Source organism: Ovis aries, chromosome 2, assembly GCF_016772045.2.
Source record: "Ovis aries strain OAR_USU_Benz2616 breed Rambouillet chromosome 2, ARS-UI_Ramb_v3.0, whole genome shotgun sequence".
Taxonomy (NCBI): Eukaryota; Metazoa; Chordata; class Mammalia; order Artiodactyla; family Bovidae; genus Ovis; species Ovis aries.
In genome coordinates, this window is record NC_056055.1 from 65,314,334 (window position 1) to 65,386,422 (window position 72,089).

The window sequence follows — 72,089 nt, forward strand, 5'->3', positions numbered from 1 at the left end:
TGATATATTATTTCATTGACAGATGTTTAAACTGGAAATGTGATTAATTATACCTATAATTTAAATGATTCAATCTTTGCCATTTATAGCTGCCTCCTTCCTCCATTGTTTTCAATGATCATCAAAAGTATGCAATCATTTTTTTCAGGAAGATTAAAGAAAAATAGAAAATATTGCAGTGACTAAATTTGTGTGAATATGATTACAGCTTGAACACTGTGTGCCTAAGCTTACAATTGGCACTCATGATGATTTGGTAAATGGAGAGGAGTCAGTGAGCCGTAATAAAGCTGAAGCGCCAGTCATATTCCATAACCTAATATTTTCTAGATCCACTGAATCTGTTAAAGGCCAAATAAATTGGTAGGTTTCTATAGGAAAATATTTTCATATCAGTGTCTTCCGGATAGCCTGGCAGATTCACCTTTAAAAGAATTACTTATTGTAAGAAAAGGTTACCCAATCAGATCCTGTCACACTCTTGACCTTTTTGGTCTTGAATTCCAAATTTTATTTTTAAAAAGTCTTTATTGAATTTGTTACAATATTGATTCTGTTTTATGTTTTGGGATTTTGGCCCTGAGGCATGTGAGAATCTTAGCTCCTGGACCAGAGGTCCAGCCCACAACCTGTGCATTGGAAGGCAAAGTCTTAACACACTGGACTGCCAGGGAAAGCCCTTGAATTCTGAATTTTAAAATGCCCCCATTTTTAGCCTTCTTAATTCAGAAAGTTTTAGAAATATTTGTTTCATGAACATGGCGATAGATATCAACATGGCCAAGTCACCAGAGTGTGTATGGAGCTATCATCTTCTCCCCAAATATCTTCCATGTCAGTTATCAGTGATGTTTCAAATGGTCTCATTAGAAGATAAATCCTTTCTACTGTATAACTAAAGACAGTGCTTGTTAAATTTGGATGATATGAATTCTGGAAAATGATTGTAGTTTAGATAACAAAGGTGGTAATTTCATACATTTGAAGGAGGAACCCAAGTCAATGAAATAAAATAAAACTAGAATGAATGGGAAAATTAAAAGAGTCAATGAAAAAACATTAGACTAGGCCAAGTATATTTGGCAAACTTTTGTATGAAAAACATCTAAGGATTTTAGATTACAGTAATCTTACTGTGAGTCAGCAGTTCAGTTATCCTGTGAAACTAAAATTCAAACTGAAAGTTACATTAATAGAAATATAAGTCTACAATCAAAGGAATTAATCAGACTGTTCTACTCAGGGACTAATCAAACATCATCTGAAAACTTGTTTGCAGTTCTGGAATCTGTTTTCATTGACATGGATAGACTAGAAGTCTGAAAACTGACTAAAGTATTGAAAAGTTTAGAAATTGGGCTACTGAATAAAAATTTTCCTCAATATATATCTTTGGAGATCTAGCTTCTTTCACTTCTACTTAACAAAATTCATTTGAGATTCATCTATGTTACTATGTGAATCAATAGTTTGTTACTTTATATGCTGTGTAGTATATCCATTATGTGGATATACCATAGTTTATCTGTTTACTAGCTAAAAGACATTTTTGTTTGCAATTTTTGATTTTTAAAAAAGCTGCTATAAAAATTTCTTGCACAGATTTTTGTGTAACCATAAATTTGCATTTTTGGGGTGAAAACTTAGGGATAAAATTGCTGCTTCATATGGTAGACTTCAACCTTTATAAAAAACTGCCACACTGTTTTCCAAAGTAGCCATATCATTTTGGATTCCTACCATCAGCATTCTTAGTTGCTCTGCCTTCTTGTTAGCACTTTACTTATTGTCAATATACATACGTGTGTATATATGTATGAGTGTGTGTGTGTGTTTGTATAGCCATTGTAATGGAAGTGTACTGTTGGCTTTTTACCTATTTTTAAACTGTTTGTTTCTTATTATTGAGTTTTAAGAGTTCTTTATCTATTTGGATATATGTTCTTTGTAAAAAATGTGATTTTTAACTATTTTCTCCCAGTCTGTGGGCAGCCTTTTAAATTTTCTTAACATGATGTTAGTTTCCATGTAAATCATTTATTTGTAGATAGTAATCAAGGTTATCAATCTATAATTTTATTGAACATAGATTTTTGAGTTATAGTTTTAGGCCCTTTCTTTTACTTAGGTTACAGAAGAATTCACTCATTTTTCCCCTTGTATAATTGGCAGTTTTATTTTCAAAGTTTAGATCACATATGTTTGGAGTTTATTCTAGTATGTGGTATGCAGAATTGGTTCAGTAGACCCAATGTTAGTATTTTTTAAATGGCTATGCAATAATCCCAATATTATTTATTTGAGTATGTTTCTCCCTAGTGGTTTGAGTGGAGAAGGAAATGGCAACCCACTCCAGTATTCTTGCCTGGAAAATCCCAGGGACAGAGGAGCCTGGTGGGCTGCCGTCTGTGGGATTGCACAGAGTCGGACACGACTGAAGCAACTTAGCAGCAGCAGCAGCAGCAGCAGCAGCAGCAGCAGCAGCAGCAGCAGCAGCAGCAGCAGCAACAGTGGTTTGAGATGCTACCTTTATAACATGCTCAATTTCCATAAGTTGTGAGGTCTGTTTTAAAGCTTTCTCTTCTGTTTTATTGGTTTGTCTATTCATGCACCAGTGTGTACTGTGTTTTAATTTTAGAGGCTTTGTTTTATCAGGTAGAGCTAGATTTTCCTCAAGGACTCTCTTTTTTCATACTGGTTTTCCCAGTTTTTATTGTGTATCTGTTTTTTTCCATTTGAACTATAGTATCAATTTGTCTAGCTCCAGGGAAAAATGTGATTTTTATTGTGATCACATTTTGTTGTTCAGTCGCTCAGTTGTGTCCAACTCTTTGCAACCCCATGGATTGTAGCATGCCAGGCTTTCCTGTCCTTCACCATCTTCCAGAGCTTGCTCAAACTCAGGTCATTGAGTTGGTGATGCCATCCAACCATCTCATCCTCTGTCGTCCCCTTCTCCTCCTGCCTTCAGTGTTTTCCAGCATCAGGGTCTTTTCCAGTGAGTTAGCTCTTTGCATCAGGTGGCCAAAATATTGGAGCTCCAGCTTCAGCATCAGTCCTTCCAGCGAACACTCAGAACTGATTTCCTTTAGGATAAACTGGTTGGATCTCCTTTCAGGTCAAGACTTGAGGTCAAGACTCTCAAGAGTCTTCTGTAACACCACAGTTTGAAAGGATTAATTCTTTGGTGCTCAGCCTTCTTTATGGTCCAACTCTCACATCCATCCAGGACTACTGGAAAAACCATAGCTTTGACTATACAGATCTTTGTTGGCAAAGTAATGTCTCTGCTTTTTCACTGTCTAGGTTGGTCATAGCTTTTCTTCCAAGGAGCAAACGTCTTTTAGTTTCATGGTTGAAGTCACGATCTGCAGTGATTTTGGAGCCCAAGAAAATAGAGTCTGTCACTGTTTCCATTGTTTCCCCATCTATTTTCCATGAAGCGGTAGGACCAGATGCCTTGATCTTAGTTTTTTAATGTTGAGCTTTAAGCTAGCTTTTTCACTCTCTTCTTTCACCTTCATCAAGAGGCTCTTCAGTTCCTCTTCGCTTTCTGCCATAAGGGTGGTATTATCTGCATGTCTGCGGTTATTGCTATTTCTCTCAGCAATCTTGATTCCAGCTTGAGCTTTATCCAGCGCTGCATTTTGCATGATGTACTCTGCATATAAGTTAAATAAGCAGAATGACAACATACAGCCTTGGCATACTCCTCTCCCAATTTGGAACCAGTCTGTTGTTCCATACCCGGTTTTAACTGTTGCTTCTTGACCTGCATACAGGTTTCTCAAGAGGCAGGTGAGGTGGTCTGGTATTCCCATCTCTTGAAAAATTTTCCAGTTTGTTGTGATCACATTAAGTTTATGAATTAACTTGGAGAAAACTTACATGCTGATGCTATTAATACTTTAAGACCAATAAAGAGATGTTTTCCATTTGTACAAGTCTCCATTTATATCTTTTATGGATGTCTTTGTAATTTACTTCATAAAGCTTTTGAAGTTAACTGTCTAAGTTAATTCCTGGGTATGTACCTTTATTGTTGCTATTGTGGATTGTTTTCTTTTCCATTTTGTCTTATAACTTGTTACTTGTTATATAAGAAATATTGATTTTTCCTTGCTAATTTTATATCTGCTACTTGTTTAAATCTTTTATGATTTAAGTTAGTTTTAACATTGATTCTCTAGTTGTTTTTTGGTGTAGTGGTATGTTACTTGCAAATAAAGATAGTTTTCTCTCTTCTTTTCTCATGTCTAATTGCATTGGTTAATGCCTAGAGTACAGTGTTAAATAGTTTTGGAGATAGTGAAAATTAGAATCCTTGCTTTGTTCTTGATCTTAATGAGAGTGTTTATGCTGTTTCCTCACCAAGTAAAATGCTGACTCTAAGACTGAGGTAGGGGTGTGTGTGTGTGTATTTGTGTATATGTGTACAAGAAAATATCCATCCTCTTAATCAAGGGTTTTACTAGAAATAGCTGTTGAATTTTGTCAAAGGTGTTTTGACTACCAATTTAATCATTTATTTTACATATTATTACTTTTTCAGTTCTAAGATTTCCATTGGTTTCTTTTGTAGTTTTCATATCTCTCCTGAAATCTCCGTATCTTTATGTATAAATTCATCTTTTCTTGAAGTTAGCATTGATCAAAGGTTCTTTTTCTTGTTTTCTGATTGTTGTGTGTTGATTCCAGTTTGCTTTGTCAATGGACCTGTTTATGATGACCTTTTGTCGCTTGACCAGAGTTATATTTCTGTTTCTCTGATAATATGCAGGACATTGCACTGATGAGATTTGGGTTCTGTCATTTCCCAGAACACCTTTATTTTCTGGAGGCTTGATTTCAAGTTTTTATTTTTGGAGTGGTTCTATATCAGTTTTACCCTCAAGTTAAGGAGCACCTCAGTCATGAATTTGATTTTTACTCCTCAAGTAAACTGACAGCTTCAGTGGAATGGCTGAGGTATTTACCAAGCCCCTCTGACTTTGTGCAGCAGGCAGCTGTTGAAGTCTTGGTCAGTTTTTTCAGTATTCTGGTGTTTATTTTTCCTTGGGCTATTTGGGGTCTTGCCTTTAAACCTGTACAGTTAGAAGTCACCCAAACATCTTAAGAGAAAATTCTCTGTAGATTTTAGGACTCCTTACAATTTTGCTCTCTCCTCTCAGGGAGTTTCCTCCTTCACTTACAGTTTCTCTAGCAACCCCAGGCTCTGACCCTGGACTCCTCAGTTCATTCAGATAATCCCGTTTTCTGCTTGAGGTCTGTCTCTTGCCTTGAAAAGAATAGACTGTACTCACAGAAGAGCAGTTGTGTTCATGTGGCTCTCATTCAGCATCATTTCTTTTTTCAAGCATGGATTCTATCCAGTTCCTATCTACTTTTTCGTCACTTTTGAATACCTCCAACCATGTTAAAAATACAAGTAAGTTTTTGATTGTTATCAACAGGATACTGTATAGTCTGATACAGTGACTCTGTCATTACGTGAATCCGTAAGTACAGAACCAAGATTAGTATGCTTGTTCTACTTTATCACACTTCCCTACCTACTCAGGTACTTTGGTACTTCTTAGGTATAAGAAATGAGTTTTACTATTTTCTGGTTATTTTTCAAAGCTAGGTTGCCAGAAGCATTCTTCTTGGAATGTGGTACTATGCCAACAGTTTGGCTGTATTTAAATGAATTCATTCGTAGTTTGGAGGAGTAACCACATTGTTTTCTCCTATACTGATGAGTCTCTAAACCCATGATAATTTGCCTGACTTTGGCAAACCCTTCTGCTGCTTTTATGTTGTTTATATACAGAATCTGAAGTTGAAGAGTGCCAAATCTTGTCACCTTGAACAGGGTTAAAGATATTTTGTACTACAAACCCAAACTGATTTCCAGATGTTATGTTTGATAGCTCTGTTTGATAATAGACCTTTCCCAGAAATCCCTCATGTTTATAATTTTAATTTTAAGACTTGGAAAGTATATGACTTATCTTTAAGAAACTCATTTAAAATGATTATTTGCTTGTTCTTTCAAATAACCCAGATGATTGGTCCTAGGGCGTAACAGAGACTAACTTATAATTTCATTTTAATTATTTCAAAAAGGGAAAAAACAGGTGAATTCAGTTTTGGCAACTGTCTTCAGAATTGTTTCATATCGATGTGAGGAGATACTTTGATATGCAGCTTCATCAAATTGTGAATGGTTGGTTGAGTCATGTAATGAGAAGATTATAAAAGGTATGTTCTACTTTAAGAGTACTCAGTATATGAGAATGTAACTGGCAGTTTGTTAACTTTAAGAATGGCTACTCATTTTAGATTAACTTTTTAAAATTGGAGTATAATTATTTTACAGTGTGGTGGTAGTTTTTGCTGTACAACAAAGTGAATCAGCTATGTGTATACATATCTGTCCTCTTCCTTTTGAACCTCCCTCCCACATACCCTCCAGCTCATCACAGAGCACCAAGCTGAGTTCCCTGTACTATAGAGCAGCTTCCCACTGCTGTATACTTGACATGTGGTAGTGTGTACACCGGAGAAGGCAATGGCACCCCACTCCAGTACTCTTGCCTGGAAAATCCCGTGGACGGAGGAGCCTGGTGGGCTGCAGTCCATGGGGTCACTAAGAGTCGGGCACGACTGAGCGACTTAGCAGCAGCAGCAGTGTATATGCATCAGTGCTACTGCTTGTCCCACCCTCCCCTACCTTCTCTGTGTCCACACGTCCTTTCTGTACATCTCCATCTCTATTCTGCCCTGCAAATAGGTTCATCAGTACCAAGAACGACTCCTCATTTTATACAGTATTATTTCCTGAATGTGGTTTTGTGTCAGTGGTCTTCTGATACGCATAAAAGTTTGATTTGCCAAACTTCTACCAAGGACTTTAGGGGAGTGTTTAATTTACTGCAATCCGTGATCATCTGTGCTAATTAGCAGGTCTTGCCAAAAATGAAAATTAACTCGAAGTCCCCAGTGAGCCAGGACTATGACTCATGTTTACAGGCTTATTAATATGCATTCATGCCACTAAAATTGATTATAGTTGCTGTTATCCATAATTTCTGGTTATCCATAATCTCCTTTTTAATATTTCCTAGTTCATTGTTCATTTCATTATGGTGGTTAAAATTTCAGTTGTGATTGCATTTTTTATTGTGGGGCAAAATTCTATCATATTATCTTTAACAGTTGACATTTTATTGAGTGATATTTTAAAGAGTTCAATTTTGGTATGTATGCCTGCGTGCTCAGTCACTCAGTTGTGTCTGACTCTTTGCAACTCTATGGACCATAGCCCACCAGGCTCCTCTGTCTGTGGGATTTTCCAAGCAAGAATACTGAAGAGGATTGGCATTTCGTCCTCCAAGGGATCTTCCTGACCCAGGGTTTGTACCTGTGTCTCATCATTGCAGGTAGATTCTTTACTGCTGAGCCACCTGAAAAGCCCATTGGTATGTATGTATGGTGTAAATTAATAAAAGGGTTTATACTTGGAAAGAAAAAGATGAATAGATGAAAATTACATAGTAATTAGGATATTAGTTGGTGAGGGCTTGAACTTGTCATTCTTATAGAAATATAAAGGAAGTAATAGTTAAGGTAATTAGATTAAAGAAATAAAGAATATCTAATGAGGCTTGGTAACTAGATGAAAATGGCTATGGTGGAGCAATGCAACAGGGAGGCAATTTGAGGAGAAAAATGAGTACTGAAGAAGAAATAGATTAGCTAAGAGAAAATACAATTTGAGATAAAGGATTGTAGTTTAAGGATCCGGCCATGGATGAAATGCATATTTGGGATTCATTCTCATAGAAATGATAGATGAAATGTTGAAAGTAAATAAAATAGGATTAGCCATCATTTGTATTAGAACAGATGATGTTATGGTAATTCTGTGGCACAAATTTATAAAAACATTCTGTCTTAAAATATTTCAGTATGACTTATATTCCTGAGTATATTTCTGTATTAGAAATTGGCTTCTTTTTCCTAGCAGTTAGTAACTCATGTATATTAACCACAGAATAGGTTTTTAAATTTAAAAAGGAGAAAAAATAATCCCTTGGGTTTACTTTGCTGCTTGCTTATTACCATTTGGCAGAAACACATGAACCAAATGTTAAGCAGCTTTAATATTAGAGCTTTGATTGATTCAAGGTCTCTCTCTGGTGAATTGCTCAGTTAGTTATGATTTTTTTCTTCTAATTTTATTACTGATTACCCTATCTCCTTGCAACAGGAACTTCATACCTTTTAATATATCATCTCTGTTGTCATTTTATACTTATGACTAGAAGAAGAAATAGTTTATTATTTTAGAAGACTTTATCCTTATTCCACATGCTTATCAATTCATGTTTACTTTTGATTATCAGCTCTGGCATGTCCCTTGTTAGTATATCAGAAACTGGATATTTGTTATCCCCCTTATCCTTCAGATGTTGCTGCATATTTATCTATTGAATGAATTTTTCAAGTTTAAAAATATTAGGATATTTCACACACATGAATCTGAATTTCCAGCTGCTTTGGAGAACTGGGAAATCTGGTGACACTCTACATTAACTGTTTACCAGTTGCTGCTGCTGCTAAGTCACTTCAGTCATATCCGACTCTATTTGACCCCATAGACTAGACTATGCAGCCCACCAGGCTCCGCCAGCCCTGAGATTTTCCAGGCAAGAACACTGGAGTGGGTTGCCATTTCCTTCTCCAATACATGAAAGTCAAAAGTTAGCACAATAGTATTTGTTGTGGCAGTTTCTGTGGCTTGGGAATCCAGGTGCAGCCTGACTGGCCCCTCTGGCTCAGGGCCTCTCACAAATCTATACTCAAGGTATGTACTGGGATTGCTGTCACTGTAAAATTTCACTAGGAGAGGATCATCCAAGTTCACTCCAAAGGTTGTGGGAGGCATTCAACTCCTCAGGGGATGTAGTTAAAGGCCATCCTCAGTTCCTTTTTAAAAAAAAAAATTTATTTTTTGTTGAAGAATAATTGCTTTACAGAATTTTGCTGTTTTCTGTCAAACCTCAACATGAATAAGCCATAGGTATACATACATCCCCTCCCTTTTGGACCTCCCTCCCATATCCCTCCCCATCCTACCCCTCTAGGTTGATACAGAGCCCCTGTTTGGGTTTCCTGAGCCATACAGTGAAGTCCCATTGGCTATCTGTTTTACATATGGTAATGTAAGTTTCCATGTTACTCTTTCCATGCATCTCACCCTCTCCTCCCCTCTCCCCATGTCCATGAGTCTATTCTCTGTGTCTGTTTCTCCATTACTGCCCTGTAAATAAATTCTTCAGTACCATTTTTCTAGATTCTGTATATATGTGTTAGAATATGGTGTTTATCTTTCTCTTTCTGACTCACTTCACTCTGTATAATAGGTTCTAGGTTCATCCACCTTATTAGAACTGATGCAAATGCATTCCTTTTTATGGCTGAGTAATATTTCATTATGTATATGTACCACCACGGTTCCTTTTCAAGTAGGCCTCTTCATAGGGCAGCTCATCACATGGCAGCTTGCTTCATCAGAACAAAAATGAGAGCAGGGCCAAAGTCACAGTTTTTTTGCAACTTAATCTTGGAAATGCCATCCAGATACTTTTGCTGTGTTTTTTTCATTGGACGCAAGTCACTAGGTCCAGCCCATGCTCAAAGGGAAGGCATTCATTACCCAAGGGAATAAATGCTGCCATGAGCCATTTTAAAAGTCATCGATTGCTCCCTGTTCATGAGTTTTCACAGCACAGGCATGTGTTAGAGCTGAGTCATGACAGGCTCCTTATGAGTGGGTCATGAACTCTCTGGTCCACAGCTGACCTCCTCCAGTCGCCTTAACCTGTTTATGTTCCCTGCTGGGATTCTACATATAATTGAGTTAGTGACAATGACATTAAACAGGGATCATGATCTTTTTGTAGAGATGTTTCTTGACAGTTTCAAATTTTACTCTTCTCTGTTCTGTGGAGAAAAAAATAACCACATGAAGTCAGAATAGGAGATTTGAAAAGGACCAAATTTAATATAGACTAGTTGGTTAAAATATACTGCTTAGTTTTACAGAGGTTCTTTAAGTATTCTCCAAGTTTTGAATTAAACATTAATATAGATATTTCAATTATTTAAAAACTGTTTAAGTAAACCTACTAAAGGTATTGATATTTAATAAAAGTTGTCATACTGAGAAGTCAGCAAAACTTATTTTGCAGTATATTTTAAAGTATTCTAAATATGTTATTAATTAAAAGCTTGTGGCACTACACCAATTGTTTTTAAGAAGTTCATTAAAATTATGCAGAAATGCTCAGTGCTATGAAGCATTTAGGGAGAATGGTATGAGTCAAGTTCCTCATGAAAATATGCAACTAAAATGAAATATCAACTTCATTATCAATTTATCCATATATAACACTGTAACTAATACCCTGATTTCAATTTTGGGGTTTCTCAGATCATGTATTCTCATTGACTTTATAAATACATTTTTTAAAACATGAACTTATCTATGTTAATAAAATGTCACTTTTAGCTCAGTTGCAGTACTGTGTAAGAATTCACGTAAAGAAAAAGTTTCACAACTAGAAAGCATAAACAGCGTTCTAAGTTACTGGCTTGTAATAAATATCCTTTGGGTTAAAATGGCAACCCACTCCAGTATTCTTGCCTAGAGAATCCCATGGACGGAGAAGCCTGGTAGGCTACAGTCCACAGGGTCGCAAAGAGTCGGACACGACTGAGCAACTTCATTTAAAGAAGCTTTAGCAAGAGATATTTCCAGTATAAGTTTTTTTTTTTTCGTAAGCAAAGCCATAAAATAATCATTTCAAATAAAAAGTCGCTTTTCTAAAATAGTGACAAATAATGTTTAAAATAAAAAACCCTGAGATGCAGCAAGTTTCCAAAGTGTCTTTTTAAAAATCACCTAAGATTTAATATGCATAGTGGAGTTTACACCTTAAAGAGATTATTAATTATCCAGTTGTATTATTATGTTACCAGACCACTGCATTCAATTAACCAGAATTTGCTATTCCCTGACCATACTATATAGCAGAGTTTACTTCATAAACACTGTATTTACAGTAGCCTATGTAAATACTTGTTTTATTTACCATGTTGGTTACTATTTTTAAGATACCACTTTACTGATAAGAAATGTAATAAGTATGCTGAGTATCTCCTGGGATTCCTCTTGTTAGGTATTTTGCCCCCTCTAGATAGAATTTTGTAAAGAATCGTGGTTGCTATGTGCAGTAACAATGTTAGCAAATCAAATATTACTATAAGTCAGCATTCTTCAAGAATATTTATTAATGTGTCCACATAAATATGTGGCTAGTTTATCTGAACACTAATGAAAAGTTTATTGTGGTTTTAAACATAGATATTTTTAAGAGTTCATAGTGTACTTTTTTCTGATGAGTTTCTGTTGTACAGTGTTTCCTTTTGTTGCCCCTCATTTACCACTCCAACATGGCAGTGGCTTTGCTGTATTTCCTGTAGACATGCCGCATTGTTAAGGAACCTGATACCCAAAAGAAATTGCCTCATCCCGTGTTTCATGCTGGAGAAGGCGATGGCACCCCACTCCAGTACTCTTGCCTGGAAAATCCCATGGACGGAGGAGCCTGGTGGGCTACAGTCCATGGGGTCGCTGAGAGTCGGACACGACTGAGCGGCTTCATGTTCACTTTTCACTTTCATGCACTGGAGAAGGAAATGGCAACCCACTCCAGTGTTCTTGCCTGGAGAATCCCAGGGACAGGGGAGCCTGGTGGGCTGCCGTCTATGGGGTCACACAGGGTCGGACACGACTGAAGCGACTTAGCAGCAGCAATGGCAGCGGCAGCAGCTTTCTTCTACTGTCTTTCTAAACGTGGGTCTTTTTTTTCTCACTATTTTTCTCCTGGTCTGCCAGCTTACACCCAACAACTCCTTCAAATTAAAACTCAGAATATGATGCATCCAAAGAGTTTTCTATATTTGTACTGAGGTTTATGAATACTTATGTTTGAGTTATTGGTTGCTCAGCATACAACAGGTGCTCATAAATGCTCCTTTAAAAAATTCAGAAACCATGAAACACATTTTTACCTTTTTCCGTATGGGGACAGTATCCTAAATTCTGGGGTCATGCGTGTATCTTTTTTCCCCAGAACACAGAAAGAGTATAGATGAAATTTACTCTAGTATTTAAGGATAAGTGATTTGATGCAAGATATCTAAGGTATGTATTCATTTGTTTTTTATGGTTGCATATCATTTTGACTACCCATGGCAATTTTTTCAACCCCTCTTTAATTTCCCTTTTCCCAATTTCAATTTCATTCGAATATCCAAGTTATAAGGCATATAAAATAAAGCTTCTGGAGTTGAAACTGCATCTTCTTGGCCATTTTGAACCCTAATTGTATCCCCAAGGCTCAGCTCAGTTGTATAGCTTTGAGATACTCCGTATCCAACTCTTCTTGACCAGTTTTAATACTGAAAAATCATCAAATAATTAAAAATTTTTTAATTCTGTCTACTTTATGCTTTAAATCACATTGGATACTACTACATTAGAAAATTATAAGATCTAATCATGTCTTTACAGATGTTACTTAAAAGATGATATAAGGGTGAACAATCAAGGCATAAATAATTGAGAACTACGTCACAATTCTGGGGATTCTTGCTGTTGATGTGCTTCATGGATGCTACAAAGCTGGAGATAATAAATAATAGGTAACTTTTATTCAGTAGTGTCAGGCAGTTCTCTTGACTTGACTTATCATCATAGCAACTATATGTCTCTTCTCCTTTACATATGAGGAAACTGAGGCTTAGGAAGGTTAAGTGCCTTGCTCATATGCACTAGAGCAGAGTGTTCTAAGTTCACACTATTGATTATTATACTTTTCTGGCATTCAGACTTGTCCATATATGAGAATGGAAGGTCTTGGCCTCTGGAGCATGGCAATAGGGATGCATTTATTAGTATGACAGCATTCAAGGTAGCAGTTAAAATACAAATGTGATTCGTGATATAATGCTATGCATGAGACTATAAAAATTTAAAAGCAACTGAATAATCTTTTTTATTTTGGAAGCAGTTGTAATATACATTATCATAGATATGAAATTATCATGATTAGCTAATGTTTTAACAGACATTGCTTGCACATTGGAAAGATGAGGAAATACACCAAAAGACTTTAAATGACGTGTCTGTCCTAAGTCACAGGACTAGGAATAGATTGAGAAATAGAAATCAGTCCTGGACTCCTTTGGAGCTCTTCCACCAAGGTTTTCTTCAGAATTGTAAAACAGAATTAAAAAAAAAAAAAAAGGGTATTTTGTGGGTTGCCTCAATACTTTTATTAATAGCAATTTTCAGTTTATAATAATGCTTCATGCTTGTCAAAGAAATACTGGATGGAAATTAAACATTAATTACTTGGACATGGAGACTTGATTCACACCTAGTTTTCATTTTTTACAGATATCTTTCAAATACCGCTAGAATTGAACCCCTTAATTATTTGATCATATTTTCCCCAGTAGCAATTGTGGAGGAATTCAAACCTGCTTGCATGAAACCTAACAGCAGTCATCCAGATAGTAGTAGTTATTGGCAATCTTTAGTCTTGTGATCAATTCGTTCTTGAGTATTAATAAATTAGTTAAGAACACTTTCCCTCTTGGCTCAAAATTTCAGAAAAAAACCCCGGCTCAGTCACATGTTGAGCTCTTGATTATTTGACACCCCATGGCCTGATAAGGCTGAGGAAAAGATCAGGATGAAACATGAGGTATCCTAGTTAGATACCCTCCTCACAAACCTGGGACAAGTTGGGCTTCCAGAGGGGCTGCAAAGATGAACGAGAAGCCATAATATAGATAGGGGATTGAGGACCCTTTGGCCTCCTCATTCTGATCACCTAGTAGCTTTTTCTGAGCACAGCATATCTTTTCCTTGGCTCTTGCCTTCCATAGTCATTCCCACCCTTGTTAATATCCAGAGGCTCATCATCATTTCCCAAATGAATTCAACTGAGTAGAGCTGTAGAGCAGCCAGTGCAACTTCAGACAGGAGGACTGGCTCCCTGAAGGGCTGCAGTCCTGTTCTTCTACTTAATGTTAAATACCACACACAGCTGACACTCATGAACTGATCCTCCTTATATTCCTTCTGGAAGCAGGGAAGAGATAATGATTAATACATTACAACATTTTTAAAACATTGATAGACTGTCTTAGGAAGACACTGGTAGATACAGATTGTTTCTGAAGCAAAGCTAACTTCTGATGGGAATTCAGAGGTTGTTGGAGAGATAAAAGAAGAATTGAGGGAACCTAGGAACAGTATGTGTTTTCTTTAAGATACACAGAATTTTTAAAAAAGGCTATATTATTTAAACTTTTTGGAGCACTGATTTATAGCTTTTGATTTGAACATCAGTGGTTAACTTGTCCTGCACTCTTCCATTTGGTTGTAGAGTTAGTATCTTATTGTATATTTACCTAGTGAATTTTGCCTCAGAAACTGGCAATGTGACTATTACTGCAGATAAAAATGCTCCTGTATCCTTGGAAAGCTAATACATCTCTGCTGGAGGCAACATTACCTGGGGAGGCCGAGTGTATGACGTGGCTACTCCGTTAGCTTGTTCTAGCATGCTGGGTGCTTAGGCATCCCTAGAAGTACTAAGATTAGATGGGTGTCCACATTGGTTGCTCTCCAAACTCACCTTTTTCCAGTGATTCCCACCCCCCTTAAAACATTTAAATAAAATCCTAACTTGATGTCAAATCTTCAGCATCTCCTTAATAAAAACAGAGACATCCAGCCTCAGTACCACAAGAAGGTGGATGCTGCGTTCCAGGAAAGCTGGAGAAGTAACATAATTATAAACAGCAGGTCCTAACCACTAGTCCACGTGTAAAATCTCAGATCTGATCTTTGGAATGGACTTCTGCTATCGTGGAAATATCTGTTGAAATGATAGTCTTAGATTCTGTCCAAGCTGACCAAAAATGAGTAAAGTACCTGGGTTAATTTGGTTATGATTAGCAATAAAAAATATCAGCAGACAGGATTTCCCTAGTGGTTCAGTGGTTAAGATTCTGCTTCCAGTGCAGAGGATGTGGGTTTGATCCCTGACTGGGAAACTAAGATCCCACATGCTGTGTGGCATGACCAAAAATTAAATATAATAAAATTTAAAAGCAATAAGCACAGTGAGAAAAATAAAATTCCAAAGGAAAATGATTGTCAAATTACCATTCTAATTTAATGAAGTATGTGGCAGTATCTAGATCACTATATGTGTGAGAGAGAGAATGAGAATATGGTTAGTTAGCACCTTTAAGAATGAAAAAAGAAGTTGCATCTTTGTCAACTTGGTTATTGCCATCATTTTTCTGTCTAAACAATTCTTTCATTTATTAACAGACTTATTTTCCTGTTATGTGAAAGGCAGTTCTTCAAAATATGCCTTGTCCTCTCTCACATGTGGGCAAAAACGTGTTGGAAGTCACACGATGGTTTCTTCAGTTTTTAGTTTTATAACTTGTAATTTCTGTGACTCTAGACATTTTCTCTCTCTGAGCCTCTATTTCCTCACCTAAGAAATGGAGGAACACTTTCCTCACGAGATTTTTGTGAGGATTTAATAAGCATATATATAGTAAAAAGATCACAAACATGTCTGTGGCCTTTGAAGATGATATAACTGGGTATTTGAAGACACGTCAGTTCCTTTGCTTACCATATCAGCTCTGTTGACAAAAAATTAATCAGTTGATCTAAAAATGAAATCAAAAATTTTATTTGAGTCAAATTGAGGATTATAATCCTGGAAAGCCCCTCAGAATGCTCCAAGAACTATTCTACCCATTCGAAGTAAAGGCAGAGTTATAAGTTTTTTGAGACAAAGGGCTGGACAGTAAAGGATATATTAATATTACCAACAGTTCAACACTCCACATCAGCAAGTACAAAGTGGTGGGTCATGTGAATCCTTAAAAGATCAAGATGAAGAGTATTTTAGAAGAATTGTCTTGTTGGAGTGAGGGAAATGTTGCTTTTTATGGTTAAACAGGTATTTCTGCTGATAGGGAGGCTTTGTCAATGTATAATGCAGATATGAAATGCACAGTAGAGGGGAGAAAGGAGGCCAAAGGGCAAAGACATCTTCTGTGTAAATTTTGCTGCTCTTTCCGTGAAATATGAATTTTATTTCAAAGCTCTTTTTGTAGATTTTGGCTTCTATTGAGATTAGTCCTGATTCACAGTCATGTGGAAGATTGTTTCAAAATTTTGTACTATGGAAGATCTGGTTTTTTGGTTTGGGTTGCAGACAGTACTAATGACTTTGGATCATTTATGCAAGAGATCTATGATTTCCAAGACTCTTGTCACTTAGATGCTTCCTTTAATTATTTCCTAGTTGTTATTTTCCTAATTCTTTGTATATATATAAATTCTATTACAATTATAAATGAAACAGTAAATATATATCTCTCTATAAAAATTGAATAGAAAGTTATACCAATGGGCATATTCTGACACTCTGTTTAAGGTAGCAAAGAAATAAATTTCACAGGGAAGAGCAAATTCACCATTTCGAACATGACAAAAGCAATAGGAATAAAATCCAGAGCTTGATGTTAGGTCTCTACTACAGTAGAGACCTTTTTCAGTCAAGGCAATTTTGATTGTGACAGAGCCCACTCTAGCTAGCTTAAGTAAAGACCTTCATTGTATGTCTCTAGTAGTTAATTTCATTGTCATCCAAGATCAGGAAGTAAATTACAGCCAGACCTCATGGGAATCAAAACTGGATAGCCAAGTATAAGATTCTTCTTTCTCCCTTTTAGGTTGCATGGTTCCTTTCATTTTGTCTTCTCTCTGATCTTAGTGTGTCAACTTCATTTTATTTTCTTAACCAGTTTCTTTTGGCTTGCTCGTATTGGATATGGCTTAGCAAAGTCATTTCTTAATCCCTCAGACTACACTGTGGCTTTTCATTATTGATGCCTAGATGCAACTGACAACATCTTTTTGTATCTTGGCTCAAATTCTCAAAACAGTTTGAGGTCAAATACCCATGCCTGATCCATTTGGTAGTTTTGGTTGTGAAGGGTACAGACAACTAACCATATCTAGTAAAACCCTTACTAGTTTAGTAAACTTGAAAAAGATTCAGATAAATTTTGTCATCTGAAAAAATGTGGATAACTACTTTCTTCAAAGTATAATGTGAGAACCAAAGTCAAATACTGTTAGGTAAGGTGTACAGAATTCTGTCTATAGCAAGGGATTCTCCCTGAGGATTAATGGCTAGTGAGTAAGTTGAAGTGTTTGACAGCTGGTATTCCCAAGTCTACAGCTACTCCTCTTTACATTCACTCCAGCTCTTCTTAAGGACATAATTCCCAATCATGTTATAAGACATGAAAGCTAATGAAATTGTATCTCTGAAGAATAAATAGAGACCACACTGTGTTTGAATTACTGGGGTGTGAAAACGGGACAAATTAGCTTGAGCTGCAGAGGAGAAAAAAATAACTATTTGTGTTCCCAAATGTTGAAATATATTTAATAACTATCCAATCTTGACATTTAGAATGTATCACCTTTTTTATTAAAAAAAAGGCAAAAATACTTAGAAATATTGCAAAAAAGGTAAATGAAGTGGCTGATCTGTTTGTCAGCAAGCACACTTTTTAAGATGAACTATTATCTTCAGCTTGAACTAATCACTTCTTTTTATCAGGTCAATTTACTCAATTTGTGATTTGCATTTTTTAAACAGGTTTTTTGGTTTGTTTTTGTCTTTTGTTTACTTTGAAAATGAGGCATTCTGGGAAGAATTGCTTAACTGTGCAACTCATCATTTGGAAAATATATCAGAATGTAGAGATCAGGCCAAAAATAAACAAAAAATAATTAACTGATTGATATGGTGCTTTTACATGAAATCCTGGGCTAAATGTCTTATTTAGTGTAGTTTGTTTTTTAATGGTCTCTGTTGACCTCATAAAATATAAATTGGAAAAAGATGACTGCTTTTTTAATGTTTTGTTCCCAAAAAGCTGTTCATGAGATAGGACTCGACATTTTCCTTGTAACACCTCACTCACACAGAACATATTGGTATAGCCTAACTCTGCTGTAACCTGAGGCAATATGACTAGCTGAGATGTCATTTCTAGGGTAACATATCAGGTTGAATAGCTAGTTATATATGAAGATGCTTAATGAATTTTCACTTAAGAGATTTACTGCAATATTACAGAAAACATAAAAATTAAAGATTTTAAAATTAAAAAATTAAAAAAAGAAAGCATTTTGAATAATAATATTCATTCCAACAACTATGACATCATCGTCATCTGATTGTACAGTCATTTGAATGACCGTGAAATATCTGTGCAAACTTTACAGGCCAATATTTATTTAACATCCCAGTGAGGTCTCTCTTATCCTCTAAGGTGGCTTATGGCCAAATGAATGACAACTGATTTTAGTAATCTAAAAAATGTTTAGGGCATGAAAGCCACTAAACATTATGACTAATAAATTAGATGAAATACATGGTATACCATTTTTCCTCATACAAAAAATCCAGGTGGTCTGTACAACCAAAATTACTTGGTGAAAGTTTCCATAAGTCAAAGCTCTTGCCAAACCGTAGGCTGCTTCACCTACAACTTCTTATTAAGCATTTAGTTTTCCTACTTCAGTTTTTCATAGACGTCTCATAAATGCCTCTTATAAAAGTGATATTATGCATATTCAGTTTCATGTTACTGAATTTTCTATTTGTACAATTTCAACTAAGTAGGTTAAGCAAGGGAGAGATTAAAATCTTCTGCTTTAGAGCAATCAATGTGACTGAACTTGTGAAAGAGATCAGGGAAGCAAAGACTGGAAGTTAAGAGAATAGTTTCAAAGTGATTAGTATATCCTGGCAAGAGATGATACTGATGATGTCAGAGTCTAGTTGAGTGGCTTTGAGGGTGGAGAAAGGTGGTTAGATTCAGAGAATATTTAGTAGGTAGAATAAAAAATTTTGGTTGAATTTCAGATATGGTGAGGGGAAAGAGAGGATGGTTTTTGTTTTGGAAGATCCCTCTGGCTCCTATTGCAGAGTGATGAGAAGGAAAAGAGGAGGCTGGAAGACGTATGGGTTGGTTTGTTAGGGAGTTACTGTTGCTGTCCATGATGACAGTTTGGATGAAGATGAAAGCAAGTGGGATGGATAGAGGTGGACTGATTTAAGAGAGATACCATGTTTAGAGGGTTAAAAACAATAATTGATGATGGCTTAGATATAGGAGGGGGATTAAGAAGAATGAAGTGTCAAGGGTGGTCCTAATGCATGGGTAGCTGGATGAATCATTTACTGAGGTAGGGAGTTGTGGAAGAGGATCTTATTTGGGAGGAAGATCAAAAGTTTATTTTGGGGATGTTGATCTTGAGATGACTTTGGAACATTCAGGAAGATTTTTCAAGTAGGTGAGTGAATATGTAAGTCTAGAGCTATGAAGGGAGGTTTTGGCTGGAGAGACACTATTGTGAGTCATCATGTATAGTTGACAATTAAAGGCATGAGAGTGGATGAGATTGTCAGGGAAAAGAGAGGACTGTCAGTTGAGCTTAGAAAATTTTTAGCCTTTACCCACTAGGTCGAGGGAGTTACACCTGAAAAGGAGATAGAGGAGAAATTGTCAGGGTTTGAGCACTGGGGCTCAAATCTGTCATTGGGCTGGAGCAATGACAGACCAAGTGATAGAGTGTACGGGATATTCATAGAAGAGGGTTTTTCCTTCTCTCATCTCTGACTGACATTGATGTTTTCTTATTTCCATACTATCTGTTGATCTGATTCATTTGTGGAAACTATTCTGATAAGCAGAGAATTCTGTTTCATGAGCAATTGCTCAGTGCTTAAATCATAGAAAATATATTTGTTTTTAATTAACATTGCAAATATGTTTGTAACACCAGAACAGAGGAAATACAATTCTAGAACTAATGCCATTCTATCCTGCCACTCTTTTTAAATAATTTTCACACTTTAGGGAAGATAGTATTTTGGAATGATTATGGCCTGGAAGATAGTCCGTCCTGCTTACTCAGGTCTCTATTCTTCTGGACTTATCAGAAGTTATCTCTTCTCTGCTCTTTGCTTGCATTTTCTAATTATGTACCACAGTTCTTAACAGTTATTTTAACATAATAAAATATGTTTTCTCAAGCTAGAATTTTATAATTCCTCCTTTTTAGGCATCACAGGAACCAGCAGTAATGGCCCAGGGGGTATATGTTTTCCCCTCTCCAAATTTCCTTCCTGTTTCATGCAGTAATAACCATTTGCTAAGGACCATTTCCTTGTTGCCAAAGTTATGGAATGTCTGAGCCTGAGGTTAACATTTTTAATAGCAATGTTACATTAATTTAATAATATTATCTTGCAAAGTAAATGTAGCATTTGGCCATGGAGAAAACCATGAAGGCCAGCTCATTAATTTGTTCACTCATGGTTAATTATGAGAATGAAAAAATTAGAACTGCACTTAGAAATAAAAAGGAAAGACCTACTGATATAAGCAGCAAAATGGATGGATCTCAGAATTGTGAGGGCTTCCCTGGTGGCCCAGTTGGTAAAGAGCCTGCCCGCAACGCGAGTGACCTGGGTTTGATCCCTGGTTTGGGAAGATCCCCTGGAGAAGGAAATGGCAACCCACTCCAGAATTCTTGCCTGGAGAATTCCATGGACAGGAGTCTGGTAGGCTACAGTCCATGGGGTCACAAAGAGTTGGACACGACTGAGTGACTAACTTTTACTTTCAGAACTGTTTATGCTTAAAGAAGCCAAGCAAAATAGAATACATGATGTATGATTTTATTTCTGTAAGATTTTTAAAAATAGGAATGTATCTATAGTGATGGAACAGGTCAGTGGTTGCTGGGGCTTGGAGCTGAGGGTAGGGGAGAAGCCTGGGATGCATCAACAAGGGACTGGAAGAAACTTGAGGAGCTAATAGAAATATTCATTATTTTGATGTGGTGATGATTTCAAATGTCAGAACTAATCAAACCGGAAACATATTTAAAGTTTGTTTTACTTCAGTAAATTATATTTTTTAAAAAAACTAAGTAACAATAAAAATCAAATTTACTCACCCTTCAAACTCTCACTTTCTGTGTTCCTTTCATTTTAGAGGTGAGGAAACTGAAAACAAAGGGCAGTATATCTTATGAAAGCTTCTCTGCCTGGTGTTAGGGCTGCTTGGTTATGATTAGATTGCAATTTCTCAACAACTGCCCTTCCGACAGAGTATCTCCTCCTCCTTAGAACCTTACCTAATGAGAGAAAGAGGCCTTGAAATACTACATCCCTGGTGGTTAAAGGAGAGCTGTGTATGTTGTGAACATTGGTATTGAAAAATGAAAAACTTTACTTACCACTCAGATGTCCTTTAATTACATGCAATAAAATTTCATCATCAATGTAGAGTTGTGGAAGTTCCATGCAAATTTGTAATAGGTTAAAATTTAATATTTTTAGAGGAAAATGTCATTTTAGTTGTCAAAGATAAGTGATATATTAGTGGAACATAATTATATTTGCAGTTAAGCCTCTATTATATAATGTCTCATATTTCAAAACCTCTGATTTTGACTATTTTTTAATAACTTGGAATTCAATAATAAATGCATTTCTGAATTTTTACAAAGTCTGTATTAATAGGCTTGTCTTAGAAAGCTTTACTTTTTCCCAGTCTATTTAAAATGTTGAAACCCAACATTCTGCCTGCAGTTTCTCTAGGATGTATTCAGAGGATTCATTTTTGTTTGTGTTTTAGATGGGCCAAAATTTGATGAACATGATTAATGTTATATTTTTTATAGCTTCTGAATACTTTCTTAAAAATAAAAACTAGTTCATTGGGTAAAAGAAGAATGAGTGAGAGTAGCAGTTCAAAATGTAATTAGAATTAAAATGACAGGATTTGTTTTGAATTTTTTTTTTCTTGACTCTATGGAAAACACAAAAGTTGTTTATATTTATCAATCATTTTCTACTTAATATTGTTATCATTCTAGCCAAGATACTTGCCGTTCCTTTTCTGCTAGAAAGAGTTGATTAACCTCTTGTGCACTCATTTTTTGAACCTTTAATATCAGCATTCATGGACATGCTGCAGTGCAGATGTAATACGATAGGACACAATTACATCCTGGTTGTTAAGAGTGCATCATTGATATCTTCTGGAGAAGGGAGCAACGCAGCGTCAGAAACCAAAAAGCTCTCACTGGGAAAGCTGCCCAGTGTTCCTCTATCTTCAAAACTAGCAAAGTAGAATCTCTCTGTAACCTCTGACTCTTAGCCACACATGTTCTTTTAAGGAATCATGTGATTAGGATTGAGAACACCTACATAATTCAGGGTACTCTTGCTTTTGCAAGGTCCTTAACCTTAATCACATCTGCAAAGTCACCTTTGCGACTGAGAGTAGCCTGGTCATAGGTTTCAAGGATTAGGGTATAGACGTCTTTGGGAGGCCATTATTATGCTTCATATATGGGTGAAATTCAAGAACAGTTAGGAACTAAAACAAGGGCAGGGAGAGGCTGAATTAATGGATATATTTTAGAGAGTATCAGTTGGTGTGGTTTTCAACAGAAGAGTCAACAAATGGTGATGGGGTGGAAGGGGGGAACTACCAACAGAAAAAAAAGCAGGCATCAGGATAACACTTTCAGTTTATTAGTTGCCACACTTTGCACGTAAAAAGCAATACTCTTTGTTCAGTCAATATTTAAATAAACTAATAACATGAAAGGGTCTGTTCTGTCACCTGGTTTTCAATTTTGTAGCAGGTGAAATTTCATTACTTAGGTACTTGAAGTTCTGTAGCAAACATTCATTAGAATGAGTTGACAACTATTAGGGTAAAAGAAAAATTAGGTTAATACCATTTTTAAACCTAGAGTTTCTTGCTTAGGATGAATTAAAGATTCATAGGAGAATGATGATAATTATACACCAAATAAACTAGAGATTACAAGAGTCTTCTTAGGAAGATTTTTTTTTACTTAAATAGGTAAAACTATGTTATGTGAACATCAATAGGCGTGTAAGATTAGTTCTAGCTTTTAAATTAGCAAAACAAAAAAGTTCTATTTTCACAAAGCTTAGTTGATATGGAAAGGCCTATTATACTTCAAAAAATTTTTTTAAAAACATTGTTGGATAATATTCTTTTTGTTTTAGTTAATTAAATGCCCTTCATTCCTTAAGGAATCCTTTTAGACTGTATTTTTCTTTTTAAAATTAATTTTAATAAATGGACTGGATAAAATTAATACTCAGTTGACTCTAATAGATGCAAATATAGCTAGATTTGGTGGTCTTAAAATTAACTATAGTTTGAGATTTAGAGCTCAAGCTATAAAGTCTGTGACAGGTGATCTAGGCAGAGTTGGAAGATAATTTTGTGTATCATGGGAAATTGCTCAGCTTCAACTATGTAGAAAGTTTTTAAAAATGCTGTCTTATGTTTATAAGGAAAAACTGGTTTTACGTATAACAAATAGCTGAACTATGCAGTAGAATTGTCTGGTCTGTTTTTTAAAGTTAACTCTAAATTTAGTAATTAATGGCTGCTAATTGACAACATGTTTACCAGTGTAATTCTCTTATTCCATCTCCTGGAGTTGGGTAGATAACCTGGAAAGATCCAGAGTCTGCTTTATTTCACTCTTCCTCGAGCCTTAGAGGATAAAAGAAAAGGACCAAGTGAAGTGAAGGTCATCTGGAGGCAGGGAAGGGAATTAATGCTTCTTAACACACGCTATGCACTCGGTACAATGCTTCATGTTTTACACACATTGCCAAAGCTTACCAAGCTCATTATTATCCAAGACAGAGAAATGAAACTTAGAGTGGCCAAGAATTTTGTCAAACACACCTGCGCAGTACAGCATCACTTGAATTCAAGTAGACTTGACTCTGAAGCTTTGTTCTTCTCATCGTCTCTGTGCTTCCTTCTTGAACCTTAAGATCCATTTTTTCTGCTTCTGCTCCTTAAATAGAAAACACTGTGTGCCATAAAGAAAGGGCAGGTCCTCAAAATGTGTGACACTGACAGGTTTACAGGATTTTCCAAAGTATCCCAGGGTTCCGAAATCAGAAAAGCCTTCGAGTCATGGAGCCATTCTTGTTACAGTTGTGTGATCCTTGTACTCCTTTAACCCAAAGCCTCACTTCCGTGTAGTTATGAATCTTCTCCAGGAGCAGATGGACTATGCAGTTGGCTATGTTCTCTGCATGGTTACAGTGTAGGAGGGCTCCCTTTTCTGTACACCTTCTCTAGCATTTATTGTTTGTAGATTTTTGATGATAGCCATTTTCTGAATGGTGCAAGGTGGTTCCTCATAGTTTTGATTTGTGTTTCTCTATTGATTAGCGATGTTTAGCATCTTTCCCTGTACCTCTTAGGCATTTGTATGTCGTGGAGAAATGTCTGTTTGAGATGGTTATACTTCAGCTCAGATCTTCCTGTCTTATCAACTCAATGGGATTTCTCTGAGGACTCTTGCCTTCTTGTCTGTTCCTCCCTTCCTTACACTCAATCGGGATAAGGAATAGAATGTAGGGCCTAAATCATTTTTCCTTATTTTAAAAAAACATTAATAATGTGGACTAAAGTTGGACCTACAAAACAAAAAGAGTTATCACACAGGCTACTGAAAGGGAAATGACCTCGTATGTTGAGGAGTAAGAAAGGCGGGGATATATGGAAAATATGTTTGATAAAATGGATACAGATCTCTGTACTCTTTTTATGTGATGAAGGATAATATAATTGTGTTCATGGTGTATTGATCACAAGTGTATTTTATTTTTAAGGCCAGTATGGTATCACTTAAAAAACATCTGTGGAAGTACTTAAAATTTAAGCGGGCTTTAGTGAAAAGGTGTTGGTTACATCATAATGCTGATAAGCAGGAAAATGTACCTCAATGTGATGTCCTTAGTCTTTAACAGTGGTGTTTATAAGGAATTTATAGTGATAGAACAAAAAACCTTTACAATAATATTTTAAAAACAAGGGAAGTTGGGGATATGATATTTACTTAATTATGAAAGTGGATAAAATTCTAAACAAAACTGCTAAAATGTTAACAGTATTTGCCTGGGGAGTTTGGGCTTATTGCTGATATTTTTCTGCTTCATTATATTTTTTTCCACGACTTTAAAGTGGAAAATCAAATAAGGTTCCATGATGAGAAAAAAAAAGAAAAAGCAGACAATTTTATGAGTATTTTCAAGTGACCAGTGAGGAAACAAAAGATCTTTCTGGCCAGATGAGACTTAATATTACTGCAAGTTAATTGATTTTGTGATCCTTCTGTTTAGATTAAAGTCAGTAGAAATCAGATAGTAACTGTACACCTAAATATTGTGTTATTTTAGCAACAGGAAAAAAATACTAAAAGTGATGCAACAATTTTTCAACCATCATGAATCAAGAAAAGGCATCTCAGGAATCATATAAGGCACATTTTTGAACATTAAAATGATCTTTGTAGAAATAATCATAAATCAGTTATATAATTTTGAAGTAAAATAGGAATAGCATCTTAGTGCATTTTGCTATGTTCTAGTTCTTATAATTTCCTCTGATATAAGATTAGCTTTGTCTAAAGAACCACACAGGTCATTTAGAAGTTTGGAAACAAGCTATCAGGTATCAGTTCATACTTTTTAGAGCTATTAAACTACTAGACTTGGGGATTAACATCAGTAAGCAATGAGTAGTTAGTAGTTATATAAATTCATAAGTATATTACTTTTAAAATTCTGAGTGTTTCATTTCTTCTAAATAGATGTTGTCAGAGCAGTTTTAGGCTCACAGCAAAACTGAATAGAAAGTACTGAGAGTTCCCATATTCCTTTATACCCCTTGCCTCACAAAGATACAACCTCCCCATCCATCATCATTCACATCAGAATGGTACATTTATTTCAGTCACTGAACCTACATTGACACACCATTATCACCCCAAATCCATAGTTTGCATTAGGGTTCAATCTGAGTGGTGTACATCTGTGGATTTGGACAAATATATAATGATATGTATCTACCAGTATCACATGCAGAGAAGATTTCTGCTTCCCTAAAAACCCTCTGTGCTCTGCCTATTCATTGCTCCAATTCTCTAACCCCTGGCAAGCACTGATCCTTTTACTGTCTCCATAGCTTTGTCTTTTAAAAATGTTATATAATTTGAAATCATATATAGCATGTATCCTTTTCACATTCGTTCTTTTTTCTTAGTAATGTGTGCTTAAGTTTCCACAATGTCTTTTCATGGTTTGAAAACTTGTTTCTTTTTAACACTAAATAATATTCCATAGTCTGGATGGACCACAGTTGGTTTGCCTTTACCTAGTGAAAGTCATCTTTGTTGCTTCCAAGTTTTGGAAGTTTTTTTTTTTTTTTAAGCTGCTATAAATGTGTGCAGGTTTTTGTGTAAGTGTACATTTTCACATTTCTTAGGTAAATGTGATGGAGCTTGATCACTGGATCATATGGTAAGAGCTTATTTTACTTTATAAGAAACTGTCTTCCTAAGTGATTGTATCATTTTCACCAGCAGTGAATGAGAGTTCTATTGCCCCGCATCCTCACCATCATCTGGTGTTGCCCATGTTGTGGATTTTGACCATGCTGTTAGGTGTGTTTTAATCTTCAATTCTGTCAACATATAATTTGGTGCATCTTTTGATAGACTTCTGGTCATCAATATATCTTCTTCCAGGTGTCCAGATTTTTGGCCCATTTTTAGTATAATTTTTTGTTTTCCTATTGTTGCATTTAAGAGTTTTATTGTGTATTTTGAGTAATGGTGTTTGATCAGATATGTCTTTTGCAAATCTTTTCTCCCTGTTTGTGACTTCTCTTCTCATTCTCTAGGCACGTCTGTCACATAACAGAAGCTTTCATGAAGCCTAGTTGATCAATTACTTCTTTCATGACTCATGCCTTTGGTATTGTATCTAAAAGGCCATTGCTATATTCAAGGTCATCTAGGTTCTCTCCTATGTCATTTTCTAGGTGTTTTATGGTTTTGCACTTTACATTTAGGTTTATGATCCATGCTGAATTAATTTTGTGTAAGGTATGAGGTCTATCTAGATACATTTTATTACCTATGGATGTCAAGTTGTTCTATCACCCATTTTCTGAAGAGACTATCTTTTCTCCATTATATTGCCTTTCCTCTTGTCAAGGACCAATTGACTATATTCATGCAAGTCTATTTCTGGGCTCTCTATTCTGTTCCATGGGTTGATTTGTCTATTCTTTCACTAATGCAACCTTGTCCTGAAGAGATATTACTTAGAAAACTAATAGAAAGTAGAGTTTTTTTCCTTCTTGACTGTGATACATATTTTCTAAAAAGATATTACTTTTGTAGAACTTGTTTTTCTAATGTTGAAATTAGTTCTGATATCCCAAAGAGTTTAAATTGTATTGAAAATATGAATTTACAGAAAAAAAAATACTTTCTTAGTGATGGATTGGTTTCACTATACCTATTTGTATACAAGTTTTAAACTAATTTCTACAAGAATAGATATGAAATAATTATCAGAATGACATTAGATTATATTTTGTGCATGTTTCCTTTAAAGTTACTTCTAAAAAGTATATAAGAATAAAGAGATGAAGAAAGAAAAAGTATAACATTATGGTTTCTGTTTATCCAGTTCTAGAGAAATCCTTCTGATAATTTTTACTAGGAAGGTATATTGAGGAATAAAACTCAATTGAGAAACAAATTAAAAATTTAAACCAATATTGATTAAGAGCTGTTTTAATCATTTATTAATATTTTTTAAACTTTAAAAATTATATCTCTTATTTCACGTCTTATTTGACTATGTGATTAAAAAAAATACATCAGGCTGTATCAGGTTTAACTTTCCTTGGTGCCTACATTTTGGTAAAAAAGTGTTATTCAGGATATTGTTCTATGCTTGAAATCTTAGACCATGTCTGTTCAGTCTGAAAGATTGATTTGTATTAGCCAAAGTCACAAGAGACTGATTTATGTCTTAATGCCTACTTATTAATTTACAGTAGGAGCTATATTAATACAATAACTGGGTCAGTTAACTATATAAGACACTCCCTTTGGATGAATAGATGTACTCTAGTGGCCAAATTGTAGATAGGAAGCTTGTTTAGAGGCTATAAAATTAGAGCAATGGGAATAGAATATTAATAGGTGTTTCTTTCCAGCTAAGGAGGCTGATAATTTGCCCTTTACCCCCTAGGGATTTTTCTATTATAATAACCAGAGATGTCACCCAGATTGCCCCTTAAATTTTTTTTTAAGCTACCACTCCTTCCTTTGGATTGTATAAGGTTACGGAAACATACTGTCATGAAATCATCCTTCATGAAATATTGGTGTCTAGTTCCAAGATTATAGTATATTTCTCACCTGATTCATTTTACTGAGTTAGTTCTGCTAATTCTTGGAAACAGGTCTTCCTCAAAAAGGTAAACTGTCTGAAAATAATAGTATAGGATACAATGAATTCAGCTATTGTATGTTGATTCTTACTTCTTTTAATTTCAGAGATTGACACATTTTGATTTAGGATTCTATCCCAATTTTTGGCTTGTTCTTTTTCCCTATAGTATACTGAATGATAGGATATAATTATCATCCTAACTTTGAGTTCAGTTCAGTCACTCAGTAGTGTCTGACTCTTTGTGACCCCATGAACTGCAGCATGCCAGGCCTCCCTGTCCATCACCAACTCCCAGAGTTTACCCAAACTCATGTCCATTGAGTCAGTGATGCCATTCAACCATCTCATCCTCTGTCAGCCCCTTCTCCTCCCGCCCTCAATCTTTCCCAACATCAGGGTCTTTTCAAATGAGTCAGCTGTTAGCATCAGCTGGCCAAAATCTTAGAATTTCAGCTTCAACATCAGTTCTCCCAATGAACACCCAGAACTGATGTCCTTTAGGATGAACTGTTTGGATCTCCTTGCAGTCTAAGGGACTCTCAAGAGTCTTCTCCAACTCCACAGTTCAAAAGCATCAATTCTTCGGCGCTCAGCTTTCTTTATAGTCCAACTCTCACATCCATACATGACTACTGGAAAAAACATAGCCTTGACTAGACGGACCTTTGTTGGCAAAGTAATGTTTCTGCTTTTCAATATGCTATCTAGGTTGGTCATAACTTTCCTTCCAAGGAGTAAGCGTCTTTTAATTTCATGGCTGCAATCATCTGCAGTGATTCTGTAGCCCAGAAAAATAAAGTCAGCCATTGTTTCCACTGTTTTCCCATCTATTTCCTATGAAGTGATGGGACCAGATGCCATGATCTTAGTTTTCTGAATGTTGCACTTTAAGCCAAGTTTTTCACTCTCCTCTTTCACTTTCATCAAGAGGCTCTTTAGTTCTTCTTCACTTTCTGCCATAAGGGTGGTGTCATCTGCATATCTGAGGTTATTGATATTTCTCCCGGCAAACTTGATTCCAGCCTGTGCTTCCTCCAGCCCAGCATTTCTCATGATGTACTCTGCATATAAGTTAAATAAGCAGGGTGACAATATACAGTCTTGACGTACTCCTTTTCCTGTTTGGAACCAGTCTGTTGTTCCATGTCCTGTTCTAACTGTTGCTTCCTGACCTGCATACAGATTTCTTAAGAGGCAGGTCAGGTGGTCTGGTATTCCCATCTCTTTCAGAATTTTCCACAGTTTATTGTGATCCACACAGTCAAAGGCTTTGGCATAGTCAGTAAAGCAGAAATAGATGTTTTTCTGGAACTCTCTTGCTTTTTCAATGATCCAGCAGATGTTGACAATTTGATCTCTGGTTCCTCTGCCTTTTCTATAACCAGCTTGAACATCTGGAAGTTTATGGTTCACATATTGCTGAAGCCTGGCTTGGAGAATTTTGAGCATTACTTTACTAGCGTGTGAGATGAGTGCAATTGTGTGGTAGTTTGAGCATTCTTTTACATTGCCTTTCTTTGGGATTGGAACGAAAACTGAACTTTTCCAGTCCTGTGGCCACTGCTGAGTTTTCCAAACTTACTGGCATATTGAGTGCAGCATAATTGTGTATTTTATTTGATAACTATGAATATCAGTAGTATAGTATTTTTGCTATCTACCTTAATATGTTATATATTTTTTAAAAGAAACTCTTTTTAAAGATTTATTCTCCATTATGAAGTTCTGATCCATTGGTTGAATGATAGAAATCCTTCATTCAATATTAAATTCCATAAATCACCTTCAGAAAGTAAAATAGCATGCTGGAGAATTTTTTTGTATAATTTTGTCAATTCTGCCATGATATTTTTATGCTATTTTGATAAAAATGAATGTGTATTTTAGTTGTAAATTAACATGTCAGTATAAAGGTTTGGCTTCCAGGGTGGTCCTAATGGTACAGAACCCTCCTGCCGATGCAGGAGACATAAGAAATGCGGGTTTCCATCCCTGGTTCAGAAGATGCCCTGGAGGAGGGCATGGTGACCCACTCCAGTATTCTTGCCTGAAGAATCCCATGGACAAAGGAACCTGGTGGTCTACAGTCCATAGGGTTGCATAGAGTCAGACACAACTGAAGCGACTTGGCATGCACGCACGTACATAAAGAGTTTTAGGAAGAATTTCATTCTAAGAAAATGGTAACAATTAATTAAATGTTCAAGTTGTATATTTATTAAATACAGTATATTTGTTATTCTGTTTTATGTTAATTCAGAATTATATCAAAGTTGTAAAATCATGAAAATAATGAAAGATCCAGCATTAGAAAAATGCAATTGTGGTAGATCTTGACAAGCATACTTTATTTTTGAGTGATATGTGTTTACAGTGATGGCTGGAATCCTTTACTTATGTCTGCTAAGTAATTAAAATGAGTTTGTCTTTAACCGTTTGTACTAGGAAACATCTATTTTTCATGCATTGAAAGTGAAACTTTTATTTTGGTATCTTTCTGGAAAAAGTATGAGAAATGTTTATTATTACTTTGAGCCTGTTTGTATTGACTATCCATGAAACAAATGGAAATTTTGCCATGAGTACAACACAAAAGTGGAATATTTATGAAACTCACCTCAGAATGTCTAGATGCTGAAAATTATAGCTGTAATGAAATGGGTAATAACCAAGAATGTTTGTTTTGATTCCTTTTGAAAAAAAATATGTAATCTAATGAAACTACAATATTAAGTACACATTAAAAAACTGAGTTTCAGATGTTGTTTGTATCTCTGACACTAAGTTCTGTTTCATAAGGTGGCTCCTGTGATTCTTTGGAACATGTAGCAGGGCCTTCAAATATTGACCAGTTAAAAACAAAATCTTACGCTATGGAAAACTCTGATAGTTGATTAAAGTGCCAGTCAATCTTAGGCTACAATGTCTCTTGATGCTAGAATGATATAATCTGTGTTAAGCTGGAAAGAGAGATATTTAGGGAAGTATTGTATATAATCTAACACCAATTTAAGACCTTAGTTCATGAGGATTGGAAAATCAGTCTTAGCCAGAAACCCCCATTGGTCTGTATTTCTTTTCATTGATAGTTTATTGGTTTTCTGCGTCTACAGTTTCATGGGCTGTCTTTGCGTTTCAAGTACAGAGCACAGCAGTACTGTTTATGTCAATGCCCCCAATTACTTTGTTTTCTCTAGTGTAAAATAATTTTCATTCTGAGCCAGAACAAGTCCTACCTAATCTCCAGCTGGCCCCAGTAAATGAAATGACTAGGTTCTTCCATTTAAGGGTGTTAAATACTACCTTTAAGAAAGGCGTTTTATTTTTTTATTTTATTTTATTTTATTTTTTTTTAGTTTTTATTTTTAAATTTTAAAATCTTTAATTCTTACATGCATTCCCAAACATGAACCCCCTCCCACCTCCCTCCCCATAACATCTAAGAAAGGCGTTTTAATGAAGTGATAACTGATCATTAAATAGTTACGCCAACTATACATTCTTTTTGAATTGCTAATAAGACCATATAAATGTATAATCACAAATTGATGTTTAAATTATATATCTAAACAACCTTATTAATTTTCCACTCCATTCTCCTGGATTCATGCTGAGATAATCTCAAATAATTCTCTATGCTCAGTGACAATGTGTAAAAATAAATAATCTTTCTATTTCTGAAATAAATATTTCTCAGTTATTTCATATAGATTAGAAGTTATTTTTATTGATTTGGGGGAGTCAAGAATGTTAAAATATACTGAAACTTACATAAATCTTAAACATTTAATTATTGAAATATGAGTAAAATTCTTAGATAAAAAAGTTTTCAATGGCAAGTCACATAAAACATAGAACTCTAACCCTAAAACTCAAGAACTATTGTCACTTTCAGAAAATAAAACTCTATAGTAGAAAAGTTAGAGTAAACAATAAAGTAAAAGAATAAACCTACTCAGGCATCTCAGATTTATCCTAGAATTTATTCAATATTAATAAGTTCATTAATGTTCTTAGGCATTCAGTCTTGTCCAGCTCTTTGCGACCCCATGGACTGTAGGCCACCAGGCCCTTCTGTCCATGGGGATTTTCCAGCAAGAATACTGAAGTGAGTTGCCATGCTGTCCTCCAGGGGATTTCCCTAACATGGGATTGAACCCAGGTCTCCCGCATTGCAGGAGGATTATTTACCATCTGAGACATAAGTTCATTAATAGAAGAGTCAAATATCACAAACTAGCAGAAACCAATAGGGTTATACTAATAGGTAAGGAAAAGACATTTAATAAACATTAGTACATTTTATAAGGCCACTCAAAATATAAATATAAGAATATTTCCTTGACATAATTAACATATATATTCCAAAGTAATATGTATTTCTGCCCAGTTAAAAACACTTACTTGCATAAAATGCAGAACATGTTTGTCGTGATTTTTTTAGCATACATTATTTTTAGTATTTTTGGCTGTTTTACAAATGTGAAACAATGTAGACTCCAAAATATCAGTAGAAGAATAACCAAGAAAATTCACTGTAATTACTTTAAAATAATTTAAATTAAGAAATGACTCAAGTTCTTAGAAAATAGGTAACTACTGGTTAGACTTAATTGTAATATATTTACAGTTTTCCCTTCAAAAAAGGAGGAGAAATGCCCAATGCAGTTTTAAATAAAAGGTGGGCAGTTTGAGTAACAAATCTAGTTAGATGCACATTTTATAATTTACTACAATGATTTCCAAAGAATTAAATATATAAGAAAAAATTATTTTTTAGTTCTTAGTTGAAAAAATAATCCAAATTTAAAAGTGCCAGAAGTTTAAAAAAAGGAAAAAGATCAGCAAGTTTAATTAATCATTTTTAAAGATAGTCACCCTAAGGAACCAAAATAATTAGTTAACTAAGTACAATACTTAAAAAATATTAAGAGCAAAAGAATTTTTCAAAGGCAATATATTTATATTATTAACATATAAATATATAATATAGTTATAAAATGTATGCATTATGTAAATGTGCAATTTGGTAAGAAAAATATTTGATCAAGTAGATAAAAGACCAAATTTAATAAAATACAATAGCAACTAACAAAATTCACAAGAGTGGCCATGTTGATAAATAAACATGAAAATAGAGAAAGATCAAAGCATTGTTATATTAGGTATAAATTGAAAGAGAGAACCAGGAAAAAGAAATTTTAAAGTAAGAAATAAGAAAATGGTTTTCCCTAATGAGGTTGCCATGAAACCATCAGTCACATGTACTGCTGCAGTCCGTCCACATAAAACTAACTTTGAAATTCATCAGTATTCCCAGAAGTGTTTATATCCTTTGAGCCAGTAATCCCACTGTGGCATTCCAGATTAATCTAAATGAAGATAAAGCTAAAATCATTAGGCTAAAAATACATTAAATGTTTGTTTAGCACAGCAGCATTTATTCTAGTAAAAATATTGGAAGCAAACTAAATAATGAATAATATATGAGTTGCTAAAGTATGTTTCATAGTAACGTCAAAGGAATCTTTTACAGATAGTAACAATGATAGAGTCTCAAAATATCCCTGAACAGATACTTGAATTTTTTAAAACTATCTTTATATTTAAAAAAAATAAAGAAACCCTATAGATATTAGAGTAGTATTTAGATATATATATGTATATATGTGTGTGTGTGTGTGTATGTGTGTGTGTATACAGCCCACCCTGCTTGCCAGATTAGATTTGTAATATAAAAAGAATAAACTTAAAATTGAGAGAAAAAGGGACACTTTCCATACTGTCTGTGTATTACTTACAGAAATATCAAACTAAGAGCAGAAAATGAAAAAAGAAAGTGTTTATGGGACTGTTCCACATTAATTCAGGCAAAGTTCACTCTGCCAACTGGTGCCAATTACAAATGGAGGTCCTGGAGGCCAATAGAAGTCATATCATGGTTGTGAGTCTAGCATGAAGTTGTTAAAAAAAAAAAAAAAAGAGAGAGAGAGAAATGGTCTAGTCATATAACCAGAAAGCTAACAGATCTGCAGGGATTTCCTGGTTAGTCCAGAATTTAGACTGCAGAGTTATGACTTAATCTCTGTGAGCAAAATGTTTCTTTCCATCTTCTAAACTATAACCAGCCAGATATATTTATGGTAATAGTTAGCAAAGCCCCTGTGCATTTTTGCTTGAGACTATGCACTTAGAACAATTATGTATATGCATCACAATCAAATATCCTTTTTATTAATGGCAACCATCAAACCCTATAAGAGGATCAAACTATCAACTTGAAATGCAGAATGAGAAATTTTAGTATTCATGAGCCATTTTTCTTGGATGTTCTCTTTACAGTTAGAGAAAATTGCAAAGAAACATCATGATTAGGAATAAGCCATGATTGCATAAAGAAATTTCCAAAGGAAATGGGACTAGTATCTATATAAATCCTAATGATAAGATGATACAGCTGTGAAGAACAGGCATCATGACCTAAAAGAGAAAGTGGGGCAATGCTAAATTTTTACAATTTTTAAAGCTAATCTGAGAGCTCACATTTTACATCCTTCTCATGTATTCTGGTAGAAAAGAACCCGCCTGCCAATGCAAGAGACTTAAGAGATGCAGGTTCAATCCCTGGGTCTGGAAGATCCCCTGGAGAAGGAAATGGCAACCCACTCTAGTATTATTGTCTGGAGAATCCCATGGACAGAAAAGCCTGGCAGGCTACAGTCCATGTGGTCACACAGAGTCAGATATGACTGAAGCAGCTTAGCACAGCACATATTCTGTAGAATGAGTCTCAACCCTGACTGCATATGAGCATCACCTTAGAGTGCTTAAAAAGTCCTGATGTCCAGGCCATGACAGAGCATTAAAATAGAACCTCTGGAGGTGGACCCAGGCACCACTATTCTTAAATATCCACAAAAAATACCAATATGCACACAAGGCTGAGAACTAGTCCCTTAAAGGAATATCAATGGTTTAAGAAAGTTATTTCATAAAATAGGGGCTGCAAATAAAAGTATCTATGTGGTCCTGATACGTAGTTAAATAGTACAAGTGAGTAAAGCTGACCAGGTTTTCTTTCATGATAGTGTCTTCAGTATTCTTTCAAAGCAAATACTTTGCTTAAATATCAATATTACACATTTAGGAATGGTTTGTTTTCTACCACCCCCAGCCATCCCCCCTCCCAGATATTTTCCTGTGTTGTTATTAAAATATATTTGGGCCTATCTTTGGTTTGGGCCTATCTTTGGTTTGCCCAATTTTGATAGAGTTTCAGAACAAGAAATATTTCACTTTCTACTTTATTGTGTGAAAACTTAGAACTAGGGTGATAATAAAAGACAATCAACATTTGTCGGCTACACCATGGCAGCTGGTCTTTACCTGTGGCCTTCAGTTACCATGCAGGAGTGCAGATCCAGTCATTACCATACTTTCTAGATAGTTCAGAAGACAGAGATTCAAATTTGTGTATGAAGTCGCTCAGTATTTATGTATCGGTAATTCAATTTATAAACTGTAGTGTACATCAACATTGCAAACCAAAGAATACACGTATGGGCTTTTTCTGCTCACAAACCAAATCTGGTCAGCAGGGTGGCAGTTCATAGGTTTTGTTCTAAGGTAAATCTATTGAGACCCCATAACTAGTTGATCTAATTGTATCATTTCAGAAAGAATCTGTTCTTGACTGTAAAATAAGCAGGGTTCAGATTCAGTTATAAAAAATACGACTTGTCTCAAAAGTAAGGTCAAAGAACTAGAATTAAGGCATGTGGTCAGATTTAGACTATTGGCCAACTATTGGCCAAAGGTTTTTGATAATGAATGCTTCTATAGTAACGTTAAATCAACTCTTACCAGGGGCAGTGTGTGTTATATGGACTCTGGCAGGGTTTAGTTAGTAGGGAAGATGAGAACTGTGAGAACTAACATCGGTCATATCTGAGGCCTTGGAATAAATCTTTACACTGTTGACCCTTGCTGTGGCTTGTTGATATCTTCCTCTTGTTACCACCAAAATCTAAACAGCTCACTTAATCTTCCATATGGTCTTTTCACCAGGTTGGTTCTTGGAGAGAATTGGGGGAGAAAAATATGTTCTCCTTTAGCTGACTAGACAAAATATAGATACTATATCTGGAGAGCAGTGGTCCTCAAACCTCAATGCATATCAGAATCATCTGGGAAGAGTTGTTAAAGCACAGATTGCTGGTCTCACCCCTAGAGTTTTTGATCAGTAGGTGTGTAATGTGAGAACTAACATTTCCAGTAGGTTCCCAGCTGATGTTGATTGCTGCTGGTCTGGGAACCACATTTTGATTCCTCAGGTCTAAGATCTTTAATTCTTATTTTCCCACTAACCTATTTTTGTATACCTTTGTTTCTGATAGTGGGAAATGATGTTCTTTTGGTGTGTGTGTTAGAGCTCTCCTTTGAATAAGGTAAAGTACCAATGCTAAATAAGTATTACAAAGTGTTTCTTCATAGAGACAGCACTAACCTTTGGGTACTGTTAATTGGCAATTGTAGGAGACACTTGAGATCCCTTTCTTGCAAGTTTTCTGTGGCAGTCAATGGAAGCTGTCTCTGCATTCCAAACTTCCTGGCATGTTGGCGGGGATGATAACTGGGGAACCCCAGAGCCCATACCTTACATAGTCCCAGTGCAGGTTCCTAGATTGTCTGGTTGAAAGCATGATATCTGTCTTTTCCTTGTCTTTATGTATCTGATGTTATTTTCTAAATTGTGAGGCACATCCTGGACGCTGTTCATGGTTTCCTTGTTATTATGATGTTAGTTACTGGAGTTGTCATTTGTCAGGCATGGACCTAGTAATTGAACTCTGTGGAGATCAGAATTACTGAGAGAGGGAAAACATAAGTATATTCAGTTCAGCCAGATATTTTTTCTGTATTATTTTCTGGGAAGGATACCATTTGGAACAAATCTTAAAGGAACAAGTCAGTGATTCTCAACTCTGGCTGAGCTATTTAAAAAAATCCCCAGGCTTTGGGGTAGGAAACTGAGTGCTTGGACCCTCCACCCCAACCCCAGATTAATTAAATGTGATGCTACAGGGGTTGGTGCCTGGAATCGTGTTATATTTAAAAATCTCTCAGATTAGTGGTTCTCAAATTTTGACCGGCATCAAAATTATTTGCAAAGGCTGTTGGAGATTTCTGGGTCCCTCTTTCTAGAGTTTTTGATTGAGTAAGTCCAGGCTGGGGACCTAAGGATTTACTTTTCTAACAAGTTCCCAGGTGATGCTGTTGCTACTAGTTTTGAAACTGTGCCTTGAAGACCACTGCTTCTAATGATTACAGTGTACAACTCTAAATAGCAATTTTGCTCTGGGTGCCTTTTCTGAGCTCAGCTGTTAGTTACTTCATTAACCTCAGCTTCCCTAGCAGGCTAAATAATAATCCCTAAATCCGCTATGAACCTTTCTTTACAGACTGAAGTATTTGGGGGGCGGGGGTGTGTGTGGCACTGTTAGTTACATTGGAGCCTTTAAATTATATGGCAATTTAATTTTGTATAAGCAAAACTATATTTGTATCAAATTTGCTACTTTAGTCACTTCTAGCTGTATCAGTCAGCTTCAAAGAGCTCTATCTTTGCTGATAGCTCTCACTATATTTTCCTGTAATTTTATTTATCAGACCACTAAATTGAAGAAAAATAGCAACCATAGCATCAGCAGGCCTAAAATAAATTAGATATATGTGGGCTGTTTTCTGCTTTATACTCCCCTGGTATGATAAATTCAGTCATCATTTTATGAAGCTCACCATTACTGGAAAGGTTATTTTTACCAAAAATGTCTAAAGAGCATCTTCAAACTCAGTAAATCTTAGGAGTTTCCAGATCTTGGTTCTTGAATGCTTTCTGGTTCTGCAGAATTCTGAATGTGTTTTAATTATAATTAAACTTTTAAAACATATATATATATATATATATATATGTATATATACGCACATTAACTTTCTCACTGTACCCAAATGTTCATGCCTCTCTTGCTAGTATAATAAGGGTAAGGCCTTCACAGACATATCTGTATTTATATTACTAGCTGAATAAGTTTGGGCAAATTACTTGGGCACTCCTTGCCTTAGTTTTCTTATCTGTAAAATAGGAGAAATCATCCTGTTTCACAAAGATATTGTAAGATCAGATATACGGAGGACCAAGTCCCCAGCCTAGTGCCTGAAAAAAGTGCTGTACGAGTGGGAGATATTTTTCGTGGTGTTAATGGTTTCTAAGAAACTCTTGGAACCCTCTATGTGGAGAGAGCATGCCATGAACAAAATGGGAGATTCACCCAAACCACAGAACCAAATTAAAAAAAAATCATATATAACTCCATTGTGTCTAGGCATGGATTCACTATATGTCTATATTACTTTTGTACTTCATTCTAAACTATTAAATATGCTTCCGTGCAATGCATGCTGGGTCTCTGCTCTTAAAAAAAAAAAAGCAAAAAAAAACCTCATGCAGGTATGGTTGTTAACCTAGTTTTTAGTTTTATCTCTCACATTTACATGGTGACATGATGTGTCTATTAGGCATTGTTTTTAATGTGGAGTCTTGGCAATAATTCACTTAGGCTTAATTAAAAATGGAATTTGATTTAATTAAAGGATTACCTTCACAATAGAAGCTAGGTTGGACTTCTTTGAAGTTTCTAAATCTTCCTTCTAATAATCACATAACTGATGCCTTGTGAGACTGTGCTTATTTACAGCTTAAACCAGTCCTTTCAATACACTTCTCATTTCCCTGAATGGAAAAGAGCTTTGGAACTTTACCCTCCATTGAATGAGGTGGGTACACCCCATAGTCTACTGTAGTTTTTCAAAGCCAGCACTAGTTTGGAAGAAATAAAGTTCATGTAAAAAACAAAATTAAAATCAAAACCATACCTGGAAAACTCCAATTACTTTTATCTTGGTATGTTAATTTAGCAAGATTACAATATGACTGTATAATTCAATGCCACCCCTGATAGTTCAGATGGTAAAGTATCTGCTTGCAATGCAGGAGACCTGAGTTTTATCCCTGGGTCAGGAAGATCCCCTGGAGGAGGGCATGGCAACTCACTCCAGTATTCTTACCTGGAGAACTTCATAGACAGAGGAGCCTGGCTGGCTACATACAGTCCATGAGGTTGCAGAGTGAGACATGACTGAGCAACTAACACATATCATTATGCAAATGAAATATATAGCTTATTTTAAGTACATTAGCTCAACTTGTTGCATCGATTATTGCAGTTCTTCAAGTTAGGAATTTTCTGGTTTGGTCTCCAAAATGTGTGTGTCTCAGTCTTCACAGGTTTGCTGATGTGTATGTTTTTGTATAGGTTTGTGAGCATTTTGAGGAGAGGAGATTGTTATTATAATGCACAAAAACAAACCTTGAATCATCATTATAATACAATGAGGACAAAGCATAGTTTCATTTTCCTTCAGTATTTCTGTTGAAAATGTTTAAAATGATATAAAATCTTTGTTTTCTGCCTTTTCTCTTGAAGCCTTGATAAAAGAATTTTCTTTTTTACTTTAATAAGCTAGTGAAACAAGCTAGTCTCTTACATTTGATTTTCACTAACCTTTATCCTATAGCATTGACCTTTCCTTTTCTCTCTTCCTCAGGGAATATATCTCTTCTTACTGATGACCTAAAAACTTAAAAATAGTGTTAATGCCAAAAAACACATAGGATTATGATTCCTGTCTCCCCCTCCTCCCCACATTTTTATCCACTGCATTCGCTTGGACTTTTTGCCAGCCGTCTACTTCTCTAGAGGTTCTTTTTGAATATTTCTACTCCTTTATTCTGCCAATGTTCAAAAGTTAACATCAAGAAAGCACTGTTATCTATTAGGATTTTTACTACAGGATGCAGTGTACAGATACAGAAACTTGACTTTGTTTTCTGCAGTTGAACTCAACTTGATCATGAGCTCCTATTTCTGCTGATGGTGAGATAAAATAAACTTACTCTTTCAAGGTAATTTGTTTTCTTCCTTTATACAATTTTGTCATTATATAAGGCAGTGGGCCCAGGACTGTTTTCTACCATCCCTCTTTTATTTCCTTCTCTTGAGACAGAAGGGAAAGCTTATCGAGTCCTTTAGTAGTGAGATGCGATGGGCGGAGTGTCCTCTCTCTGGCCCCTGAGGGTGGATAACTAGGTTGATTCACCTCTGAGCATTGGTCGGCACCACCTGTAGCACCACCTCTGTCCCTGAAATCTGTGGTAGAATCGGGCCTCAAAAGTCAGCAGCTCTGAAAGCATCTACTTTAACTTCACTGGTGGCCACCAGGTGGGCCTGAGTGGGCCTCTCAGAGCCCCAGCTGTGAGCCAAGGCACAAGCCTCCTTTGCTGTACCTTCCCCTTCAGTCTATCTGCAGTTTATACAATTTCCTCCTGGACCCACATCTTCTCCCTAGCCAGGGTTTCTTATGGACACAGGTAGCATCTTAATGTTAGACTTCTCATTTTACAGTCTCTTCATTCTGCAATACAATTGTAAAGGGATTTTTAGAAAACTTTTTTTTTTGGTTTAAAAAGTTATTCCATATTCTGCAGTTGATCTAATTTATCTTTGGGAAAATCTTTCAACTTTGACTCATTGGTCATTTGAATGCATCCTTGCAACAACATCTGGCTCTTACAACATAAAAGCATTTGCTCTCACAAGTGTTGTCTTTAAAATGGAAATTAAGAGCCTGTTTTGGTAGTTCAAAAGTAGAGTATTAATTTATTTTTCTCTACTGGAGTTTTGTCTGAAAATTCCATGAACAGAGTAGCTTGGTGGGCTACAGTCCACGGGGTTGTGAAGAGTTGGACATGACTGAGCAACTGAGCGCAGAACTGGATTCTGCCTCTCTTCTGAACCAATGAATACCTCAGCTTCAAGGAGTACAGACTAAGGGTTGTGCTTAGTCGCTCAGTCATGTCTGACTCTTTGCAACCCCATGGATTGTAGCCTACCTGGCTCCTCTGTCCATGGGATTCTCCAGGCAAGAATACTGGACTGGGTTGCCATGCCCTCCCCCAGGGGATCTACCCAACCCAGGGACAGAACCTAGGTCTCCTGCATTGCAGGCATATTCTTTACCATCAGAGCCATCAGGGAAGCCCACAGACTAAGGATTAGCAATAAATAAATTATATCAAATCACATTTCAGCATTATTTGATATTACTACTTCAGATAAGCTGATTTTACAAATATTGCATAATGGTTTTATTGTTTCAGATACTATTTTAGTGGATTTTGGACTTTCATATCAATTAAGTAGCCCCAGGCTTCCCTGGTAGCTCAGACAGTAAGGAATCTGCCTGCAGTGCAGGAGACTCAGGTTCAGTCCCTGTGTTGGGAAGATCCCCTGGAGAAGGGAATGGCTTCTTTTATTCCTACTTCAGTATTCTCGCCCATAGAACCCCATGGACAGAGGAGCCTGGCAGGCTCTAGTCCATAGGGTTGCGAAGAGTTGGACACGACTGAATGACTAACACTTCCACTTTCGTTTACTTAAATTGTTGGCTTTTCAGTTTGATTATAAAGTAGCATGTAATGAGGATGCATAAAATATTTATTAATATTTATTGGCAAATTTCTATGAATTTCTATGGGCAAACATATTAAGAAATATTTGCAATGACCTTTATTCTTATTGTGTGGTTTAAATAACTACAGTTTATTTTTTAACTGTGTAGGTTTTTAAAACTATAGTTACATAGAAAGCAGTTTAAAAACCTACTGTGTAGGAGTTGATTTGTGACACTAAATTATGCATTTTTTGTTTATATAGATATTTGGAGTTTGCTCCCAAAGCTACGGCAATGATCTCTAATGGTTCAGAGCAAAGAAGGGCATAAACACACAAGCTATTTCAGTAAGGTTCATTCAATGCAGAATTTGTAGAGAGAATAACTGATGAGATTTTATAACTATGAAGAAAACCCCTTGAGGGCAAATCTGTGTTCCCACAGAAGCATAAAGGGAATTAATATTTATGGAGCATCTTCTGTATGCCAGGCACTACACTAAGAGCTCATATGTATGTGATGTTTTGTTTAGTCTCTGTTAGGAAGGTAGTTCTAGTAGTAAAAAAAAAAACAAGCGCATTTTGTAATGAAGCAATTGGCACATGGCCAAGCTGGAATTTAAAATGAGGTCTCTCTCCTACATTGCCAAATCAGTTCTTTCTTTCCATTACATAAACAAATGATTATTATATAAATGTATAATAATCAAATGATTAAGAACATTTTTTAATTGAAGTGCAGTTGACTTAGAATATTATTTGTGATTCAGGTGTACAACATAGTAATTCAATATTTTTATAGATTATACTCCATGTAAAGTTATTATGACATATTGGCTATTTTCTCTGTGTTCTCAATTATATCCTTGTAACTTATGTATTTTGTGTCTAGTAGTTTGTACCTCTTAATCTCCCTTACCCGTTTTACCCTCCCCCGACCCTTCTCCCCTCTGGTACCAACCAGTCTGTTCTCCATATCTGTGAGTCTTGTTTCTGTTTGATTTGTTCATTTGTTTTTTTTTTTTCCTCAGATTCCACATATGAGTGATAACACATAGTATTTGTCTTTCTCTCACTTAGTTCACTTAGCATAATACTTTCTAGATCCACCCATATTGTTGCAAATGTCAGAATTTTAGTCTTTTTTTTTTACACCTGAGTAGTATTCCATTGTATATATACTACATATTCTGTATCCATTCATTTGTTGATGGACACTTTTCTTGCTCTCATATCTTTGCTTTTATAAAGCTGCTGTAAACTTTTTTAATTTAGTGTTTTCATTTTCTTTGTATAAATACACAGGACTGGAATAGGTGGATCACGTTCGTTCTATTTTTACTGTTCTGAGGAACTTCCTTCCTGTTTTCTACAGTGGCTGCACCAGTTTATATTCCCATACAAGGGTTCCCATTTTCCCCATCTTCTCCAGTGCTTCCTGTTTATTGTCTTTTTGATAACAGTCATTCGGACTGATGTGAGGTGATATCTCACTGGGGTTTTGATTTATATTTCCTGATATTAGTGATGTTGAGAATCTTTTCATGTACCTGTTGACTGTCAACATGTCATCTTTGGAAAAAATGCCTATTAAAACATCTCCTGACCATTTTAAAATCAGGTTGTTTGTTTCCTTTAAGTTGTGTGAGTTATTTACATATTTTAGATAATAACCCTTTATCAGATATATCGTTTGCAAATATCCTCTCCCATTCAGTCAGTATGGTTTATATTGCTGTGCAAAAGCTTTTAAGTTTGATTAGGACCCATTTGTTTACTTTTGCTTTTGCTTCCCTTGCCTGAGGAGACAGATCCCAAAAAATATTGCTAAGACCAATGTCAAGGAGTACTGCCTGTATTTTCTTCCAGGAGTTTTATAGTTTCAGATCTTGTACTTAGGTATTTAATCCATTTGAATTTTTTTAAACAAATCTTAAATTTTATTGTCATAATCATTTCGACAAGATTAAATGAGAGTGACTAAATTCAACTCAGTGAAAAATAAGTACAGCAAATTATTAGCTAATTTGAATAAGATTATCCTAACCAAAAAAAAAGAACAGATAATATACACTTCGTTTCTAATATTCAACTTTAATTCCATTAAGGAAAAATCACATCTGAACAAGGGAAATTACCCTTCCTTAGTCCTATTGAGATCCTCATCCATTATCCAGCTTTGGATTCATGGTTTTCCATTTGACCAGTATTTACTGAGTTTCTGTATTATAGCTGACAGGGGTTACAGAGATGAATGCAAATGGTCATTGTCCTCCAGTCCAGTGGAGAAAGCTGAATTTTAAACAGAAGCCACAAGTGGGAATCCTAGGTCATAGCTTCAGCGTAGCAAGAATTGTTAACTGCCTTTTCTGTAACTTCATGAAATCTCTATCTTGATCTCTCATTATGTCAGTAGTAAAAAGTTTACTTCTAGCCAATTCAGACTGATAGACAATTCAGGGTTTCCCCCTTGCCATTCTCCCAGCTCCTTCAGCTCCCTTCTCAGATATGGGGGAAGCGAAATTCTTAGGAGCTCTGCTCCCTTTTTGGGCACCCTTGCCCACCATCATAGTCACTTGCCAGTGGCTTATGGATGCTTGCTTCTCCTTCCCTTTTCTCTGACTCCAGTCCATAAGACCTTCCAAATCAGAATGAACTTTGTGCTGGAAGATCCTCTGGACCTAGACTTTTGATCTTTTAAAATATTCTTTAGATTGCAGCCATTCTGACTGGCGTGAAATGGTACCTCACTGTGGTTTTGATTTGCATTTCTCTGATAACGAGTGATGTTGAGCATCTTTTCATGTGTTTGTTAGCCATCCATATGTCTTCTTTGGAGAAATGTCTATTTAGTTCTTTGGCCCATTTTTTGATTGGGTCATTTATTTTTCTGGAATTGAACTGTAGGAGTTGCTTGTATATTTTTGAGATTAGTTGTTTGTCAGCTGCTTCATTTTCTATGGGCATACACACGGAGGAAACCAGAATTAAAAGAGACACATGTACTATCGCAGCACTGTTTATAATAGCCAGGACATGGAAGCAACCTAGATGTCCATCAGCAGATGAATGGATAAGACAGCTGTGGTACATATACACAATGGAGTATTACTCAGCCATTAAAAAGAATACATTTGAATCAGTTCTGATGAGGTGGATGAAACTGGAGCCGATTATACAGATTGAAGTAAGCCAGAAAGAAAAACACCAATACAGTATACTAACGCATATATATGGAATATAGAAAGATGGTAATGATAACCCTGTATGCGAGACAGCAAAAGAGACACAGATGTATAGAACATTCTTTTGGACTCTGTGGGAGAGGGAGAGGGTGGGATGATTTTGGAGAATGGCACTGAAACATGTATAATATCATATATGAAATGAATCGCCAGTCCAGGTTTGATACAGGATACTGGATACTTGGGGCTGGTGCACTGGGACAACCAGAGGGATGGGGAACACATGTATACCTATGGCAGATACATGTTGATGTATGGTAAAACCAATACAATATTGTAAAGTAATTAACCTCCAATTAAAATAAATAAATTTATATTTTAAAAAAACTACTCTTTTAACAATGAACTACCAATTTGAGTCTATTTGGGGAGACCATGTGAGTTTATTTTTGTATATGGTTTGAGAAAATGTTCTAACTTCATTCATTACATGTAGCTGTTTAGTTTTCCCAATACCACTTACTAAAGAATCCATCTTGTTCCTGTTGTATATCCTTGTCTCCTTTGTCATAAACTAATTGACCATATGAATGTGGGTTTATTTTGGGGCTTTCTATTGTGTCTCAGTGCTCTATATGTCTGTCTTGGTGGCCATACCATACTGTTTTGATTACTATAGCTTTGAATGTAGTTTACCCTGAAGTCACAGCACATGATATCTCCAGCTTCATTCTTACTTCTCAAGATTGCTTTGGCTAATTGGGGTCTTTTATGGTTCCATATAGATTTGGGGACTATTTGTTCCAATTCCCTGAAAAATGTCATGGGTATTTTGATAGGGATTGAATTAAATCTGTAGATTGCTTTGGGGAGTATGAACATTTTAGCAATATTAATTCTTCTAATTCATGAACATGGGATATCATTTTATTTATTTATTATCTTCAGTTTCCTTCTTTAACTTTTTATAGTTTTCAGAGAACAGATCTTTCACCTCCTTGGTTAAAGTTATTCCTAGGTATTTTTTAAAGATGTGATTATTTTCTCGATTTCTTTCTCTGATAGTTCATTATTAGTGTATAAGATTACAATGGATTTCTGTATACTAATCTGGTATCCTGCAACTTTACTAAATTTATTTATTAGTTCTAGTACTTCTTTTGTGGAGTCTTTGGAATTTTCTCCATATAGAAACATGTTATCTGCATATCGTTACAGTTTTACTTTTTCCCTTCTAATTTGAATGCCTTTTCTTTTTCTTGTCTGATTTCTATGACTAGGACTTCCTCTATCATATTAAACAGAAGCAATGAGAGTGGATGTCCTTGTCTTGTTCCTCATTTTAGAGGAAAAGCTTTCAGCTTTTTACTGTTAGTATGATGTTAGCTGTGGGTTTATCATACTTGGTCTTTATTATGTTGAAGTATATTGGGTTCGATTCCTGGGTCAGGAAGATCCCCTGGAGTAGGAAGTGGAACCCCATTCCAGTATTCTTTTCTGGAAAATTACCTGGACAGAGGAGCCTGGTGGGGTACAGTCCATGGAGTCACAAAAAGTTGGACACAACTGAGTGACTGAGCACATGTTTCCTCTATACCAACTTTGTGTACAGTGTTTAATCAAATCTTTAAATATTGTTTTCACATAAAGTATAACTCTAACTCTTATTTATTGACTTAGTATATGACTTTGAAACTGGGTGTAAAGGATTTGAAGAACAATTGGACACAATAGTTTGGCACAAATTCAGTGACTCTTGGAACCTGGGAATAACAGTAATCGACATAACTATAAAGCATTATTTCCCCTTCTGGGAATTATTTTAGAAAGAGAAGAATTTCCCTTTTCATGCTTTGTCTTATCCATAAAGTGAAAACTTACTCATCATCACATGCAAGTCCCAAACATTCCTTGGATGCTTATGGGCCAAGTGCTATACCACTTGCTCAGAAGACAAAGATGCGATCTCTTACTTGTAATCAGATGTCTATACTAAATTAAAAGGTTTTGGGCACATGTTTCCCTCCTGATATGGTTCCCTGGAAGGCAAGTATGTGGTTTTTCTTTTTATATTTAAATGTATATACATGAAATGCCCTAAGCACACTAAAAAAAAAGGAGCCTCAGTGTAGTAGCATGGAGGTTTGCTGTTTTGTTTTTTTTTAATTTTTTGTGTGATTTATCTCTACTTTCTTTTTTCTTTTTGTCTGTGCTGCGTGGCATGTGGGATCTTAGTTCCTGACCAGGGAACCCAGGCTCCCTGCAGTGGAAACACAGAGCCATAACCACTGGACCATGAGGGAATTTCCCATATTAGATACTGAATGTGGATTAATTACTTTAAAGTGAATTTCAAAGTGCTGTTTAGGCTCGACTGATAGTCCAATCTGGTCCTGAGAATATGAGTCATTAACTAGTGTCTTTTTAAGCTCTGAAATTCCATATATTTGGGGGGAACATCACTGACTTTTTTTTTCCACTTCATAAGGAAAAGATCTTTGAATAGTATCATGTAGGAATTCTACACTTGGAAAAAAAAGTCAGGGCTTTTATTACTAATGAATTACCTTGAGTTGAAGATTCTAAGTTGGGAAGTGTAAAAAAATTTCTGACTTAGTGTTCTGTTTAAATCAATATCATCTTTAAAAATAAATGTGTATTTTAACATGCCTTGCTATATTCATCGTTCATACAGTCATTCTGACTTAACTGTGTGTATGCCAAGTCACTTCAGTCATGTCCAGCTCTGTGTGATCCAGTGGACTGTAGCCTGCTAGGCTCTTCTGTCCATGGGATTCTCCAAGCAAGAATACTGGAGTGGGTTGCCATGCTCTTCTCCAAGACTTAACTGTACTGAGTTGAAAGGGTGGAATATTGTAAATTGTGGTTAAATGTGTAGGTCCTAACGCACCTTCGCTCTACATTTTGACAAAACAGAATCCTTAAGAAGGCACTAAGGTACCTTATCTATCTAAGGTACCATATATGATACAACTAAATAGGAAAATAACCCAATTAAATACTTTACTAGCTCATTAATAGGCAGACATCTAAATTATTAGCTTCCTTGATAGTACCATTATAACTAGCTTACAGCTTCATGCATTTTGAAAGTGTTTTGACCACCAGTGAGAATTTATTTAAATTAAATTTTCATAGAGTTAATAGTTAAGTTACTTTTCCTTTGGTTGCCTTATGATTAAAAATATTTCACCATTATAGAGTTCTTTTCATCTTTAAGAGCTATGAAATGAGGGACAGAGCCAGTGCTATCTTGCTTTCTTTATGGCTCTCAGCACAGGAAGAGATAATTTTTGATTCAAATTCTATTTTCTCTTTATATATGGGAAATAACACATGGAGGCAAATGAGGCATCTGCCTGGCTAATTTTATTAGACTTTCCTCTACCACTAAATTTCTCCCATGTAAAGCTGCCCTTCTTGTGGATTTTTATCCCATCTTCCTTCTCCTTTACATTGCAATATATCATATCTCTTTGAATTAAGATGATCTTTGCCCAGTTATCTAGAGTTTGCTTCTTAATAGTTTTATTTTTCACAAATTTTCTTTTCAGTTTGTATAACTATGTACAAGACCATTTTTAGGAGAAGGCATGCAGTTTTAGTCACAACTCCAACAACTTTCTAGATGGAAAGTGTTGTTTGATTTTTTTTTTCTCCTGAGAGTCGAGTGGCACATTTTACACTAAAACTAATCATGGAACAAATACAGTTGGCAAATTGGAATAATTTCTCCATCACTGTAGTCCTTCCTTCCTTTTTTCCTTCCTTTTTCTTCTTCTCCTTTCTCTCCCTTAGTCCTTCTTCTTCATAATTCTTCTCTTTCCTTCCTTTCCTATCGTCTTTCTATATCTATTTTATTTTTTCACTTTTTATAATTTGATTTTGGTATACTTTTAGAATTTTAGATGAATTGTAAAAATAGTATAAAGAATTTCCATATCTTTCTGTGGTTCCTCATTGACCAGAGCCATGGTTTCCAAACTATGTACTTAAGGTGCCCTGGGCATGACAGTTAACTCACATCGTTACCATCAGTAATGTTAAATATTTGAGGGAAACAAAGCTATCCATCCGTGGAACACCCTCTGTAACAGCTCGAGGTAGTTCAGTTTCAACATTAGATTGGCTCCATTTCTTTTGATGACATCATATTTTGTAAAGCTGAGTTTTCAGTGATTGCTATGATGAAAAGCAAGTGTTACATAAAAAACAACATAAAGCAAAAATGGTGGCAGTGTACAATCTGATTCCAAAGTCTATGAAGATGTGGGTGCCCAACCAAGCATGTTCCATTGGTAAGTAATGTGGCTACTTAAGGATGAAATAAAAATGTTAATTTTCTTTTAAATATGTGTGTATTTTTTTCAAATGGTTACTAAGTTTTTAGGACATAAATATTTATTGTTTAGATATAACTAAAAGAGAACTGTAATTTATCTTTTTGGATCTAGAGTCTTGATGAAAAAAGTTACTAAAACTAAGAGTGCTACAAACCAAGGAAATATTCAAATCTCTGGTCAAAAAATAAAATTCAAACTCTATGGCAAGGAATGGCAGGCAGAATCCTTCAAAATCAGTTTCTGACCTTAAAATGGTGAAGTAGTACCATTCATGCTTACATTTCTAGGTTTCAATTTCCTTATCAATATGATTGGGATAATATTAGTACCTAATATATATTAATAGAATTGTCAAAATTAGCATGTACCAGCACTTAGCACGTGGTAAGCATTCAGCGAAATTTTGATAATTAAATTCAGCATGATGATATTTGATCTTTAAATGAACATCATCTCAGTCAAAACAGATGCAGACTAGAATCTAAGAGCCCCAATAGTCTTAGGAAATGGCAACCCACTCCAGTGTTCTTGCCTGGAGAATCCCAGGGACGGGGGAGCCTGGTGGGCTGCCATCTACGGGGTTGCACAGAGTCGGACACGACTGAAGCGACTTAGCAGCAACAGTGTTAAGAGTTCTAGAGTTGGTTAACTTCCTTAAGGTAGCTCAGCTAGTTACTGGCAATATGAGAACTCAGTCAGACCTCTTGAATCTGTCTCATCAGCCTTTCCTTCACTCTGCAAACAAAATTGGTGGTTTTCATCCTTGAGAAAGTGTGCATTAGGAAATACTAGTCATGAGTAGGTTTTAAAAGTTCAAGGAGGACATTAGGAAATCAAATCCAGTGTGTCTTTTTTATTTTCTACTTTTCTTTGGACAAAGGTTTATCTGATATTACATTTATGAAAAGGGGAAGAATGAAATACTGAGTTGTTTGTCTTCCTAAGAAAAGTAGGACAATGTGGGTTATAATTTGAATTGGTTCTTATTCTCATATTGCGTTTTTGATTCTGTATCTTTTTTTCCTTAGAAGGTTTCTATAAAAATATTCAGATTTATTCTGCAGGTGAAAACACATTGCCTTAATGACGCAAGTGCCCTGAAGGAGATCTGTTTTGAGCTAGAGAGAGGTGTAGAGAGATGGCAGAGGTGACATTAGAAGGTCTTTCCTGTGTTGCTACCTGCAGTTTGGTCTTGGGCCCTGGCCAACCAGGGATAGGACATCTGTTTAGGCTCTGAATTCCTATTATTGAAAGAAATAGAACTAAAACAAAAAAGAGTAGATGATGGTCTCAAGATTGGTGAAGTATCATATTAAGCATTATTGCTGCCGAACAAACTTAAAACTGTGAACCCTGATTGTATTTCTAAGTAAAAAAAATATATTTGATTAGATTATTTCTAGGCCTTTCTTGTTTCATGATAATTTACAGTATCAATTTTACTGTCTGTAGGACCATATACTCATATTCTACACTGGGGCTTAGAAAGGTCACTTAGCTCACTGCGTGAGTTTCTTAATCTGTTGGATTGATCCAGCTGGGTCTATGGATTATATTTCCTTATAGCATGCAAAACAAACAAGCAATAAAACCAAACAAATCATAAGGATTTCCAGATCAAATAAATTTAGCATATATTCCTCTATTCCTCTTAGAGATTCATAATACACATTATTCTATTAAATACTCAAAATATCCTTCAGGAAAGATAAGTTTATTTGACTCAGTTTCCTAAAGAAACTTTCTTTTCTGTGACACAGTTTGTTGACATAACATGGAATGACCACTCTGGACTACTGTGTGTGTGTGTGTGTGTGTGTGTGTGCGTGCGTGCGCGCGCATAAAGTTGCTTCAGTCATGTCTGACTCTTTGCGGCCCTATGGACTGTAGTCCGCCAGGCTCCTCTGTCCATGGGATTCTCCAGGCAAGGAAAGTAAAGCGGGTTGCCATTTCCTTCTCCAGGGGATCTTCCCCACCCAGGGGTAGAACCCAGGTCTCCTGTGTCTCCTGCATTGGCAGGCGGGTTCTTTACTACTAGTGCCGCCTGGACTAGAGTATCTTTAAATTCCAATGGTAAACATTTTTATGCTATGTTTCCAAAAAAAAATAACTTGGGGCCAAATGAGTTAGTAGCCAGCTCTCTACATCTGCTGAACTATGCCTTTCACCTTTTACTATATACAAGGGTCAGTTGTGTTCTGAGTGTGCTAATAAGTAAACCATGAAATTGTACAGTCAAGAGTAAGGATAATGGAACAAACTGCTTGGATTCAGAATTCAAACCCTGCCTCTGCCACTTACTAGACTTGAGAACTAGGACACATTAAGAAACTCAGTGTTTCATTTTCTATCATCAGTTAAATGGAGATGATGATAGAACCTGCATGGTAGAGTTCAGATCAGGAGCAGGGCCTGGCATGTAATAAGTTCTCAACAGATATTACTACTACTATGACAATGGTGATGACTTCTAAAGTAGCCTGCAGACTGCTTTTGTGCTGATATTGAGAAGGAATGGGAAGAGTCTCATCTCAGGTTCATACATTGTTAAATTTGTATCTCCTTGAACTTGCTTCTCTCTGCAGTATTTCCCGTCCCAGTAGATGACATTACCCTTCAGCCAATAAGTAGTTTAGGCCCCAAACTTAGGAGGCCAGTTAGTAAGTTCGTTGTCCCCTACCTTCAAAATACTTCAAATAACATCTCAAAACCCATTCTTTTAAGATATTTATTAGCATCATCCAAGTGCAAGCTACCACTGTCTCTTTCCTGAGATCCTGCAATAACCATCTAATGGTTTGTGATCATTCATAGTTCCCTTATCAGTAGCAACTAGAGTGCTCATTAAAACATACATCAAATAATTTGCTTCAGGCTCCATTGTGTAATATGGGGATAAAATGCAGACATCTAACTATGATCTTCAAAGTCTTACCTGAGCCCAGCCAGGGGCTCTTTGAACAACCTAGAGGGATGGGATGGGTGTAAGGATGGGAGGGAGGCTTTAGAGGAAGGGGATGTATATAAACTTATGGCTCATTCATGTGGTTTTATGGCAGAAATCAACACAGCATTGTAAAACTATTATCTTCCAATTGAAATTAAAAAAAAAAAACTCCCAGAAAGCTAATTTCAAATACTGGCTATGGAAAGCTTTTCAATAAAATAATGATTATACCTAAAAAAATATTCTAAGCAAGTTTACACTTGGGCTTCCCTGGTAGCTCAGAGGTTAAAGCATCTGCCTGTAATGCGGGGGACCTGGGTTCGATCCCTGGGTCGGGAAGATCCCCTGGAGAAGGAAATGGCAACCCACTCCAGTATTCTTGCCTGGAGAATCCCATGGACAGAGGGGCAGATATTTTGTTCTATAGTCAGTCAAGGAATTTGTGGCTATAACAAATTTACGTTTATAAAAAGTTCGTTTTTATTAAAAGCACAGGCTGGCAATTAAAACCATAAACTTTGTGTTCTTAAAACAAACAAACAACAACAACAACAAAAACAGAGTCCCTACCTGCTTCTCTAATCTCATCCCCTTCATTCACAATGAAGGTCACACACCAAATGTTTGTTCTTACCTTTATCTTTTGTTTTTGATGTTCTTTTTTCCTGCAGTATTGCTTCTCCAGATTTTTACAAGCCTGGTTCCTTCTCTATTCTGGTTTGAGTCCAGTGTGACCTTCTCAGAAGGTCTGAGTCCAATGTTACCTTCTCAGAAGGACAATACTCCACCATCCTGGTAGCCTCTAACATACTCTATCTGAATTTTAAAATTTGTTTATTTTTCCATCTTTCAGCATTTAAAGTTGTACAGGGATAGAGACCATACAAGTCGTGTGTATGGGCACTTGGAATAACTTTTATTTCCATTTCAGTATCATTTAATGACTGAATGCTGTTTTGCTTGAGTGTCTAATAGTACCCATATCACAGGCTTGTTTTGAAGGTTCAAAAAAAAAAAACTACACATAAATAGCAGCCCAGTTCTTAGCAGATGGAAGACGCTGAGTATCTGTCCTTAGTATTCCTTAGTATTTTTATGTCACTTCCACATTTTTTCATTCCAACACCTCCAGTCAGTCAGTCAGTTCAGTCGCTCAGACATGTCCAACATCTTGTAACCCCATGGACAGCAGCACACCAGGCCTCCCTGTCCATCACCAGCTCACTCAAACTCATGTCCATCGAGTCAGTAATGCCATCCAACCATCATCCTCTGTCATCCCCTTCTCCTCCAGCCCTCAGTCTTTCCCAGCATCAGGGTCTTTTCAAATGAGTCAGCTCTTCACATCAGGTGGCCAAAGTATTGGAGTTTCAGCTTCAAGATCAGTTCTTCCAATCAATATTCAGGACTGATTTCCTTTAGGATGTACTGGTTGGATCTCCTTGCAGTAGAAGGGACTCTCAAGAGTCTTCTCCAACACCACAATTTGAAAGCATCAGTTCTTTGGTGCTCAGTCTTCTGTATGGTCCAAATCTTACATCCATACATGACTACTGGAAGAACCATAGCTTTGACTAGACAGACCTTTGTTGGTAAAGTAATGTCTGTGCTTACACCTCCAAGGTCCTTAATAAAGAGGCTCCCTGCCGCCCCAATATTTGGAGAATGCAAGAAGCAGAGTTAGGGCTTGAGACTGGGTCTTTGGGCCATTGGTCCAGGTTGTCTCTTACCATGTCACTCAACTTTTGTAGTAAAATTTGTTCAGCATTTAAGAGACATTGGATATTCTTTCATACACCATAGAAATAATTCTTTTTAAAGAAGAAGGAAACCACAACAAGAGATTTGAATCCATGATGGAGTTAATTCATTATCCTATAATCATTTCATATCTTTTTTTTAAAACGTATTGAATTATCTATATGTTTTTACATCTTCTGAAATTCAACATTTGAAATGAGTTTTCATTCTATAGTATTATACTCAATCTACTTTAGATCTCTTATGTAATTAAAACATTATATTTCCAAACTTTGAAAGTGCTGACCATTATTATTTATCATTTTCCGTATCTAATCCCTATTCTACTCTTCTGAGCTTCATGTTATTTGCATACTGAATAAGGGAGATTCATATTCAGGTACCTGTGTTACTGATCAAATTGTACACATTGGAAAGTATTGAGATATATCATACATACAAATATGTGTAAAATGAACATATATATATATGTGTGTGTGTGTGTATATATAGTTTTTAAAAAGCCAAGCATTTCTATTTACCATCTAAGTTATAAAAATAGAACATGATCGGTACCTTTAACGTCGGTACCTTAAAAAAAAAGAAAAACACATTCTCTGTGTGCCTCCGTCTATACATAGAATTTGGTAATCATCATTCTTTTATTTTCCTTTATATCTCTTAACAATGTAAGTTTAGTTTTGCCTATTTTTGTTCATTTCATACAGATGGCATCATACTGTATATAATGTCTGGTGACTTGCTTTTTCATTTTATGTTCTGTGTTTGAAATTCATCCATGTTGATGAATACAACTGTGATTTCATCAGGCTCACATCAGTACAGAATTCCATTATGTGGATGAATCACTATTTATTTCTCCCTCCTCTTATTGAGGGATATTTGAACTGTTAGTTATTTGCTGTTATGAACAGTGTTGCTGTGGACAATTTCTTGTGCTTGCTTATACACATGTGCAAGAGTTTTCTTCTAAGGTTTATACCTTGAATTGGGTTTTTTTGTCATAGGATTTTCTCATATTCAGGTCTACTGTATAGTACTAACTTGTTTTCCAAAGTGATTCTATCAAGTTACGTTTCCCTCCAGTGGTACATAAAAATTCATAGGGTTTTCTATCTTCCAGAGGATTGTCAAGAAGGTTGTCAGGCTTTCAAGTTTTACCAGTTTGGCAGCTGTGAAATGGTATCTCCTTGAGACTTTACTTTGCATTTCTTTGCTTACTAAAGAGACTAAGCATCTTTTTATATATTTATTTGTCTTTCCCATTGTCTTTTGTGGGAAATGTTTGCTCATATTTTTTTTTCTATTGGCTTATCTTATTGACTTACAGAAATTATTTTTACATATTCCAGGTGCTATTTTGTTTGTCATATGTACAACAAATATCTTCTCCAAAAATTTGGATTGTCAGTTCATGAATTGCTTTTGATAAACAAGAGTTTTACATTTTGATATAGTTGAATTTACCTGTATTTTCCTTTTTTAAAAATTGGCATATAAACCATTCTCTATCTTGATGTCATAAAGATATTACTCCTAACTTTTTCAATAACCCTTAATGTTTATAACTCTTCACATTAAAGTCCTTAAATAGACTTTTGTATAAATTCCAAAGATGGGATCTTCTGTTTCTGTGTGAATTTATAATTATTCCAACATAAGTTACTGAATGATCTATCCATTCCCCACAGATGTACAATACCACCTCTATCATGTATCCAGTCTCTAGTTACACATGAATCTGTTTCTGAGCTCTCAGTTTCATTTCACTGACCTAGTTGTCTATCCCTCTGACAATACCATAGTTTTAAGATTGCTCTAGCTTTATGATAAGTCTTAATAACTTGTAGGGTAAGTCTTTTTTAGAATTTTCTTACCTCCTACCTGAAAATATTTAGAATCATTCTGTCTGGTCCTATAGAATATCCCCTTGGGATTTTTATTGAAATTGCATTGTAAGTATAGATCAGTTTAGGGAAAGGCATTGATATCTTTACAACATTGGGAATTTCTCTCTATGAAAATGTACCTCTAAATTTTGGTAATTTAGACATGCTTATGTTTTCTATACTCACAATAATGTTATCTGCAAGTAATAAAAGTTTTATTTCTTCTTTTACAAACCATTTGTATTTTATTTTTTCCCTTGACTTATTCCACTAATTTAAGAATCAAAGGTAATGTTGAATAGAAGTGATAGTGGGCATTTTTAAGATGTAAATTCAAAGGGAATGAGTTTGATATTTCACCATTGAATAAAATGTTTCCTCTAACTTTTCTGTATATACCCTATTCAGGATAAAAAATTCTTTGATTTCTAGTTTTTAAAGAACTTGTTGTGAAGGAATGCTGGATTTTATACAGTGCTTTTACTAAATAAACTGAGAAGAATATATAGATTTTCTCCCTTTGGGTTGTTAATATGGTGAAGTATGTTTCTTACTTCTTCTTCTAAAATATTTGCTTCTTTATGCATTTGTTTTGGCTGCACTAGGTCTTTAGTTGCAGCATACAGGATCTAGTCCCCTGACAGGGACTGAACCCAGGCCCCCTGCATTGGGAGCACAGAGTCTTAGCCACTGGACTATCAGTGAAGTTCCAGCTTCTGATTTCTAATGTTCAGCTAACTTTACATTCTTGAGATAAATATTTAAGATTCTTTTCGATGCATTGCTATGTTTGTCATATATATTCTTTTTCAGATTCTTTTCCATTATAGGTTAGTACAAGATATTGAAAGTAATATTTTACTAATATAACTTTTGCTACCTTTTTTCTTTTAATTTTTTATGCCTTTAAAAACATGCATGTAGAGTTTCTTTTTTGAATCAGATCTGTTACTTTTTCTTAACTGGGGAGTCTAGTCATTTATGTTGAATATTTCAGGTATGTTTGTCTTCATTTCTAACATATTGTTTGTGTTTGTACGTATTTTTTCACTTAGCTGTTTGTTCCAGAATTTTTTTCTCATCCCATTATTATCTTCCATGAGTTTAGAATGGATACATGCTCTGGCGACCCACTCCAGTACCTTTGCCCAGAAAATCCCATGGACGGAGGAGCCGGTAGCCTACAGTCCATGGGGTTGCAAAGAGTCGGACACGACTGAGCGACTTCACTTTCACTTTCACTGTCTATTCTTTTAGGCCCCAAACATTTAAAACTGCTTATTTAACTTATCAAAATCCAATATTAACCCGTGTTTTTTTGAGTTGTCCAAAAAAATTCATTTGAGTTTTTCTGTCAGATACAGAAAAAACCTGAATGAACCTTTTGGCCAATTCAATATTATCTGCCCAAACAATATAAAGGTTTTAGAATAATTTAGCTAGTATTTTCTGAGTTGTATAATTGTCCTAGCTTTTAACTATTAATATACTTTGATTCTTCTAACACCAGAAATAAGGCCTGTATTATTATTATTATTTTGTTATACAGTTTCACACATATGATACAAATTTCCTTTGTTAATAATTTCTTGCATCTTATATATTCCTTTTGAGGTCATTTTCCTTTTTCTAACATATGAGCTTTAGAAGGGCTTTTGAGGGAGTCTCTTGGATGGAGGAGCCTGGTAGGCTCCAGTCCACGGGGTCGCTAAGAGTCGGACACGACTGAGCGACTTCACTTTGACTTTTCACTTTCATGCATTGGAGAAGGAAATGGCAACCCACTCCAGTGTTCTTGCCTGGAGAATCCCAGGGATGGGGAGCCTGGTGGGTTGCCGTCTGTGGGGTCGCACAGAGTCAGACATAACTGAAGTGACTTAGCGGCAGCAGCTTGATTCTACATAGTGTTTCTCTTGATTGATCTGAATCTTTGTTCCATTCTCATTCCACTGGACATTCTTGGTTGACATTCTTCTCTCTCAGTGTTCTGAAAATATTATTCCAACTACTGGTTTCCACAATTGCATGTAAAAATCATCACTCAGTATAATTTTATTTCATTGTGGACATTTATTTTAAATATGTTTTCTTTGTTTATGGTATTCTGAAATTTCACTCTTATTTATGGTCTCTGTTTATTCATGGGCTATCTTAAACTTCTTAAATATATAAATTAGTATCTTAGGAATACTAAATCATTATCTCTTCAGATAGTGCCTCTGTCCTGTTTTGTCTTTCTCTTTTTTTGTGAAATTTGAATAGATCTGTTGCAGTTTCTCATTCTATTCCCTAGCTTTTTGGCCTCTTAAATATTTTGCCCCTTTGTGCTACATTAAGGTAATTTTTTTAGATCCATCTTTTAAGTTCATGAATGTTTCTTTCAGTTCAGTTCAGTTTAGTCGCTCAGTCGTGTCCGACTCTTTGCGACCCCATAAATCACAGCATGCCAGGCCTCCTGGTCCATCACCAACTCCCAGAGTTCACCCAAACCCATGTCCATTGAGTCGGTGATGCTATCCATCCTCTGTTGTCCCCTTCTCCTCCTGCCCTCAATCTTTCCTAGTATCAGGGTCTTTTCAAATGAGTCAGCTCTTCACATCAGGTGGCCAAAGTATTAGAGTTTCAGCTTCAACATCAATCCTTCCAATGAACACCCAGGACTGATCTCCTTTAGGATGGACTGGTTAGACCTTCTTGCAGTCCAAGGGACTCTCAAGAGTCTTCTGCAACACCACAGTTCAAAAGCATCAATTCTTCAGTGCTCCGCTTTCTTTATAGTCCAACTCTCGCATCCATACATGACTACTGGAAAACTATAGCCTTGACTAGATGGACCTTTGTTGGCAAAGTGATGTCTCTGCTTTTTAATATGCTGTCTAGGTTGATCATAATTTTCCTTCTAAGGAGTAAGCGTCTTTTAATTTCATGGCTGAAATCTCCATCTGCAGTAATTTTGGAGCCCAGAAAAAGAAAGTCTGACACTGTTTCCACTGTTTCCCCATCTATTTGCCATGAAGTGATGGGACCAGATGCCATGATCTTCGTTTTCTGAATGTTGAGCTTCAAGCCAACTTTTTCACTCTCCTCTTTCACTTTCCTCAAGAGGCTCTTTAGTTCTTCTTCACTTTCTGCCATAAGGGTGGTGTCATTTGCATATCTGAGGTTATTGATATTTCTCCTGGCAATCTTGATTCCAGCTTGTGCTTCCTCTAGCCCAGCGTTTCTCATGATGTACTCTACATATAAGTTAAATAAGCAGGGAGACAATATACAGCCTTGACGTACTCCTTTTCTTTAGCTGTGCCCAATCTCCTGGTGAACTCACTTATTAAAGTTCTTATTTCTATTATAGGTTTTATCTCTAGAGGTTTTATTGATATCTTTTGCTAAACTTTGTGTTCAGTCTTTGAAGATCTCTTTTTCTGCTGAGTTACTCTCAGTATCAGTCATCTTCTATTTATTTCATTGAAGACATTTATAGGAACTAAATATTTATGAGTTTACAAGAGTGCTCCTGCAGTTTGTGTTTTCTGCTGACTCTGACCTACTGTTTCCTTACATGTTTTGTTAATTTTTTTCTTCTGAGCTTACGCTCCCTGAAACTTCACTTGTGAAAATTCTTGAAGCTTGATTTTACAGTTTGTTGTTACTCTTATAGAATATTTAAGTTTGCTCTGTGTGTGGTACTAGAAATACTACCCATTCATCCCTCTTTAAAGTAAATGTATACATTAGGGGTATTTGAGCGAATCAGTTGTACAACTGAGTTTGGGATTAGAAAATCTCAGGGAGAAATTTTTCTCTCCCACCTAGAGTCAAGAGCATGAAGGCATGACGCCCATTGTCAACCTCTGCAGGAGATTTTATTTTTCTCTCAAACACGTAAGAGATCCCAAATGTGTGTTGGGTTGGCCAAAAGTTCAAATTTGTCTGTAATATCTATGGAAAAACCCAAGTGAACCTTTGGCTAACCCAATATAGACTGGTCTTCTGTCTGACTTCCCATTTACTTGAGCCTTAAGCTTTTCCCTGCTATTTTCTGTTCATGTAATCTTCAAAAAACAGACTCTAGGTAACTGGTTTGGCTGATACTCCCAGAGTTCAGCAGGCTTCAGTGCTATTTTACCTCTCTGGATTCTTCCTTTCTTTTCATTACTGTCTTCCAGGAATTCTGTTCATTTCTCCACTAGCTCAGACCTGCACTAAAATTAATTTTAAAAAATCTATCATTTTTAGTTCTATATTATAGAGATGTGTGTGTGTTTATAATAGTCTGCCATACTGTGGAGGAGCCTGGTGGGCTGCAGTCCATGGGGTCGCTGAGAGTTGGACACGACTCAGTGACTTCACTTTCACTTTTCACTTTCATGCATTGGAGAAGGAAATGGGAGCCCACTTCAGTGTTCTTGCCTGGAGAATCCCAGGGATGGCGGAGCCTGGTGGGCTGCCATCTATGGGGTAACACAGAGTCGGACATGACTGAAGCGACTTAGCAGCAGCAGCAGCAGCAGCCTTACTATTGGTATGTACACATATATACAAATATGTTAAACAATTTAAAGCTATGGATAAATAGTATCATAGATTTTAATTCTGTTAATAATGAAACAATTTTAGCTTACATAAAGAAAATAATATAGATGACTTTGTAGACTTAGGAGTTATTCCTGTGCTAATGTGTTTTCTCCTTTCCCCAAAGTATCTCTTTTTAGTGTTATGATTTAGTTAAATATCAGAGATTTAGAGTGAGGAATAATGGCAGGGGGAACCCTTCACTTTCAAGAAGTAGCAAATGTTATAAAATTTCTGTCCAACCAACAACAGATGATATGATTAACAAATACTTAGGATTGAACTTAGTCACAATATCAGACAATAAACACAGGCCTTCTGTCTTCTAGGAAGTTTTAAGTTCAGGGCCATCAAGACCTGTCCTTGGCTGTACCTGTAAGTAAGCAAACTGGTAGAGAACTTCCTAGAAATATGACCTTGCCTGCAGGGTTAAAATTCCAGTTCTTATTACATGGGAGACATTGGGTATCTTTCCTAAAATCTCTAACCACCATTTCCTCGTATATTACATGAATTTAATGAAAATTAAAAATTTACCTGTCTCATTTAGCTGCTGGTGAGAATTAAAACAGTTTATTTAGTTGGATATTTAGTGCATGACTAATGTAAAATATTAGTAGGCCAGTCTTATTTTTCTGAGTTAATGACATGTTCTATGATTCTGAAATTTTAGCCTTTTTATGCACTGAAATTCAGCAGTTGAATTTTGAAGATCTTTCTCTCTGTCCTCCAAAGTGAGAACCTATGCTTGTAATGTTCCTATTTTTCTGAAGTTGCTCAGCATTCAAAAATATTTTGTCTGTTACCAAGAGCACATGTAAATTTTTGTAGGTTAGTGTTTTTTTGTATACCCCACAGAAGTTGAAATTTGTGTGCCAGCTCTATAGTAATTTCTAGTATAAAAATCTGTTTTGCAGCAACAAAAGCACATTCCAAGATTCCTGAGACTCAGAAGGATAAGCCATTGCTTCTTTTCTAAATGCCTGTAATTGTTCCTCTTGGCATTCAATGCATTCAGGTAGTGTTTTTCTTACACGCTTATGTCAAATTATATGATAAATTGCTAGAAGACAGGTATCCTAAAATTTGTTGTATTAATTATTCAATATATATTTTTAAGTTTTTAAGAATAATCATATCCCTAATTAATTCACTCATTTAACAAACAAGTAACCATTAAGCACCTAACTTTAAAAAAAGCATCTAAAAGAAAAGTTCTAGGCCATGGGGTAATGAACATCAGTAAACAGGAGATAAAAGGCCCTGTTCTCATGGAATTTAGATCTGTACGAGGGACAGGAAAATAAACAAGTAAATTAATATGCAGTATTAATAGTAGTAAGTGCAATGCTGTCATAAGAAATGTGGGATGGGAAGACACTCTTTGGCTGGGTAGGAGGGAAGGCCTCAGTAAGAGGTGTTATTTGAGCTTTGAATTAAACAAGAGAAGCCAAACATGTGAGAAGATGAAAGGAGAACAATCCAGGTAGAGGAAAGAGGTTGGCATTTTGAAAAATAGAAGGCCATTGTAGCTGAAAAATAACAAACAAGGTACATAGACTATTACTTGATGAGATCTGAGAAGTTGAGCAGGGCTGGGTCATTTAATAGGTGATTTTACTAACAGTATTTCAGTACAGTTGACTAGAATTTACCATATTGATTTCTATTTCATTTTGTCCCTTCTCCCTGTAAATTTGCTGCTATTTTCTTTGCCTAAGCTGTCAATGCCAGTGAATCTCTTTTCCTATCTCAGCCTTCCATACTCATTGTAACTCCTTTGGGCTCAAAGGACCACAAAGCTAGTTTGATTAGTAAGAGATTAAGGGATAAATGTGTTAATGGGCTGGATTCTCTGGGAAGAGATTTTCCCTCTCCATGGAAGACATTCTGTAAAGGGAGCTTTGCACATGAAGGGCAGATCACAGCAAGATTCTGGCTTCTTGCAGTAAACAGATTGCAAATCTGAATAAATTACATGTCCTTTCTTGGCTTAGCTTAATTTGAATTACTGTTGTCTAATATGAGTTTCCTGAGCTGTTAATCATGATTTGTCAACAAGTTGATTGTGAAGCTATAAAACAACTATCCTTAATCTGATGACACAGCATTTCAGTGGTTACCACACCTTTCTACCCGTAGGAGGAGCTCATGAAGGGATTCTTAGGATCTTGCATGTGTGTGTGCTCAGTCGTGTCCAACTCTTTGCAACCCCATGGACTATAGCCTGCCAGGCTCCTCTGTCCATAGCATTGTCCAGGCAAACATACTGGAGTGGGTTGCCATTTCCTATTCCAGGGGATCTTTCCAACCCAGGGATTGAACCTGAGTCTTTTGCCTCTCCTGCATTGGCAGGTGGATTCTTTACCATTGGGCCACCTGGGAAGACCTTCTAAGGATCTCAGGCAACATTATTAAATCTTCTCATGGATGTGGGGCCCTTGATCTGGTGGCTTATAGGTCTCCAGAAGTGTTGACAAAGGGCCATTCTTTTATGAAAGTCATGTGGATTTTTGCATTGAAGTAGTATTTGAAGGGATGTTATAAGCAAATATGAACAATTTCATGCTGTGGCATTATGAATCTTCTGCTTTTGTAAAAGGGATATGTAACTGTTTTGAAATTATGGGGCATTAATTTGCACCTGCAGGGTGACTGTCAAAGGGAGTCTAGGTGGCATTGCTCCATGAGACTTAATTTTGAAATTTGGTAGACTCCAGCTGGGAAGTTAGGCTATAGAAAGCAGCAGGAGCAAGCTAAATGTGTATAGAAACTGGTGGTATTGGCCCTTGTTCTCAGCAGAGAAAGTCTTGTATGATGTCTGAGCACTTGAGAGCCTTGGACCAAACAACATTGGCATTATTTGACTTTGACTGAGTAGCCCTGGGATGAAACAGCCTTTCATTCAACTTTGTTAAACTCGAGGGCATGCTGGGCCTTGCTTCACTCTGAGTTTGCCAAGGACAGGATTGGCAGCTGTGGAACAGAGCAAGACGTTTCTGCCACGTCAATCTCTTGATGGAGGCAGTAAGAGCTAATAGGCACTTTTCAACTCGGAATTATACTGTTTGTTCAGTATTTCCTTGTTTGTCTGGGTACAAAGAAAGGACTAGAAAGGCAAGAAGCACAGAGCCTCTCTTTACATAATGTAGCTGGGGCCCTCTAGTGGATGATGGTAAGTATGCAGGTAATTTGAACTGCAAGTCCGGAAAACAGAATTTCTAGCCCTCAGATCTGGAGAAGGCAATGGCAACCCACTCCAGTACTCTTGCCTGGAAAATCCCATGGACGGAGGTGCCTGGTAGGCTGCAGTCCATGGGGTCGCTAGGAGTTGAACACAACTGAGCGACTTCACTTTCACTTTTCACTTTCATGCATTGGAGAAGGAAATGGTAACCCACTCCAGTGTTCTCGCCTGGAGAATCCCAGGGATGGGGGAGCCTGGTGGGCTGCCGTCTATGGGGTTGCACAGAGTCGGACATGACTGAAGTGACTTAGCAGCAGCAGCAGCTTTTTAGAATGTAAAAAATTGAACAAAATTAAAATATACTTTTTAAGTGCAATGTAAAATTCAGACTTAATTTTTCTTTATTAGAATTAGTTAATTCAACCTTTATAGCATATAATTTTATTTCCTAGCTGAGTTCAGAATTGTGTATACTGTATATGTGTAAAAAATTAATCTTTAAATTGTAAAATCTTTCTTAATAAAGATACAAAGTTAATAAAGCGTAGTAAATAACTTTGCCTTCATTAACCTGAAGAGAGTATTTTAGTGATCAGCATAGTCAGCTTTGCTTCTTTACTGGTAATTCTAGAAATAGATGAGTCTCATCATCAGAAATGTTGGAATTTGCAAATTGGCTTGAAGATTTGCAAAGTGGGAGCCAGAACCTGCCAAGTGTTGTTAGAATAAGATTGATTCAATCTTAAAGTGCAAAAACATTAATGAAAGACACTTTTCGCTCAAAACTAGGGCATTACAAAGTCCATTTTTTGAAACAAAATAAGCAAACCATTTTTGACTGTTTCCTTGAATTAGGAGTGTATCTTTATGGTTCTGTGCTCAGTTGTAAGCTCTTTCTTAAAAACTAGAGTTCTAAGTAAAGTTACTAAGAGAATTTTCTATACTAAAAAGGTCCTAGATAATGATTTATAGATGTTTCCTTTTCAAATAACTGAATTTATAATTGGATTTTAAGCATATAATGTGTTCTTTATTGCCAGAAATATGCAGTCACACCACTCAAAAGGATCATAAGCTAATAGAACAGAGTTTATTGGAATCAGATTCAGAGAGACAAGAGCTGAAAAACAACTTGTAAGGTCATCTCGTCCAGACCCCTCTGGTTTTAGACTGATCAGGAGTTGTGTTCTCCATGTTTTCTTAACATATAATAAGGGTGGATGATTTTAATGAAAAAGTTAACTTGTACTTCTCAATCTTCATAAGCATTGAGGCAAGCTAACTGAACAATTAAAAACCCTCAACTTTTAACCTGAATCACTAGCTTTTTATATCCAGAAATACAAACTGATTTTATTTTTGCAAAGATAATGTATTCCAATTTAAAATCTAAGGTAACAGTCTTTTTGTTTGGTTTTATTAATATAATACATCAGGCTCTGGCCTGTGTATTATTGTAGAGCTTATGCTTCTCAAGTATTATTTCCCTGTTATCCTTGCAAAAACCCATTGAGGCTGGTGTACTGCAGATGAGAAAACCAAGGACCAAAAAGGTTAAAGAAATCACCCAGGGTCATTTAGCTAGCAGGTGGCAGATTAGGGCTCGTACCCAGGCAGTCTGGCTTCCTGATATATTACTTCTCTGTCAGAAGGCGGTGAGGAACCCACTGAAACTTGTGACAGATTAATGCTTTAAAAAAGAAGGAATACAGGTTGGATTATAAAACACAAACTTCAGAAGATAGTAACTGTGTTCACATAGATGTGGGTGTATTAGAAAGTGCACTCAGCTTGGCATCTTAAACTTCTGAATAGTGATAGTGGTTAAAAGTGGAGTAGATAGCCATAAAAAAAGATGAAACCTTGCCTTGCCTTTTGTGATAACATGGTTGGACCTTGAGGATATTACGTTAAGTGAAGTTGGTTAGACGGAGAAAAACAAATACATGTGATTCCACTCACATGTGAAATATAAAAACAACAGCAACAACAAACCAAAATAAATGAACAAACCAATCCAAAACAAACACAGAGAACAGAGTGGTGATTATAAGAAGGAAAGGGACAGGGTGGAGGAGGGCAAAATGGATAAAGGAGATCAGCTGCATGGTAACAAAATGAGCAAAGGGAATCAATTAATTAGTTTTCAAATTAAAACTAAATCTTTGGTGTGCACTCTGTTATGTATAAAGAAATAGATAATAATGCTATACATGACACTTCTATTATATAATGTCATAAACCAGTGATACTTCACTTTCACTTTTCACTTCCATGCATTGGAGAAGGAAATGGCAACCCACTCCAGTGTTCTTGCCTGGAGAATCCCAGGGACGGGGAGCCTGGTGGGCTGCTGTCTATGGGGTCGCACAGAGTTGGACATGACTGAAGTGACTTAGCAGCAGCAGCGATACCTCAATAAAAATTAATTTTAAAAATATAGGAGTAGATACAATTTCCAAGAAAGGAATTCTTGCTACAAGTGGAGGAGGAGTCACAAGTGGAAGCTTTGGGAACACCAGAGAAGAGGAAAGGTGGCTGAAAGTGAGACTACAAAGGAATGGTCAGTGAAGTGGAAGAGCTACCGTCTGGCAGTGCCCTGGGGGAGGGAACAGTGTCACCAGTTGAGAGCAGCTGGCAGTGCTGGTCATCCAATACACCAAGCCTCCTTGAATAACACCTGAAACTGACCTAAAGGTGTCTGGTCACATAAGCCATATTTAGAGTCTGGTTGTACTTGTAGTGTAAGTAAACGAATCGCTTTGAGGTGGGACTGTTAATATTCCTTAGACTGGCACACTGATCCAATGCTTCCCCCTGCCCACCCCCACTGCTGCACTGGTTTTAAGTTCTCCTGCTTAAAGTGAGCCTCAAACAAGAAAGAGCAGGCTGCTATTTTTGATTTTGAATTCCTGTACAGTTGGTGCTAACAGATGTTTCCAAACAACAGACTTCTAAAAATCACAACTCTTCTTGAAGCTTCAAACACAAATATGCACAGACGTTGTAATATTTTGGCATACCTCTTGTTTTAAAAATAAAACCATCTTCTCAACCCCTTGGGGTGGGTGAACCCCTATATAATTACCCTTTTCACATTTAGACATACCTCACTATTGTTGAGAATGTTCATGTACACTTCAATATGGTTTTCTCCTGTCTTTTTAATAGCTTTCAGTTCAGTTCAGTCACTCAGTCATATCCTACTCTTTGGGACCCCATGGACTGCAGCACGCCAGGCCTCCCTGTCCATCACCACTCCCAGAGTTTACTCAAACTCATGTCCATTGGGTCGGTAATGCCATCCAACCATCACATCCTCTCTCGTCCCCTTCTCTTTCCACCTTCAACCTTTCCCAGGATCAGGGTCTTTTCAAATGAGTCAGCTCTTCTCATTAGGTAGCAAAAGTATTGGAGTTTCAGCTTTAGCATCAGTCCTTCCAATGAATATTCAGGACTGATTTCCTTTGGGATAGACTGGTTGGATCTCCTTGTAGTCCAAGGAGTCTCAAGAGTCTTCTCCAACACCACAGTTCAAAAGCATCAATTCATCAGTGCTCAGCTTTCTTTATAGTACAACTCTCACATCCATACATGACGACTGGAAAAACCACAATAGCCTTAATGAGATATAAGCAATATGATGGCTCTGAGATCCAACAATTTCTAAAATAACATGAAAGGTACTTTTCCCCAGCTTGTAAAAATACAGAGAGATGTAGACAACAGTAAAAGTGGTAATTAAAAAGACTTTTCTTTAAACCCCCACCAATAGAATTCATGTAGTCGTTAAATATTTGAGTGCATACTACATACCAGTTTTCTATGTGGGGAGACAGCAGCGGAGAAATGTTTTCCAAGGAAGCCTTATTCTAGACAATAAAATGGGTCAATTAAAATGGATAGTATGCTAGATGGAGGTGAGTGTTTTAGAAATAAAGGATCAGGAACAAATGCGAGTCCCCTTAAGTGTCTCAGGGTGCCTTTGCCTTCTTTTTAAAGGTCATTCGAGTTCTGTCACTGTCCCTGCTGAAGTTTGCCTCTCCTGTCTCCCTTGTGACCTGAGATGGTGCTGCCTTCTTGGCTTCTGCTATGGTGAAGTTTAACCTGGCAAGGCTACAACCAGCCAGGACAGGTCTTTATCATACTGATATGCCTCTCAGTTTATCTTTTGGGGCCCAGATTTTGTCTTTGGTGGTGCTTCTTCCTCCAGTGTATTCATTGATCATTTCAGGAGATCTGTATTGAGAACATATCATATGCCAGGCACTGTGTCAGATGCGGGGGGCACAGTGGTAAGACCACACATGGCCTTGCCTGCATGGAGCTTATTGTCTGGGTGGGGAAGGGGGAAGGAAAACGTGTAAGCACTAACTGCTACAAAGGAAGCAAACAGACTTTTGAAATAGAGAACAATAAAATACGGGAGTCAGGGGACTCCTCCTAGAAAGTGCACCATTCAAGTTGAGATTGGAAGAAGGGAAGGAATCAGCCTTTTAATTTATGTATTTGTGTGAGGGGAGGGTGGAGGGTTGCATTTCAGGCTGTAAGAACACCATATACAAAGTCACTTAGCCAAAGGGGATAAAATCCAGAGCCTTCAAGGATCTGCACAAGGCTTTCATAGAATTGAGTTGGAACTGGAATATTGAATGGCTTGAATCTGCCTCTTAAAGCAAACCTGACCTTAAGGCTTTATTTGACTCCATTGTTTATTTTTTCCTACACATCCCTCTCTTAAGAACTTGGCTTGGGAGAGGGCAAGGGAGGGATGATTTGAGAGAATGGCACTGAAACATGTACAATATCCTATGTGAACAGAATCGCCAGTCCAGGTTAGATGCATAATACAGGATGCTCAGGGCTGGTGCACTGGGATGACCCAGAGGGATGGTATGGGGAGGGAGGTGGGAGGGGGGTTCAGGATGGGGAACACATGTACACCCGTGGTGGATTCGTGTTGATGTATGGCGAAACCAATACAATATTGTAGCTAAGTCACTTCAGTGGTGTCCGACTCTGTGTGACCCCATAGATGGCAGCCCACCAGGCTTCCCCATCTCTGGGATTCTCCAGGCAAGAACACTGGAGTGGGCTGCCATTTCCTTCTCCAATGCATGAAAGTGAAAAGTGAAAGTGAAGTTGCTCAGTCATGGCCGACTCTCAGCGACCCCATGGACTGCAGCCTACCAGGCTCCTCCGTCCATGGGATTTTCCAGGGAAGAGTACTGGAGTGGGCTGCTATTGCCTTCTCTGGTAAAGTAATTAGCCTCCAATTAAAATAAATAAATTTATATTAAAACAATAAACCACACACACACAAAAAGAACCTGGGGGTCATTTCCATCCATGCTGGTTATTGGTACATTTGACAAAGTATGAATCACCTTTACTCCTGCAGCCTCCTCTCCTGGTCTACCTTCAGCTCCACCACTTAGATTCCTTTCTCAGAGATTATTTTCTGAGCCTCAGAGGTACCAGGACTAAATATTCCCACGACTGTTCTTCCTAGGATGTCACAGAGTCTATACCAGTCTCCCATGTCATACCAGACCTCCTCAGAGGCTTGACACCCTTCTGAGACCCTGCTGCTGCTGCTGCTGCTGCTGCTGCTGCTAAGTCACTTCAGTCGTGTCTGACTCTGTGCAACCCCATAGAGACCTTAGTTACCAGCAAATGTGCTTGGCAAAAAGATACATTTTTAATTTTTTTCAGTTAGATAAAGTTTTCCTTTTGTTTCTCTTTTATAAGTACTGTATTTTCTAAAAGTTCCAGATGGACAAATATTTAAGTATTGTGCTTCCCTGGTGGCTCAGATGGTAAAGAATCTGCCTGCAATCAGGAAGACTTGGGTTCAATCCCTTTGTTGGGAAGATCCCCTGGAGAAGGGCATGGCAACCCACTTCAGTATTCTTGTCTGGAGAATCACCATGGACAGAGGAGCCTGGCGGGCTACAGTCCATGGGGTCACAAAGAATAGGACACAACTGAGCGACTAAGCCCAGCACAGCACACCCGTATTGTCTTGGTGAATCTCAATAAGCCAACATACCTTTGATCTCTGTTGTATAACTGTCCATATTTGTTTTTGTTTTTTTTCCATAGTATATTTTTTACACAGTGGGTATCATTCCAACTGCTGATACTTTCACAGGAAGAGGTTGCCCTCCTTTGCCTGTGTGAACATTTCAGGCTTAGTAGCTGGGCCAAAGGAAATATTTGTGGTAAAGGACAATCTGTTAAAGAAACAAAGCTACTTCCTTTCATTTCCACAATGGGGTATCCAGCAGTTTGGAGAAACTGGAAGAAAATAATGAGCAGAAATGGTCATTGGGTATTTTTTGTGCCTAAGAAGGATAAGTTTGGTGAAGAGAGAAATTGAGAAATAAGTAATCGTTGCCAATCTGATATCCAAACAGTAGCATCTTACTGTTTTACTTGCATTTCTTTGATTACCATTGAGATGAACTGTCCCTGGATGTACTTGTTGGCCACTGGCATTTCCTCTGTGCATTGCTTCTTTGTCTCTTATTCTTTTTCTCTTGAGGCTTTACTTTTCTTATTGATAAATAAGGTTTCTATATATGTGATGTATGGATATGTTAGTATGTAATCATTAACCCTCTTATATATGTTTCCATGTATGTGGAAACATATGTTTCCAGGTTTTTAGTTCTAGTCAAATCTGTCTATTTCATTATATCAGGTTGAACCATAGGCTGTTGCTGTTTCTGTACGTCAAACATGGTTAAAATAATATAGCAATTACAAATGGTTCATCCTAAATAGTTGATGCCTTTGATGTAAGATTTGAGTTTCTACTTACCCTGAATTAGATTGTTTCATATATACTTTTTATCATGCCTAATAACCTTATTGGGGAAGGAAATGGCAACCCACTCCAGTGTTCTTGCCTGGAGAATCTCAGGGGTGGTGGAGCCTGGTGGGTTGACGTATGTGGGGTCACACAGAGTCGGACACGACTGAAGTGACTTAGCAGCAGCAGCAGCAATAACCTTATATTTGTTCCTTTCAGAATTCTGTTTCTTTGAAAATAAGTACTCTACTATTCATTAGAGTATTAAAAACACTCTTCTAACATGGTGTAGTTTTATCTAATTTGGTACCTTTTGGTTTTGTTCTGATTCTAATACTGTGGTATTCATAGCTTCCCCTAACTCCTTTTAGCTTCACCTTAGAAATTGCCTCCTCTGGGAAACCTCCTCTGACTCCCTTAGCTTGGTTTGGTGTGAATGTTCTGTGCTTTGGTGGGACCTGTATACATCCTTCTCCTATGGAGTTTACCTCATCTACTGGGATTGTTGGTTTCTTCACTGCAATCTGGGAGCATATTTTGTTTACTTCCAAGTCCTAGGAGCTCAGATATTGGTTGCCTCGTAATAAATTCCCAAGTAGTATTCTTTTAATTGAATTGAACCACTTGAACAGGAGTTTCCCACAGATCAAAGAAGATTTTTTTAATAGTGTATATGATATACATCGGAAAAGGCAATGGCACCCCACTCCAGTACTCTTGCCTGGAAAATCCCATGGATGGAGGAGCCTGGTAGGCTGCAGTCCATGGGGTCACTAGAGTCGGACACGACTGAGCAACTTCACTTTCACTTTTCACTTTCATGCATTGGAGAAGGAAATGGCAACCCACTGCAAGTAGTCTTTTTAGCACAGCACTGATAGACATTATAGGAACATGAGAACAAAATGTGCTGAACTGAACTGTGACCCTGCAGTCGTTGTAGTTAGAACTCTCGTCCTTTTTCTTTCCTTGTCTTTTGTTTTATTTTATTTTTTATATTTTCTAAGTAACCTACTTCCTTACATTTCTAGTCTCTGACCTTGTCTCCCCCTCTCTTTATTGATAACCATCAATGAAGTGCAATGTTTGACTCTTTCATGTCCATGAGTATTATATCATAATGAAGTGTTTTCCTATTTGAATATTTTATTCTTGACTTTACCTAAATATTGTCTAGATGTTTGTTGAAAGAAGTATAACTAGAAGACTTATATCA